The sequence below is a fragment of the Rosa chinensis genome, chromosome 6 (assembly GCF_002994745.2).
Source record: "Rosa chinensis cultivar Old Blush chromosome 6, RchiOBHm-V2, whole genome shotgun sequence".
Lineage (NCBI taxonomy): Eukaryota > Viridiplantae > Streptophyta > Magnoliopsida > Rosales > Rosaceae > Rosa > Rosa chinensis.
In genome coordinates, this window is record NC_037093.1 from 1923329 (window position 1) to 1992983 (window position 69655).

At 39.2% G+C, this 69655-nt stretch overlaps 6 protein-coding genes and 4 long non-coding RNA genes across 15 annotated transcripts; 6 read left to right on the forward strand and 4 right to left on the reverse strand.

Annotated features, from left to right (window-relative positions):
- Window positions 1-9111: 9111 nt before the first annotated feature.
- On the forward strand, window positions 9112-32654 carry LOC112172758. 3 transcript variants are annotated; one of them, XM_040509239.1, is made up of 5 exons: window positions 9112-9146; window positions 29804-29897; window positions 30271-30863; window positions 31412-31498; window positions 32131-32654. In XM_040509239.1, exons 3-5 carry the CDS (start codon window positions 30281-30283, stop codon window positions 32466-32468), a joined length of 1008 nt encoding a protein of 335 aa, XP_040365173.1. In that variant the 5' UTR covers window positions 9112-9146; window positions 29804-29897; window positions 30271-30280; the 3' UTR covers window positions 32469-32654. The 3 variants fall into 3 exon arrangements, with proteins under 3 accessions (XP_040365173.1, XP_024165997.1, XP_024165996.1); XM_024310229.2 differs by lacking the exon at window positions 9112-9146 and having other exon boundaries at window positions 29759-29897; window positions 30271-30501; window positions 30587-30863; XM_024310228.2 differs by lacking the exon at window positions 9112-9146 and having other exon boundaries at window positions 29764-29897.
- Window positions 12013-17962, forward strand: LOC112172757 (protein FAR1-RELATED SEQUENCE 5). 3 transcript variants are annotated; one of them, XM_040509236.1, is made up of 5 exons: window positions 12013-12189; window positions 12332-12467; window positions 12768-12957; window positions 14163-16921; window positions 17933-17962. In XM_040509236.1, the coding sequence occupies exon 4, from the start codon at window positions 14178-14180 to the stop codon at window positions 16629-16631; it is 2454 nt and encodes an 817-aa protein (XP_040365170.1). In that variant the 5' UTR covers window positions 12013-12189; window positions 12332-12467; window positions 12768-12957; window positions 14163-14177; the 3' UTR covers window positions 16632-16921; window positions 17933-17962. The 3 variants fall into 3 exon arrangements, with proteins under 3 accessions (XP_040365170.1, XP_024165995.1, XP_040365171.1); XM_024310227.2 differs by having other exon boundaries at window positions 12909-12957; XM_040509237.1 differs by having other exon boundaries at window positions 12337-12467; window positions 12909-12957.
- LOC121050139 lies at window positions 19018-19483 on the reverse strand. Its single transcript, XR_005802065.1, has 3 exons — window positions 19418-19483; window positions 19125-19304; window positions 19018-19034 (listed from the first exon to the last, which is right to left on the reverse strand). It is a non-coding gene; the product is annotated as an uncharacterized LOC121050139 (long non-coding RNA).
- LOC112172759 lies at window positions 22572-26611 on the reverse strand. Its single transcript, XM_040509240.1, has 12 exons — window positions 25736-26611; window positions 25076-25177; window positions 24854-24909; window positions 24499-24773; window positions 24248-24372; window positions 23912-24158; window positions 23719-23823; window positions 23526-23644; window positions 23305-23428; window positions 23155-23213; window positions 22937-23033; window positions 22572-22832 (listed from the first exon to the last, which is right to left on the reverse strand). Exons 7-12 carry the CDS (start codon window positions 23794-23796, stop codon window positions 22602-22604), a joined length of 708 nt encoding a protein of 235 aa, XP_040365174.1. The 5' UTR covers window positions 23797-23823; window positions 23912-24158; window positions 24248-24372; window positions 24499-24773; window positions 24854-24909; window positions 25076-25177; window positions 25736-26611; the 3' UTR covers window positions 22572-22601.
- LOC121050138 lies at window positions 26725-29594 on the reverse strand. Its single transcript, XM_040509238.1, has 10 exons — window positions 29164-29594; window positions 28584-29042; window positions 28229-28410; window positions 27836-27920; window positions 27677-27748; window positions 27477-27587; window positions 27253-27393; window positions 27155-27172; window positions 26993-27029; window positions 26725-26913 (listed from the first exon to the last, which is right to left on the reverse strand). Exons 2-10 carry the CDS (start codon window positions 29037-29039, stop codon window positions 26876-26878), a joined length of 1140 nt encoding a protein of 379 aa, XP_040365172.1. The 5' UTR covers window positions 29040-29042; window positions 29164-29594; the 3' UTR covers window positions 26725-26875.
- A 1427-nt stretch (window positions 32655-34081) lies between the features above and the next one.
- Window positions 34082-36416, forward strand: LOC112174197. Its single transcript, XR_002925894.2, has 2 exons — window positions 34082-34697; window positions 36068-36416. It is a non-coding gene; the product is annotated as an uncharacterized LOC112174197 (long non-coding RNA).
- Window positions 36417-37777: 1361 nt separating this feature from the next.
- LOC112169349 lies at window positions 37778-39736 on the reverse strand. The gene is made up of 3 exons (XR_002924629.2): window positions 39178-39736; window positions 38141-38205; window positions 37778-38017 (listed from the first exon to the last, which is right to left on the reverse strand). It is a non-coding gene; the product is annotated as an uncharacterized LOC112169349 (long non-coding RNA).
- Window positions 39737-47500: 7764 nt separating this feature from the next.
- LOC112169687 (ankyrin-3) lies at window positions 47501-54982 on the forward strand. The gene is given in 15 exon segments (XM_040507730.1): window positions 47501-47702; window positions 47792-48222; window positions 48426-48492; window positions 48621-48666; window positions 48669-48976; window positions 49428-49558; window positions 49654-49762; window positions 49886-50031; window positions 50364-50436; window positions 50597-50760; window positions 50903-52155; window positions 52223-52452; window positions 52536-52758; window positions 54236-54392; window positions 54479-54982. Coding segments are annotated over 9 exon segments (1251 nt in total). The 5' UTR covers window positions 47501-47693; the 3' UTR covers window positions 50368-50436; window positions 50597-50760; window positions 50903-52155; window positions 52223-52452; window positions 52536-52758; window positions 54236-54392; window positions 54479-54982.
- A 9399-nt stretch (window positions 54983-64381) lies between these two features.
- On the forward strand, window positions 64382-66722 carry LOC112173586 (transcription factor bHLH25). Of its 2 annotated transcripts, none has more exons than XM_024311246.2 (5): window positions 64382-64510; window positions 64618-64706; window positions 64990-65517; window positions 65681-66055; window positions 66149-66722. In XM_024311246.2, the coding sequence occupies exons 2-5, from the start codon at window positions 64671-64673 to the stop codon at window positions 66221-66223; spliced, it is 1014 nt and encodes a 337-aa protein (XP_024167014.1). In that variant the 5' UTR covers window positions 64382-64510; window positions 64618-64670; the 3' UTR covers window positions 66224-66722. The 2 variants fall into 2 exon arrangements, with proteins under 2 accessions (XP_024167014.1, XP_024167015.1); XM_024311247.2 differs by having other exon boundaries at window positions 64636-64706.
- Window positions 66723-67850: 1128 nt separating this feature from the next.
- LOC121050224 lies at window positions 67851-68969 on the forward strand. Its single transcript, XR_005802410.1, has 2 exons — window positions 67851-68003; window positions 68692-68969. It is a non-coding gene; the product is annotated as an uncharacterized LOC121050224 (long non-coding RNA).
- Window positions 68970-69655: the final 686 nt, after the last annotated feature.

The following is a 69655-nucleotide window of genomic DNA, read 5'->3' on the forward strand; positions in this document are numbered from 1 at the left end:
CTCAGTCCCCCAGTTGGAGGTTTCGGGCCTTGACCCTGGCGTTATAGAAACGTGATACCCGCTGCTTGTTTTGCAGATTGCGCAGGTGGGCCTTGTTTCGTTTCTCCTCCAAGAAGTCTATGTCGAGGTTGATGCCTTCCTCGCTTGTCTCATGGCAGTAGCCTTCGACCCTAGCGGTAGGTTGCGTTACCTCAATTGGTAAGATGGCTTCAGTTCCAAACATCATGCAGAATGGCGTTTCACCAGTGGCGGAAGTTGGGGTAGTTTTGATGGCCCACAGGACTTCCGGCAGCTTCTCCGCCTATAAGCCCTTGGCGTCGTCGAGTTTCTTTTTTAGCAGCTTCTTAATTATCTTGTTTGCTGCTTCAACTTGGCCGTTGGTTTGGGGGTGAGCGACATATGCAAAGCTCATCTTGGTGCCCAAGTTAGCAGTGAAAGAAATGAGTTCCTTGTTGTTGAATTGTGTGCCATTGTCTGTGATGATTGCATGGGGGACACCGTAGCGGCAGTAGATGTGCTTCTAGAGGAAGTGAGTTACCTTGGCGGTAGTTATTGCCGTCAGCGGCTCTGCCTCGATCCACTTGCTGTTGTAGTTGATGGCGACTATGATGTACTTGAATTGACCTTTGGCTGTTTGAAATTTTCCCATTAAGTCCAGGCCCCAAGTTGAATGAATCCATGGGCCGATGGTGCGGTTCCGCCGGGGCATGTGGGATATCAGCATATTGTTGACATTTGTGGTAGGATCTTGATATCTTCCTAGCGTCGTCTCCTAACGTGGGACAAAAGTATCCTTGTCGCATTGTGCTGTTGGCCAAGGACCTGGTGCCTGAGATGTTTCCACAGTCCCTGCCGTGTATCATTGTCAGCACGGTCTTTCCTTCTTTCGGGGTCAGACACCGGAGATTGGGGTGGGTGAATCCCTGGCGGTAAAGCTTGCCATTTTGGATGTTGTATCGGGTTGCTCTCCGCTTGAGCTGTCGTGCTTCAACCTTGTCCTCTGGCACTGTCCCATTGCGCTTGTATTTAATGATTTCGTCCATCCAACTAGGATTGACCTGAATGCTGAAGATCTCCGCTTGGGTTTTTGTGATGCTTGGCCTGTCCAGACATTCCACCCTTGTATCTGCTGGACTCTGATGCGGCTGGGCGGTTGCTAGTCGTGCCAGAGAATCAGCTTTGGCATTCTTTTCCCTGGGGATCTGAGTGATGGTGTGAAATTTGAACTTTTTTAGGAGTGTCTTGACGTACCCCAAGTATGCCGCTAACTGTTGGTCTTTGGCTTGGAAACTGTCGTTGACCTGGTTGACGACTAACTGGGAGGCGCTGAATATGTTGACACTGTCAGCCCCCGAATCGATGGCAAGGAGTAGTCCTGCAATGAGCGCTTCATACTCTGCCATGTTGTTTGAGGCTTTGAAATTAAACTTTAACGCGTATTCCACATTCAGTCCCCCTGGCACTGTCAAGATGACGCCGGTGGTGGTAGCTCTGGTGCAAGCAGAGACATCCACATGGAGATTCCAGTCTGATGGCTGGGGGGCTGGTTCTCCAGCGGTTGTCACCTCCATGCTGGGCTCTAGTTCCATGTTGGGTTCTTCTTGACACTCGGTGAGCTCAGCGATGAAGTCCGCCACCGCCTGACCCTTCATGGCGGTTCTTAGTTTGTAGTCGATGTCGAACTCGCTGAGCTCGATGGCCCATTTGCTGAGACGGCCCGAGTGTTCAGGGTTTTCAAAACTTGCCTCAGCGGTTGGTTTGTTAGGACGTGAATTGTGTGGACCTGAAAGTACTGGCGGAGGCGTCTGGCAGCAACTATAAGTGCTAGAGCGAGCTGCTCTAGGGGGGATATCTTGTTTCAGCTCCGTTCATGCCTTTGCAGGTGTAGAATACGGGGAGCTCGTCTTGGCCCTCCCGCAGGACAATGGCGCAGCTTACCGCTGATAATGATACCGCTAGGTATATGTAAAATGTCTCCCCTTGCACCGGAATAGAAAGGAGTGGGACTGCGGCGAGGTATTCTTTCAGGCTCTGGAACGCCGCCTCACACTCTGGGTTCCAGTCGATGACCTTCTTGTGGGTTGTCTTCAGGACTTTGAAAAATAGGAGACATCTGTCAGTGAGTCTGGACATAAACCGAGAAAGGGCGGTTAGTTTGCCTTGGAGGCTCTGAACATGCTTCTTCCACTCTGGAGCCTTCATGTTGAGGATGGCCTGTACCTTGTCAGGGTTGGCCTCGATGCCCCGCTCACTGACTATGTAGCCTAGAAATTTGCTGACACCGAAGAAGCATTTTTTTGGGTTGAGGCACATACCGTAGGTCAAGAGAATGGCGAATATGATTCTGAGGTTTGCCACGTGTCCGCTGGCCTTTACGCTTTTTACCAGCATATCGTCCACGTATACCTCGATGATTTTGTCCAGATGTTTAGAGAACATGGCATTCATTAGCCGCTGGTAAGTTGCACTGGCGTTCTTTAAACTGAAAGGCATGACATTGTAGCAGTATAGGCCTTTGTCGGTGGTGAAAGAGGTGTCTTCCTGGTCGTTGGAGTGCATTTTGATCGGGTTATAGCCGGAAAAGGCGTCCATCATGCTGAGCAGCTCGTGTATAGCGGTTGCATAGACCAATTGGTAGATGCGAGGCAGCAGGAAACTGTCTTTGGGGCATGCCTTGTTGAGGCCCTTAAAGTCGACGCACATCTGCCATTTTCCGTTAGGTTTTTTTGACCATGACCAAGTTGGAAATCCACTGGGGGTAATTGACTTGGCGGATGAATCCGATGCTGTGGAGCTTGGCCACCTCTTCTCCTATTGCACGGTATCTCTCCTCGTCAAAGGCCCTTCACCATTGCTTGACATAGTAGGCGGATGGTTTGATACTTAGTTTGTGCGTGATGATTTCAAGGGAGATGCCTGGCATGTCGGTGTAGGACCATGCAAAGACAGCAGCGTTGTCACGCAGGAATTGGGTGAGTTCCGCTGCTACCTCTAGGTCAAGCTGAGCACCGATGCGGACTGTCCGCTCAAGGTATTCATCGGAGATGGTGATAACCCTCAAGGAAGTTTCCGGGTTGACAGGCTCCTTTTTGACATATTTCTTCTCATCATCTCTGGGGTCCTCAAAGATATCCGGTGCTCATGCCTGGTTTCCTATTGCAAGGAATTGGTGGCGGCGTGTAGACCGCGACCCTGTTGTTGAATAGCATTCGCGTGCCAGCTGTTGACTTCCCTTCACACAGCCTGTCCCGTTGGGAGTAGGGAACTTCATGAGGAGCATATACCCGGCGATGATGCACTTGAGCTTGTTGAGTGCCGGTCGACCAATGATGGCATTATATGAACTGAAGCAGTCCACAATGATGAATTCTGTGTGGATTTCCGCAGATCGTGGACTGGCGCCTATAACTAGTCGCATGTAGTCGAAACCTAATGGCTGTGTGACGTCACAGGAGAAACTAAGCAGCGGCTTATGATCCTGCAGTAGTTTCCTATTCCGCTGCAGTTTCTCGTAGCAACAGTTGAAGATGACATTTACAGCAGAGCCGTTGTCGACTAGGACCCTTCCCACTGACCATCTACCGAGTATGACGTCAACCGAGAATGGGTCGTCATGGGGCAGGTGCACTCCGCGTTCTTCCTCCTCGGAGAAGGTAATAGGCTCCCACCCTGATTTTGGGATTTTTGCGGACCTTTCATAGCGGATATTGCAGACCTCCTTGGGGTGGTTAGCATGTGCATAGCGCTTTTTTTCCCTGTGAGACATGTTGGTGATTGGAGCGCCACCGTCGATGGTGTTTATGCGGCCCATGGGCTCAATGCTGGCGATTACAGGTGGCGGTTGTTGCCCGCTGTCCTCGTGATATTTGCACAACTTGCCAGTGTTTCTGGGCTTTCCCACCCTTGGGTACTTTCTTGGGGATGGCGGTGGTATCTGGTCCCTGCAGTGGTCGTATATCTCTTCGTATGAGGCGGTGAGGACGGTACCACTGGGATGACTCCGTCTACCGATTACTGCTATCCCCGTGAGACGAGCGGTTATCCTTGCTGTAATGTTGATCCTTTTGCCGCTTGCTCTGGTGGCCGCCCTATTGCCACACTCTCTTCCTATCAGTTGGCGGCACAGCTGGTGCTTTGTTAGCGGTTTCCTGATGACTGGCGGAGGGTTGAGTGGACTTAATGGGTGTTGGTGGTGGTGGGGGGGTTTCTCCATATGTGATGAATTCTGCCTGTGCATGGATGACAGCCTCGCTCATGACATGTTCGTAAGAGGCATTTGGATGATTGTAATTGAGGTGATAAAGGAATGGCCCCTTGAGGAGTCCCTGCTTGAAAGCTGCCAGCGCCATTGTCTTATCAAGATCGCTGCACTGGGATGTTGCCGCTCGCCACCTGGTGACAAATGCCTTTAATGTTTCTTCTGCCCCTTGCTTGAGGTTGAATAGCTGGGATGTATTATGGTGTTCGGTAGCCAATAGGATGAACCGAGAGAGGAACGCATTTGACAGCCCATTGAACGAATCAATGGACCTTGGCGAGCATTCAAAGAATCAACTCATCGCATCGCTGTCCAGCGTTTCACTGAACAAGTGGCAGAGTGTGGCGTCGTCGAACCCCTAGTTATTGGTGACTTTTTTTAAGGTGTCCATATGGACAAAGGGGTTAGTCATGCCACTATAATAAGACATCTTTGGTGTCTTTGCGTATGCCGGGCGGATGGCATGCAGGATCCTAGCTGTAAATGGTCCTAGCTTGGATGCGAAGAGTGGATTTGGTATTGGCGTTGAGGCCCATATCTCTGCCCGGATTAGTCTTTGTTCCAGTTGTTGCATTCTTTCCAGGATTAAGGCGGTTGCATCGCCGCTTGGTCCTGCCTGGAGGTTTCTCTATCGCCCATGCCCGGAGGGAGGTGGATTTCCCTCAGTTCTGGCCCTGACTGCTGAGCGGTTAGTATGTGGTTGTGACTCCGCCTCCTGCTCCAGCATCAATCTGGGCGGGGGAGGTGGGCCCATCTCCAATAGTTCTGGTGGGTTCAGCGGTACCTGCATATGTACGAATGGTCCGGGTACCAATCCACCGATGTTGGGTTGACTGTGTCTAGTGCTCCGCGATTGCTCGCTTCGCGCTGGGTTGGCGTTTGCTTCCAGCGCCTTTTTTAGTTCATCAAATTCTGACATTAGCATGGCCACCTGTTTTTGGGCTTCCGCCTTCTCTCTGCTCTCCTGCTCGCGCTCTCTATTTGCTTTGTGGAGGTCCGCTAGTGCCAGCTCATACATAGCTGCAAAGTCCTGCACTGGTGGGCGGCTGCCGCTCGGCCGAGCCTCCGCTGACGTTTGCATTGGCGGGATTTGGGATGTGGCCTAAGGTTCTCCTCTGGGGTTCACCAGTGTGCTGAAGAGTGCACGGTTAACGTTAGCTTCTGGATTAACGTTGACCGTGGGGTTGGTGGGATGGGGGTTGGCGGATGGATCCGCTTGCTCCTCAGCGTTTCCACCGCTACCGTTAGTCATGGTAGTTGTGGTGGGATGACTTTTTGCTCAAGGGTTCCCACAGACGGCGCCAATGTTAATGCTTGAGACTCAGCGGTAGCCAAATCTTAATTAACGCTGATCCAAAGAGCGGACCAATACCTGTGATATCCCTATATCTTCCACTACCTGTCAAGTAAAATACAAAGGGCGTTAGAGGGAGACCGCGTTGGGCGGTCTTCTCTTCTCCGATGCCTACGTTAGTCAATGTATTTATGTTGACAAAGTAACAGTAGGTAGGTATTAAATGCATAATTAATGAGGAGAGAAGAGATGACCTTTTATAGGTGAAGAAGGAGCTGATTCTCTTCATGTTTTCGATGTGGGACTGACATGCTTCAGTCCCCAGCTTCTGGAGCTTCTGATGCTATCTTGGCGCGGCGCGTGGCGGCGCGTCAGCGACTATCTAGGGGCAAGCCGGGGCTCGGGCGGTAGCCGGCCTGGCGGTGTTCCCGTAGGTCACTCCTTTGGCGGGAGTCTGCACCGCTGGAGGTAGCATGAGCGTGGCTTATTACAGCTAATTATGATTGCAAATGCCATGTAAGTACAACATTATTACTGATATGCTCAATCCCTGAAATAAAAGAGTTAATCAAAGGGTTAATTATATATAAGTGCATCTTTGAATTTTTTTTAGCCATAAAGGCACCAACTAGTTTTTTCCCTAATAAGGCCTCTAGATTAAAAAGAGTGTTATATTTTGGATATTAAAAACCATCATATTTACATAAATGCCACTAGAGTACAAAGTCAACAATCATTCTCTCTCTCTTCTCCGGCGGATCTCCGGCGACTACAATAATGTCACTAACAACAAAAGTTACTATCACTAACACCAAAATCTACTATGGCTAACAACAAAATCTACTCTAATGAGATTTTCGGCAATCTCCAGCGAGGTCACAAAAGCTACTATCACTAGCAACAAAAGCTACTGTCACTAGCAACAAAAACTACTCTTGTGAGATTTCCGGCAACCTCCTGCAAGATAACAAAAGCTACTATCACTAACAATAAAAGCTATTACCGCCAACAACAAAAGCTACTCATTCCTAAAAAACCTATGCTCCCTAAAATGAAAAGCTATTATCCCCACCAACAAAAACTACTGTCACCAATACCAAAAGCTACTCTCATCACTAGCAACAAACACTACTTTCACCAACACCAGAAACTACTCTCACCAGCACCAAAAGTTACTTTCACCAACACCAAAAGCTACTCTCACCAACAACAAAAGTTACTGTCACCAACACCAGCGAGCTACTCTCACTAACATTAAATAGCTACCCCTGTATCTAAAGCTACTCTCACCATCAACAAAAGCTACTCTCATCAACGAAAAAAACTACTATCACCACCGCAAAAAAACTACTTTCATCACCAACAAAAGCTACTCTCATCAATTTCAAAAACTGTTATCACCACTGCAAAAAGCTACAATCTTCACCACCAAAAGTTACTCTCATCAACATTAAAAACTTTTCCCACCAACAACAAAACGCTACTGTCACCAAAACCGATAGCTACTCTCACCAACTCCGAAAGCTACTCTCACCAACATTGAAAACCACTTCACTTGCTCTATTTCTAAAATGATGCAAGTGCAAGACAAATATTGCCAAAATTTAACCACAAAAACAAAAACACAAACCAGAATAAAACACCATCAGAAACATAGATACCATAACATCAAAATTGAATAATAATAATGAGGCTTAAAATTAAGATCCAATTTCAATACCATAGCTCAAAACAATACAAAAGCTACTCAGAAGGATTTAAATTTAGGGGCAGTAAGTAATAACCGGAGTCTAGAATGGTCTTCTAGGATTTGGATTGGATTTGCCAAAGCTTCTCTTCTTTAAACTCGACCTCACCTCACTCTCCGATCCAACTGAGAATCTGCCTGACTCGCACGAAATCTCGCTGCCGAAGTAATAGCACGAGGTCGAGTTTAAAAAGAAACCAGAGGCCTCACTACGAGCATTCTATTTATGAGACGAGTAGAGAATCAGAAAGATCTGAGTTAGACTCCAAAGAGGTAGCTCTGATCAGAGCTTCGTCGTCGTCGCCGTCTTTAGGCATGGCGGCGCTGTTTCGAGGTTTTGCAAGCTTGGATCAATCAGAATCTCACCAGATTAGAGGCGGTGGTCGCGGAAATCGGAGGAGGGGAGAGAGAACGTCGTGCCGGTGGTCACTGGAATCGGAGGCGGAGACTAAGGACATGAAAAATCTGTAGTTGAGGAGAGAGAGAGAGAGAGAGAGAGAGAGAGAGAGAGAGAGGTACGAGCGTAAGGCTGATGGAATTAATTGGATTTCTTAAGCGGGAGGGTAAAATTGTCAAGAATAAATTAATTTTTGGAAGCAGGTGGCCTTATGTGTACAAGAAAAATTAAGTGGCCTTATCACTAATTAAAGTTTTAAAAGATCACTCTTGTGTAATTTTCTATTATTCCAATTGAATGGCTTAGGAGTAAGAGTTTTCGACAAACTTGTATCGCAAACTAGCAATGCATAAAAATGTGATCAACTGATTCCACAGCACTAGAGCAAAGAGAACAAGTTGGAGATATATTATGATTGTAGCTTGAAACTCCATCGTTAGTTTTAAGACCATTTCTGATTAAAGTCCAAGCAAAATTTTAACTTTACGGGAAATATTTAATTTGAACGTCCTATTTAAAAGTGAAGTTCTAGAATGATTAGGGCTTTGTTGAGTCTAAATCCAAGATGTACTCGTAATAGTAAATTTACCTGATCCTCAAGGTCCCCAAACAAAAGTGACCGGAGTAGGATGAATAGGCAAAGCAATAGCTACAATCTCATAACCAATATCCTAAGGAAGAAGATTTAAAAGAGCATCTTTGTTCCAAGACATATTTTGTATAAAATGATCAAACCATCTTTTAAACCAACTTTTAGGTCACATATCAAAATCTCCACTATTTAGTTTTTAGGTTCCTATGAGTATATCACTTCTGCAAATTTTCAGCCAAATTGATGATCGTTTGGATATTCATAATCGTAATATACTAATTATGAACACAAACGGTTCATGTTGGACATATTCGGTTTGTCCATCAAATTGATCTAATTCGGTAACCAAACGATCATCACTTAGTAATTAGATCAATTTGATGGACAAACTGAATATGTCCAACATGAACCATTCGTGTTCATAATTAGTAAATTACGATTTTGAATACCCAAACGATCATCAATTTGGCTGAAATTTGCAGAAGTAATCAACTAATACGGACCTAAAAACTGAATGACAGAAACACCAATATGTAATCTAAAAATTGGTCTAAAAGATGATTAACTCTAGAGCGCTCCTTTATAATTATAAATATGAATTTATAATAAAATTTTTCATCTTAATATTTATTTGTTTGATCCGGATATTATTAGAAAATCATGAAGAAATTTTCATTACTAACATTCCGGCCGGCCAAACAGGACCTAGGAGACTTCGGGTCTGTGCTGTTGGTTTCCCCGGGTCAATTTCCAAAAGAAACTATTTTATTGGACAGTGTAACCAAAATAAAAAAAAGTATTTATTGAAGATTTCCTTTGGGCTTGGTTTTGTGTTTGGGCTCCTTTGTTATCACCTTCGTCTTTAAACGAAAATTCTTCTACCCACCTAGGTGGGTGGTCACCTAATGCGTTGTCAAGAGATTGAGCTTTCTGAGGCGACTATGCAATCTGAGCCATCAGATCAGCCGTTTGTATTCGAAGCCCGTCACCGTCAACCGTTAACTTGTTTAAAAAAAAGATCCACAGTCAAAGAGGTAAAAATCCGGGTAAACAAAATACTTAATCCGGATCTTTGGCGGAACGAAGGTGAAATTGGAAACTGATACAAGCTATGAAGGAACAAAGACAGAGGTCCTGCAGTCCTATTTTTCATCTTCATTTTCTTTCATCTTCTCCGCCTTTGGTCGTTGAAGTTTCTGAAGCCAATGAAGACTGTGATCCTCTTCTACTGTGATCCTCTACTAGAAGTCGAAGGTGAAGCTAGATCGTGTTTCATTTAGGATATGTGGGTTTAGGAATTAAATGGTGGATCGAATGGGTAAATAGATGGATTTCTGATTGTATTTGGGAGAATGTTGAAGAAGGGATTAACTCCTCAAAGACTTTGAAATCGCAGGTTCTGGAGAAGGAAGACAAAGAATCAGCTCTGAGAAGAATTAAAGTTGATAAATAAAGGTCAATAATCATTAATGATGGTGTTGACGCGGTGGCTTATGCGTGATGGGTTTGGGGTGGCAGCTCAGGTTCGAGCCATGTCATCATCCCCTTTTGGGTTTTTTTTTTGTTCAATTTATAATAAACTGGATGTATTATCTGAAATATGATGGCAATTAATTTTTTTTTTTCAATGTATAATAAACTGAATTTATTATCTCAAATTTGGTGGCAATTAGTGACATGAATTTACTATATAAAATTATTAACCTCATCCGCAGTCATTTCAATGTGGACAAAACGGTCGACCATTTTTACGCTTATACTTTCTCTAAGAGAAGCTGAACCACAAGAAACTAAAATTTCTAAAATTTTTAAATTGGTTTATATATCTTATACCCACAAGAGTGTGAGACCTGATAGTTTGAAAAAAGAAGTTGTGGATGAGTGGTTATGTGCATATTAGTTTTAAGTGTATTTAGGGTTTATGGTTGACCAAAAAAATGAAGACCCAAACGAAGATGAAAATAGTTGAAATTTTGATCATAATAATTTCTTCATGTCATGAAAACATCCAACGGTTGAATTTCATGAATTCTATGTCCTCAGCCTTGTTGGTTATGAGATGTATATTTTCCTATATAACTAATAAACAAGTTAGACTACATTAGTAGGCATATAAGGATTTTGTGCGATCCATATAATCGAAATTGAAAATTGATAAATTTGAGATTACCCATATGTTTATGGCGTCTTAGTAGGTACTGTGTAAAATTATTAACCCCATCTGCCGTCATTTCAATGTGGAACAAAATGGTCGACCCTTTTTACTCTTATACTTCCATAAGATGAGCTGTATCAAAAGGACAGTAGAATTTCTGAATTTTTAAATTGGTTTATATAGCTCATACTAGGGCTGTCACTCGGTCGGTTCGACTCGGTTATAGGTATTACCAACTTCAAAACCAAAGCTTTCGGTTTCAAAATTGAGCTACCAATTACCAACCAATATTTTCGATTTTTAATCATATCTACCAAATTTGATATTTCGGTTTTTGGTATTACCAACTTTAGAACAACTAATTCTTTGTAATATAAATGAGAATGAATAAAATTAGGTTTTTCAATTTTATAACCGTAAACTTCGTATTCATCTACTAGTCATAGCTTTCTTTTGTATATATGACATCAAACTTTATCTATTTTCAATAAAACTAGGTTATTTAACCATTTTGGACTAGGTTACTCAAAATACATGTAATATTAATTATATAGTATATTGAGTAATGTTCATACTATTATGACAACTTTTATGTTTATTTCTTAATATACATGTATGTGTATTGAAAACTATTGTATATAAAACTAATATTTAGATAATCGATAGATTCAGTATTTACCAAAACCAAACTAACTTTTTCGGTAATTTTTTATTTCGGTTTTATCGGTCTCGGTTACAAAAAAGTCGGTTTATCAAACCTAAAATATCGGTTGATATTCGGTCGGTTTGGTAATTACGAAACCAAGTGGCAACCCTAGCTCATACCCACGAGAGTGTGAGATCTGACAGTTCCAAAAAAGAAGTTGTGGGTGAATGGTTATGTGCATATTAGTTTTATGTGTATTTAGGGTTTACGGTTGACCAGAAAAATTAAGACTGAAACGAAGATGACAATAGTTGAAATTTTGATGAAAACCATTTCTTCATGTCATGAAAACATCCAACGATGAATTTCATGAATTCTATTTCCTCAGCCTTGCTGGTTATGGAAGGTATACTTTTCCATATAACTAATAAACAAGTATTCTTAGTAGGCATACAAGGATTTTATGCAATCAATATAATCGAAATTGGAAATTGATAAATTTGAGATTACTTATATGTTTATGGTGTCTTAGTAGGTACTGTGTAAAATTATCAACTTGAGCTATTCAATTACTATATTAATACATTATTCAAATGATTTTTACGTCCACTTGAAAAATAACTTAACAATATATTTTCACAATTTTTTTTCGGTTAATTAGTCTTTTTTTTTTACATGCAAATGTTTATGTGACTAATGTTAATTATTTACATAGATATTGAGGTATAACTTACTAAAAAGATTTCAACAAAAAAAATTAAATATGAGGTATTGAACTCAACCTTTGCTTCCGTTTGTGGTAGTGTGGCTTGGGAGGACCGAAGCCCACCGGAATAATTTGGGCTTGTTTTTTTTTTTTTTTTTTTGGTTTTCCCAATTGGGTGTAGGATTGTCAAGCCCACCCTAAGTCATAAACTGCCGAAGTGCCGAAGTGCCGAAGTGGAACCCCGAGTGGACGAGTGTATGACCTGTTCGCCGGACGATTCCTTTCACTCCCGTCTCAGTCTTTCAGACTTTCACCTTCTCTACTTTCTCAGAGATCAAAGTACCCTACTTCTGTCAGTCTCCCTCTTCAATTCCAGGCAATCAATCAATTCAATGTAAGTATGATTTCAATTTAATATAAGGGTTGAGTTGAGTTTCAATTAATCAATCAATTTAATGTAAGTATGATTGTAATGTTTTGAGTTGAGTTTAGATATATTACTATGGTTGATTTGGAGTTTTAAATGTTTGTTATAGATTAGGGATGAAAAGGTTAAACCTTTAACACCAAGGGAAGCTCCGAAGTTGGGTATGTAATTCAGCTATCTGACAAAACCGTTCTTGTCTTCTTGATGTTCGTCCCTCATTCCCTCTACGTACAGAACACAAAAAGGTATAGTTTTATAATGCTTGAATGCGTACGCATTTGTATAATTGGAGTTATTTAAGCCTATATGTATCACAAACTACATAAGACTATAATGTTTTTGTTTGTTTCTGTGATTATACTCTGTTTCTTTTTCTTTTTGAAAAGCATGGCTCAAAGGCTATTTTCTGTGATTATACTTTCTGTGATTATGCTTTCTGTGATTATGACTACCTAATTGTGACAGGGTATTTTGGGGTTAAGTTTCCATTGCACTCATGGTTTTTGATTTTGGTTTTCTTTCAAATTTTCTTTTGGTTTTCTCAGGGTTATGCAGTTTTAATTTCATCAATTTTCACGGAGTACTCCATACTGCTATTCAATTGTTTCTCAAGGATTTGGAGCTTTCAGTATTTTGTGTAAGATAGGTGATAATGATCTACGGTGACATTTACTTCATTTGTTTAGGTACCTGTAAAGTATTTGATTGGACTTGAAAGGAAAAGCGCAAGACCAGGTATGTTAAATTGTTTCATTGTCAACTGTGTTCAATATTTCATCAATCCTTACTTTTTCTGTTGGATTTCATTGTTACCTAAAGGAGTTTATGTGCAAGTTTATAAATAAAGTACCCATCTGATGTAGCTATAGCAGCAAAGCTCTTCTAGGCAATGATTTGTGTCCGTATGGTTATAGGAAGTCATAGTACTCTAATACCAATAGAAATGGTTTGCTGTCTGGCTATAGAATTGGTCTAGCTTAAATTTAGCTTAAAGAGATCTTGAATGAGTATGATATATATTAAGCATGAAAACTTTATTGGATACAAAGCAGATGATGAACTTTGGTATTAGAAACTGAACTATTATCTCAACCAAAGCGCTGTTGACTGATATGTATAACTATCAACCTAAGGAGCTCAAATAGTTTTGATACATGGCATTCACTAAAAGAAACACTAACAACGAAAAATTAATATGGATCAACAGGTCCTTATCGATCTGCTTTCAGTGCTACCCCTATGAGTTCTCTTTCTACACAAACCAAAACTAACTATATTCAACAGAAGAATTTTTATGCACAGAAGTATAGGTACCATAACCCCAAAGAGAGATGGTAGAAAGACAACCAATTCCCATTCTTCCTAGTGTAACAATAACAACATACACAGAGGCCTTAAAAGCATGATTCAAGGCAAGTGAAAAAAAGTTTACTACTTACGTATGTTAGTTCCTTATTCAGCAAAACCAATTTACTGCAGATTCTCAATCAAACAGTACCTTCATCTAATCATACCGTATTATATTTTCTCAATTGTTTGCTGTAGTTTACATTGTTACCCTTCCTTGATATTTTTTATATAAATCTAACTGTTCTCATATACGATGGGTAATATGGGGAGTTCACTTTTTGGTGAAGCTGTTGGCTATTTTCTGTGATTATACTTTCTGTGATTATGCTTTCTGTGATTATGCTTTTTTTTTTCTTTGTCTTTTTTGACAGCATGGGTCAAAGGCTATAATATGTGATTATAGTTTCTGTGATTATGCTTTCTGGGATTATACTTTTTTTCATTTTCTTTTTTGAAAGCATGGGTCAGAGGTTATACAATGAAATGATACTTTCTGTGATTATGCTTTCTGTGATTATACTTTTTTTTTGAAAGCATGTGATTATACGAATCTTGTCCACTTTTAAAATTCTACTTTCTTTGCACTGCAGATAGGGAGAGAAATCATGGATGAGAGCGGCATGCGATTCAGTGAACCGAATTACCATGGTTGGTCTGTAGATGAGGATGACTTTTCAGATGAGTACGAAGAGTTATTCTCGGATGAGGAAGCTTCCCAGAGTGCAAATATGGATGAGAATCTGGATTGTCTACACTTCAACGGCAAGAAGTATGAAGATCTTAGATCCTCTGATATGATTGGTGTTGAGTTTAGCAGCGTCGAGGCAGTGGATACATTCTATGCTTACTATTCACTTGCCATGGGCTTCAGTTTCAGAAAGGAAAAGTTGTGTCGAAATACAGCACAAGTGGTGGTGAGAAGACAGTTAGTGTGTTCAAAGGAGGGTGAGAGAAAAAAAAGGGGCAAGCCTGATCCTAGTTTTGCATCGGAAATCATTTCATGCGCCCAAAATCTTAGTCCACCTCATGGGACAAAACAGGTATGCAAGAGGAAGACAGTTAACCAGAAACCAATCGTGGAAGATGCTGATAGAAGAAGTATGAAACGTTCTGGGAAGCAGTCTGGTGAAGATGAACATGGAAAAAAAAGGCAGCGCCCTCCACAGAGAAATATTACCAGAGGTAATTGTCAAGCTCGTATCACAGCGCGCCGATGCAAGGAAAGTGGTGTCTTCCGTGTGGTCCAATTCATCACCGAACATAACCACGCCCTTGTTACAACAGAGTTTGTTCCCTTCCTCCGATCGCACCGCAAGGTTCGGGACCATGACGTTGCTCAGGTAACAGCACTTAAGAAAGTCTCTGTTGGTACATGCCGGGCTTATGAGTTGTTGGTCCACCAAGCCGGTGGCCATGAATTTGTTGGTTTCCTCATCAAAGATTTGTATAACAAGATGGACTCTGAAAGGAAGGAACTCATGGTTGATGGTGACGCCCAGTCTACAATCAGTTTCATGAATTTGAAAGCATCTAAAGAGGCGGAGTTTTTCTGTTTGTTCAGTGTTGATGCAGAAGGCCGGCTGGGTAATATGTTTTGGAGAGATACGAAGTCTCTAGCAGATTACAATAATTTTGGGGATGTTTTGATTATTGATAGCACCTACAAGACCAACATATACGGCAAACCATTAGCCATCTTTGTTGGTGCAAATAACCACAGGGCGACAGTACTATTTGCGTGTGCATTGTTGGCTGATGAGAGTGAGGACACCTACAATTGGGTGGTTACGGCCTTTTTGACTTCCATGAGGGGGAAAAAACCAATATCAGTCCTCACTGACGGGGACGAGGCATTGAGAAATGCAGTTGTGAATCTCATTCCGGAGGCCCGACATCGATTGTGTGCATGGCACATTGCTAAGAATGTTGTAAAAAATGTTAGGGATGCGGATGTCCAAAGGGATTTTTGCCACCTAATTTTTGCCGGACTCGGAGTTGATGAGTGGGAAAAGTCGTGGCATTACATGGTGACAATGAATGGGCTTCAAGACAACAAATGGGTTGCTGCAATGTACAACAAGAGGGAGAGGTGGGCAGAAGCTTTCTTTAGGAACCATTTCTTCAGTGGTATGTGTACCACTCAAAGATGCGAGGCAATGCATAGAAATTTAAAAGGTGGGGTTGGTCGTTACATGAGGTTGTGTGAAGTGTTGCCACGCATGGACAAGACAATTGAATGCATCAGGTTTAATGGGCTTAACGATGACTTCAAATCAATGAACTCGCACCCGGTTATTGGCAGCCACATGCGGTGTATTCAACAACAGGTTAGTGTAAGGTTTACCCACGACGTATTCCTCCTCATAAAAGATCAAATTCTTTTTGAGTCAAAGTTTCTCGTTGCTGACCGTGTTCGTTATGAGAATCAAGGATCAACACTTCATCTTGTAACCCAATATGGTAAACCTGAAAGGACATGGCATGTGACACATTATCAAGGTAAGCCCGACCTTTCTTTCGTATGCTCATGTCACCTCTTTGAGTCGGATGGTATTCCTTGCTGCCACATCTTCACAGTCATAAAGACAATGAATATGACTACCCTTCCAGAATCTTTGGTTAATCAGAGGTGGACAAAACAGGCTTGTACCAAAGATACCAGCACCCTCAGTAGTGGAATAATGCCCGCCAAGGATTTGCAGCTTGCCCGTTATGGGCAAATGATGGGTGATTGTGCTCAAATTTGTCATTCAGCTTCATTCTCAGATGAGGCATATGAAGAAATCACTAACTGTCTTAGTCGACTAATGGTTAGGTCCAAAACATTCAAGAGATGCAAAGATAGTCAGCCACCAGAAACTGTTGATGGTCTACAACCTAATGTGATTAGGGATCCGAACGTGTGCAAAACCAAGGGCACTCATTCCAGGCATTCCACCAGTGTTGAGGTTGAGAGGGATCAGCCAGGAGGGAGGGGTTGTGGATTTTGCAGCCGGCCAGGTCATAATGTACGCACTTGTGCACTGCTAGCTGCACAAAATGGGGGGGGAAAAGGATGAACCTCGTCTCCAAAGAGCACGGAACAGCTCCATTGATGCTAGCTTGCAGTCTACTCCGGGTTCCAATAGATACAAGGGTCCAGCTGGTTTCACAAACATTGGTCAGATTGATGAGGATGATGCTTTCCTCAATCAAACTAGCAGTCAACATATGTTGCATCATGTTGAAGAATCTAGGACGTTTGACTTTTTTACCGGTCACGACACCTTTTTGGCTTCCTTGAGTGCTCCATCTGCAAATCTAAATGGTGGGAACACATTCGTGCAGCCTTTCTGAGCATCAATTGCAGGTGTGTATTGGTCAGAGTAAAATAGATTCCTTACCTTCCTCCTAACGATAAATACATAAGCTGATATACAAAGAATCTAATGTGGCCAGAGTATATGAAAAATGGCTTTACTTACATATGCATTTATTATACAAATGCTGGACTCGTAGCGTAGTTTGCTTATCAAAAAAGAGCATGATTTTCACTTGGATCACCTTTTATTCACTTTCCTTGTATCAATTTTGTTTGTGGTGGCTTAGGTTGTGATGCTTGGACTAGATGCGGCTGGTAAAACAACCATCCTTTACAAACTGCATATTGGAGAAGTCTTGTCAACTGTTCCTACAATAGGTGGGTATCTTCAATCGCTAGAAGTGGTCTTCCGATACATGAGGCTCTGTTGTTGGGAAGTTGTTATTTGACTGCCGTACTGTTAACATGCATACGTGTTTCCTATGTCAAGAGTCTCATTAATCTGAAAATTATAAGCAACTAGGCATGTTACATTGTAATGTGCGTTTATATAACCACACCCACTGGGTAGACGATATATATATATATATATATATATATATATATCTGTTGATTTCGCTGTCAACTTACTAAGGTAGGCTTCTTCTGAACAGGTTTTAATGTGGAAAAAGTTCAGTACAAGAATGTGATGTATATATCTGTTGATTTCGCTGTCAACTTACTAAGGTAGCCTTCTTCTGAACAGGTTTTAATGTGGAAAAAGTTCAGTACAAGAATGTGATGTTCACAGTTTGGGATGTTGGTGGGCAAGAGAAACTAAGGCCGCTCTGGAGGCATTACTTTAATAATACGGATGGACTGGTACTGTTTTGTTCTACTGCATTATGATTCTTGCTACTCACTTGTCTCTCTTTTCATTACTTTCCTGTTTCTGGTTTCTGTATGCCTTTCTACTATAGATTGTGTTGAACTATAGTAACATGGATAATGCTAAAGTATCTGAAAAGATAACTTTTCTTTTCTATAACTTGACAATAAACATTTCTTTTATTGACACAGCCTGCTGGAGGTCAGAGTAAAATCTTGGTCTGTGAACATGTTCTCAAGACTTCCAAGAAAATTCATTACCAGAAGTTTGCAGGACTGACAGGCAATGAAATAGTTGTGGTACTGATATATTTATAGATCAGTAGTGCGAAACTTTATAGTCAGAAAAGCATGAGTATTTTGTCTATGTACTTGTTTTTGTTCAGACATTATTCGCTGGTCATCATGAGTATTTACTTGTGTTTTAATTTCGGCGAAACAGTTTATGACAAACATTCTGGTTTAAGTTCGTTTAAGGGACTAGACCAAAAACGAAGAAGATAAGAAACTTACATTATCAATGGACTATCTGCAGAACCATTGGAACAGTTAAGGTGAGTCTTTTGTAATCTTTTTACCTAGTCGCAGATTTGTTGTTGTTTTTGTGAGGTAACTACTGGTAGTTTATAAGGTTGTTGTTGTATATATGTAACTGATTAAAAAGTTTTCAGTACCTGATTAAAAAGTTTTCAGTACCTGATATGTAACTTTTCAAGTTACTGTCTTAGTAAAGTACTGGCTGATAAGCATGTAACATATATTTATGCTACTCCTTCTCCATTGAGGATCAACAAGGCAAGTGCTCCAACTGATCAAAAAGTTTTCAGTACTTGATATGTAATTTTTCAAGTTACTGTGTAAAGTACTGGCTGATAAGCATCGATATGACTGATACCATAATCTAACTGTAGCCAGACTTGGCACGATAAATTGAACAGGGTCCTCACAACCATAAAAAAAAAAAAAAAAAAAAAGAAGATGCATTCAAGCAAAGACGAGCAATGTCATTATTATTTTTTTCCATAACTTTAGGTTCAAAATTAAATCACAATCATTCAATATGGTTCATTCAATAAATAAAAACAGTTCCATGACCTATTTCACCCAGTTTTCACTGCAGGTCAGATGTGCAACTTGAACACAGATTACAAAATTCATGCTTGTTTCCATCTACCGCATCTCCCCCTCGTTGCGACAAACAATCTGCCACCATTTCTCTTACATTTTCCACCTTATTGAGCGGGTGATTGACACACTCAAGGACCAAATTTGCGCGGTGCTCATCTGAAACATACTGCATCCACGAATAGTGTATAAGTATATTTGTTTTGTATAATTAATAATACCTTATGCAACATTAGATTCTTGTTTTGAGGCCACTCACACCCTCATTCCATTGTGTGCCATAATGCTGCATGTTTCTTATTACAAACACACCACAGTCGAACGAGTTTCTTTGAACCGGGTGGTTGTGCTTATCCATGAATGGAAGATCAGTAAAATGAGGTAGCAGTCCCATTTCCTCCCTAATATCATCACCAAAAACACTGTCTAGCATCTTCATCTGCGGATATGGCAGCATCTTATTATTCATTTTTGACTGATTAAGATATGTGGTTGCTGACAGCTCAATTCAATATGACAATAGTTAACATAAACGTTATTGTTTAGTATTACCGCCATTCTTGCAACTTCCTCACGGAATGAAGTCCTATCATCATCAGGTGCACTGTCAATGATTTCCCCAAATTTGGAGTCTTTGTGCACCACCAACAAATACCAATGCCCCTCAGATGCAGGATCGCACAAAGGAATGTATATCTGCATAGAAGACACAATTTCAGCAAATGGGATTGAATAATGTTTCTTGTTCGATTGTGCCATCTCTTAGGCTTTGAACTAAAAAACATGTTTGAATACCCTTCTGCACATCCTGAATTTCCCCTTGAATCTATCCAACATGCTAACGCGACAGGTGTGTTCAATCCATTCCATTCTGGTCATCTGAATATTTTTCACATTAGAGCTTGCCTACAATTTATACACGATGTTAGAACAAGGCCTCTAATGGAATAGGTAATTTAATCTGAAAATCATTGACAAATTAAACTCCTTACACCAAAATAGGTTGGGAAGTACCAATCCCCAAACCCATCTTCATTAAGGTAGCTTGCAAACATGTTGATGACCTGCACATTCCGTTTTCCATTATCAGAGTTTAATATTAAACATAGGGGCTGCCAAACTATTAATATTAAGCACGAACCCATGCATTCCTAATATACCATTCTAATGAAAAATATCAAAGATAACAAAAAATGGTAGTCCTAATAAGAAAATGTACGTTTGTGCATGCAATGCTAATTGTATGGGAAATAGAGGACGTACATAGTCGCTCAAAAGTTGACCAGGCAGTAGGCATTGCATGTCGGCTCTTGATACAATCACTCCCCCATGTTTAGCTACTGTGACATTGTAATATCTGTTAATCAAAGCAAACATTGTTAAATATTACAATATATAATTTGAATTATATATAGCAATTGGTAAATTGTACACACCTCATTTGAAGATTTGTAAGTGGCTTCTTTCTAAACCCAATGAAAGTCAGCAACTCAATGTCCTCCTTTGGAGTATTTGCTTTGACGTTGAATAGGCAACGAAGACCTTGTTCCTCTTGTTTTTCATCATCCTTCAGTTCCACTCTTGTTTGCTTGCCATATGTTCTTCCTCGTGTTCTGAAAAGAGCCTTCCGTATATGCATTGACTGCACCCCGACACCCCTTAGTTTCTTTTCCTTTATTGATCGCTTAGCCGGCTTCGGAGGACCATCTGGGCTAAATGAACATTTTGATTGGACTTTGAGCGGGGGATTCATCTTTCTACCCATGCAAACCTACACATATTAATTATTCCATGAGAAATATATAAGTTGGCCACCAAGTCACGACCTTGTTTCTTCATGATACGATAAAATTATACAATGAAATTAATTAATTAATGCATGCCTAGGAAATGAGTTATATAAAGAATAAAGTATATGACCTCGTCTGGCAGGGGGTTCATGCAAATATTTTTGCCTTTCAATAGTCTTGATGGATCATTAGACTGTGCCTCTGAGCCTCTGAATTCATGCACATTAAGGTCCGCTCTGAACTTAAATTGATCTTGGCACTCCCCATGCTTGCCTTCATCTCGCTGTTCTAAACGAGCCAACACCTCTCCAACAATATGTTTAATTGTTGCCCCTTGGAATGAGCCTAGCATCCTCTCCATTCTCTCCATTGATTCTGTCAGCCGACTTTCTTTTTGTTCCATATTAGAAACCCTTTTATGCAGGCCTTCTACACTCAACAATATTTGTTTTGCATCATATATTTTCCCATTTGCATCAGACTCCTTCTCATGGATTATAGGTTGTCTCCTCCAAACATTCTGGTTTGTGTTGGTGACTCCCCCATTTTGTTCCACCCACCTAATCAATTTCTTCACTAAAGTAGTGTTCCATGCAGCGATTGGAGTAATTCCTTTGTCAACCCATCTGGATTCATTATCAACGACGTCAAAGTAAAAGTTTTGTAGGAATAGCACACAAATTGCTTGGTTGCGGAACCCTTTCGATTGCATCGATATGACTGATTCCTGCATCTTATAGTAGCAGAACGTTGCCCAATTCAGATCCTTTATCAAGTTCGTCTCTACTAGAGTAGAAATCAATGACTGGTCGACCAAATTGGTTCCGTTGGGACATAAAATGCATGCGACCGCATAAAGTGTATAAGCTATCTTGAATATTTCATCAGCCCGTGTACTTTCCATGATACATTTCTTCAAACTTGCAATGTGTAGTCCACCTTCTCCACCCCCCAATTGTTTCCTAATTAACCTAACAAGACTTTCGTTCGTATCTCCCATGTTCTGAATGTCTAATCCACCATCCTTTATGCCCATGACACGTGCAAAATCTGCGGGTCCAAAGGGTATTTCCTTGCCATGTATCAACACAATCTCATTTAGAGGATCAATGCTATTAAGCATCATCTCACATACCGTGTCAAATATTGTGCTGCATCCCAGGTGATGTAACTCCCCGAAGCCGATACTGGAGATGACATTTGCTTGGTCCATTGTCAGACCCTGAGTGGTTTCAATGAATTGCGTTGGCGTTAACATAAACGTACACACTTCCTCATCTTGTATTTCGTTCTTCTTCACTAGATTAATGGCGTCGCCCGTTGACATAGAATCTGATATTAATATCAGAGATATATTAGTATCCTGCATGGCTCACAGTCTTATAATTCTTCTTCACCTGCTCTTTGTTGGAAGGGAAAGCTGAGTTTGTATAAAGATCTGTTGCAGCATGGGACTAACTGTGACGTCTCCGTATAACTAATAGAAACTGATAATGTATAAAGTTCTGTTGAAGGATGGGATAACTATTGATTTTTGAATATCATTTGAACGAGGTATCTCATTGGATAATCATTCATTTTTGAATGATATTGGATAACGATATATCTTATCTATTTCATTAATTCCATGGTGTTCCTTCTGTCGTTTGCTGGTGTGATCCAATATTATTCCATTCATGGTGTTCCTTTTGTGATCCTTCTGTTCCGTTTGCTGGTGTTCTATCAGGATTGTCATGCAATCATGGAGTTCATATTAAATACTTCTCAATTACTTACAAAAAAAAAAAAAATTAAAGGTTCAACATTTTTGGGGATTTAGTAAATTGACACTAAGCAAAAAGCCCGCGCGGTGCTGCGGGTATACTATTGATATAAGTGAATTTACATCGAAACTGTACATTAAAACTTGATTAATTTGCTTGCAAGTGAACTTACACCAATTGTTCTCACCCATGGCCTGGTTGCAAGAAAACTTTTATGTTTACAATACCTATATCTAACTGATCATCTACACCCATGGCCTGGTTGTCTGTGTTCTCAGCATCAAATTGGAAATTAGCAGTCGAAAAGATTTTTGAAAGTTCTTCAATACTTTCTTTAGTATCTTCATTTTCCATCTCAGGGACATTCTTCCCTTTACTTCCCACAATATCTTTAAGAACAGAACTAAACATACCCTGCCAAGAAAATAAATTTAAATACTTGTGCAATTTTTCATTCTACAACAAATAGGTTGCGTAGACAGATGAAATCATGTGATCATCATTACCGTACATAATACCTTTTTCTTTTCCTTTTGAATGATGCGTCCTGATGTAAGCTCTTCTTGTGAAACCATCAGATCTTTCTGGTACGTCAAGTTGAAAGAGTCTAAAAGCCTTGAATGAGGAAAGACACTGAAAAGTAAGAAAACTATGGCCTAGAAGAGCTTTCCTTTACAAATTACAATAGCAATTAGTCACTCAAAATCATTATAGAAACTTTCAAATATACATTTACCTAAAGCTTTGCTTCTGGAAAATGAGAGAGAAGAGAAAGATTTCCTGATCACTGTTCACCTGTGCAAGGATGAGAAAATCATATGATAAAGATTTTACTAAATCACCCCTAAAGCAACTGTTATCAAAAGGTTGGAATCTAATACTATACCATAACAAGTTCTCCTTCGGATGAAGAGCATATCGAATTGCCAGCATGTGAATTTAGTTTTGACGTGGAAAATGTGAAGGCCCTTATTGAAGTCTCCTTTATCAAAGATAAGTCATGGTTGGACCTAACATTTCATAGACAGGTTTTTAGGCTATGTAATTTACTTGTGAATATATTCAAATAAAGAAAAACAAAAGAAAAAAACTATGACATGTCACCACCTTATCTCAATTTTTCTAGTTGTAAAAACGAGTATAAGGCCAACATCAGAGGTGTAGAATGTCGATGCCCAGCAACAAGATGATTGAAATTTCTTCTTGTATATTACCTTCTTAACTCCCTGAGTTGAAAGAAAGAAAGATAAGAGGACATAATCAGATTTGTAGTGCCTACATAAGATGAAGTACTAATTACCTGCATGACATGTGTGAAGGAATATATGTATGCTGCTTTTTCGGAACATAGCAGTAGCAAAGACAGGTCTTTTGGCATCCTCAACACTACTCCCTTTGCTGGAGTCTAGACCATTAATACATTTAAAAGAAAATTTCTGTGAGATTGTTTAATGTTGTCAAAATGACAAGATTCCATCCTGAGAAAAACTTACCCAAGATCTGCATTAAAAGTGCTCTAGTGGGTTTCTTGGGATGAACCAGACTAGTGCTCAATGTGTTTCCATTATCACTATCAAGAGCCAAAACAGATGAGTCCTCTGTTGCAACAGCTAAGACATTCTTGTCGAAACCATGAAAACTGCAGGTTTCAAACTGCAGAGAGATGATGCGGGTAGAAATTTCACTTGCAATGTGGATTTTATATAATAGAGTGGGCCCTTCTATATCAATAACTGAAACCTGTGAGGAGAAGATATTCACAATCAATGAAGGGGAATAGGAGAAGACTGGTTGAGAAAGGAAATGATCACATTAGATACTAAGCTTACATGTCCTTTACTAGATCCCACAGCAAGATGTCTTGAGCTGTGATTTATGTTCAGAGAAAGTACAGAACCATCAACCTTCATTAGTCTAACGCTTTGAACAATATCGTTTCCTTTCTTTGTACTTCCTGCGAAGAAGTATGTAAAAATCTTAAGACCATTTGTAATGTACTTCACTGAAGTAATAAACTAATAATGCAAGAAAATTTCAATTTTTAAGGCAATGGCCTAGCAGTTGAACCAGTTTATTATACCTTGAAAGAAACTGCTGAAATTCGAAACAACACACACTACCCTTCGGCAACGAGGCTGGTGACTTAGATTGGCTCTATAGAAGATACTTTTCAATTGAGCAATCATCATAGGCATAAATATGTCCTGAATTACCAAGCACAAGAAAGCACTCTTGTTTATGTTTGCTTTGCTCGCTAAAGGTTGAAGAAATAATCTCCATGTCGATGCAAGGCTCAGGCAACTGAAGTCCTAATCTAATAGTGCGGACTTCAGTATGCTCATTCAACAGGATTACCTGCCTCATCAAAATCAAAATTTCAAAGTTCCGTTCAGTTATAACAGTGACACATTTCGGTAGTGATAATGTTAAAGTACCTGCAACAAGTTTGATGAAACAATGTCAGATGCGCCTGAAACTTCAGTCGAATTCCCTGATGAGAGCATTGATCAAGTAAGAACTGTCAACGAAAAGGATAAGAAGAGGACAGTATCTATGTAATCATAGAGTACTACACCCACAAAGTGTTGGTCCATTCATTCTAATATAAACAACATGCCACTCATGGTATCAGAAAGAACATACTAATGTAAACAAACCTGGCAGGCAGCAAGAGTACTACACTCTACACTCAAAAAGGTGTTGGTCCATTCATTCTATGAACAAAATTGGCCAGCATCTTGAAATTCCAAGATCAAACCCTAAACAATAACACACTAATAAGAATTCCCAGAAACAACACAAAAAGCAAATCAACAATTATTCGAATATCAATGCCATAAAGAAAATGAATGCAAAAATTTCTTCAATTTAGGTGTGGCATCCAAAACCACCTGGAGAATTGAACCCCAAGGGAACACAATCTATCAAAAAACTTCAAATTCCAATTCTAGGTTTTCTGACTATGTCATAGAAAGCAAATAATATCGCACACAAATTTTGGACAGAAGTATAGTTTTCTAGGTGTTAAAGGAAGTTTCAGATTCAGTCCACTCAACTCCAGTATTTCCACTCTTTTCAACGTACTGGTTGTTATAGTTGAAATCTAACTTCAATTTGTTCTTCCCATAGTTTCCATTTTCAAAACACTGTGTGCAAAGTACAAAATCACCTTACCAATATGAGAATCATAGTAGATACATAAATCAATAAGCTTCAGGACAGAAAACTATGAACAAAATCAGAACGTCTGCCATAATTGGTACAAATCAACTTGTCTTTCTTCAACAACAAAAATAATAGCAGTTGAAAATCTATACCTATTGATATACCTGCATTTTCCCGGTGAGATCCAGCGGTAAGAGACCATAGAGCAATCTAACCAAAACCCTGTTTCATAACTTACAACTTCAAAGAAATTAATCATCTAGAGATCTCAAAAAAAGAATCCTTGTCAATATCAAGAGAAGTGATATACATTTATAAAATTATAGTAAGAGTTTCAAGACAATTGCGTAAAGTAAGAGTCAATATCAATTTCCAAAGTCCAAACAAACAAAACAGTGAAAAAGCTCCAACCCAGACCACCTTATCAACCTAAATTAAAATGGAAGCAGGGAATACTAATGAAGTTGTAAAAATTGCAAGATTATATGCAGATTAGCATCACCTTAAAAACTGGAAACCTTAACTTCTGACGGAATTCCTATATTACTATTTACATCGTCTTAAAGCTTTGTAGTAGTGCTAACCTTGACTCATACTTCTCGAAACTTCAATAGCTATATATAGTACCGAGCAGTTGTGTATCCATTTCAAAATATATCTCAATATTTGAAAGCTCGAAATCAAAAACACATAAACATACACAGCCACCAAAAATTTCTTCACTCTTTCAAAATTGTTCCAGGCCAAAATTTCAAACTTAGTTTGGATGCTTCAAGAAATAAAAAGAAAAGGATTCAAATAAAAAAGCTAACACAGTATATAACTATAAGTAATGCATCTAAAATAAAAATTACGAAGACTAGACAAATTGCTGCCAAACAAACAAACAAAAATTACAAGCACTAGACCATGGAAACAAAAATAATACACAAGGATACCACAAAGTCTATGAAAACAGTAGCACTAGATAAACTGATAAAGTGATGCCAAAACTGAAAATATGACTACCACAACAACCAAACAAAAACAAAATAAAAACGACCCTGTTTTGGGTATGGGCTCTCACAATAAATTACTCAAACTGTCATTTCATTAATACTTAAGACCAAGATATAACCTAGACGTCCTTTGACACATGATCTCGCCGCTTACGGTGGCTACGAAACTTTCTTCCGGTTGGTGGAAGAGGAATATTTTTGAATAGCTCACTTTCACCTATTGGCGGCATCGAAGCTCCTGCTGCTGCTCCAATCAATATTTGACGGTGTTCATTCCTTGGATGAAGAACAATTTCAAGTGCCAATCGAGTACGCTGGTCCTCCGAATGAAACTGACACCAAAGTACAAAAAGTAAATATTTAATCAGTCTATTGCATCAAAAAAGTCGTTAGGTAAGTTGCAGTACTAACCGTTGTTGACCACATGCCACGGTAGTACTGCATGTGCCTTATAACAAATACCCCGCTCTCAGATTTTTGTTCATGCGTTGGGTTAAAGTCCGAAAAGTTAAGAGTGAATGATGGAAAATGATAAAATTTGGAGTTTGACCATGTTGTTTCAGTACCAAATACCTTCTGCAACATTGCCATCTGCCCACATTGATATCACATCATAATCATAGACAAAGAATGCAATTAATAAAAAGGGGCATTGTCTATGTGGAACTAACCACATCTCTTGCATGATCCATTCGCCTCTCACGTGACCTTACATCAGGGAAGCTGTCCAGCACCTCTGCCTTTTTTTCAGGGAGGTGCATGACCAACAGAATCCAGTGGTCTTCCATATTGTCGTGCAAGGGAATGAATATCTACATCATAGTCCTCAATACGGTAAAGAATATACATTCAATAAAAATTCAAGTATAATGGAACTATGGTTGCAGAAATTTACCTTGGAGCATTGTTGGAGGCGACGATGAAACCTCTTCAGACCACACATCTCAATGGTTGATGTGAGCCACTTAGCATAGCTACATGATTCATCTTTTACCCTCGCTCGTTCCTGCGATATGAAATGATTTGTTAGCCAAACCATGTGGATGCAATAATTTCAAATTTTCTAGCAATGTTTTGGGCAACAGATGTTCATACCCCAAAAAAGGAAGGGAGAAACCAATGTTCTGACTCCGGCTCATTCAAATACGCCGCAGATATGTTTATGACCTGGTTATAATAACTGGACATTAAATGAGTGTGAAAATAAATATCTAATCAATTATATGTACAATGGGAACTAGATGAGAGTCTAGCCTTGCAAGATAGTGGAGTTGCTGGAGAGAGACACTGAAATTCCTTTCTACTAACGGCGTAGTCACCATAACTAGCTACTACTTCACTGCACGAATATTTAAGAGTGTTTAGTTAGGAATATAAATCTGACCCTGTATTGATTAACTGAAGGCCCCTACTCCTACTTTCAGTATAATAACATGACCGGGTTCCAACATACACAGATGAACTTAGATATAGTATTATGCTATTAAATCCAATATTAGTTTGACAACAGTGGATAAAATTTCATGAATAAAGAGATAACCAGGTTCATATCAGACTAAACTACAATTACAATAACTTAGGAACATATATCAGAGCCTACAATTATAATGATAAGTAATTACACAAAATAATAGCATGATTTTTTACCTCCACTTGTCTTCTCCAATTCCATTCTTCCTAAATAGAAATTTCATGAGATGTGCATTCTCAGGAGTGATGAGACCGCTTATTGCAAAAATTGGGGCTTTGGGTTTACTCCTTTGTTGCTTCCGAGAACGAAGAGTCTTTTGGGGCTGCTGTTTAACCCTCGTAACGTGGTCAGGTTTGTGCTGTGTTCACCAACAAATAGAGTTTGCAAGTTACAGTGGCGTTGATATGAGAGCGGTGACAATATAATTTTCTAATAGTATCACATAATTTTAGTTGAAAAATGGCTTAAAAAGAATATAGCATTATGTACATTAATCAGTTTATCAAGGGGTGGGAGTGTTCACGAAGCTACCTCATCATGTATGAGTTCCTCATGGGGTCCCTCATCAGCATAGCCATCCAGCACTGGTGACTTGGTCACTTTTTTTAGTGGGTCTTCACTGCTTCTCCCATGTTCACCAAACAAATCCTCATCCATTTGCTCCACAAAGGATGTACCAACAGTTCGACTCAACAGGTTATGAGTCTTATTGGCCTTTAAACTCACAATTTCGACAACCTCAGAAACAATTTCCTCAATACAATCACCCTTCAATATTTCAAGCATCGCATGTTCTAAGTTATATACATGTAATCTTAAATCCTCCAGCTTGGGTTCCATGCAATCAACTGTGTATGTCAACCTCCCAATTTCTGTTTCTAAACATGCGACATCCAAATTAGCCGAATCCACCAAATGTACCCCTTTTGGTCCTGAGTTGGACTCTTCAAAATTCTTCTGATTATGCTCCTCCATCATGAAGCCCATCACCTGTTCAGTAATTCCGGTGATACATTCTGCTAAAACTCTAATTCACTATTCAATATTTATGATACGCAGGAACAAATATAAACAAAAACAATTGACTATACAAAAATCACAGATGAATAACCTGCTAATGTTGTTCTGGTCCTGAAAGCGCAGCCCCAAACATCAAATCGCCCAAAACCCAGTAACCCAAATAATGGAATCCTTCACAATTCCAGTGACTCGAACTCACTCGGATTTAATTAACGCCAACTTGCGATTGTTGCCGACGACTATACCATTGACATAGGATCACGCCAGACCGACAGAGGGGAATCAGCGGGGCAGTTTTAAAAAGAGGGGAAGGGGGAGGTCCTGATTCCGGGACGGCGTCGACTTCAAGAAACAAGGGAATCGGCGGAAGGCACCGAAGTAGCCGGAAAGGGGAGGTCCTGATTCGGGAACGGCGGCGTCGACTTCAAGAAAGAGGAGAATCGGCAGAAGGCACCGATGCTGAGGTTTAATCAGCTTGATTCGATCTCTCCTTCCCAATTTCTGCGTCTCCTCTTCTCATTTGGGTTCTAACCGTTCTATGCGGCTGAAAATTCTCTTATCTCTTTTTGTTTTACGTTATCTCATATATCACGTGCAAGGATGAGTGTGGTAAAACTTATTTTACTGCGACCTAGACGTTTTTTTGGCTTAGGATCCTAACAGCACGTATATTACACGCACCGTTGGAGACCCTAGGTGAGCACCCACCTGGGTGGGTAGAAGAAGCTCCGGTCTTTAAAATACAGAATAATAGGAGAGACGGTAGCACTCCTTCGGTTGCTCGCCCCATACGCCCTCTTGCCCACTGTCTGAATCCTCCATCAGGTTTTGCTGTCTTTTAATTCCCTTGCCTCGTCAAGACATAGTTTGTTTCTGAATTCTCTCTCTCTCTCTCTCTCTCTCTCTCTCTCTCTCTCTTATTTCTTTCGAAGTTTGAACCCAGATCTGATTCTAATCCCTAATCTGTTTGGCATTTTACTGCTCTTGATTTCATTCATGATGCCCTTGTAATTCCTTGTTGATAATCAATGAATTACTGTTCGCTCTATAGAATACGGCTTGTTATACCTGGTTAATTATTATTATTATTTTTAAATTCCGTATTTCTGTTAGGCTCTCTTTTTTCACCTGGTTGATTTAGGTTTGTTGTTAGCTTGATGTGTATGTAGGCAAAACTAATTTAGTGACCACAATTTAGGAATATCACCATGTCGTCGACGAGCGAGAGTCACTGCTATTTTAGCAGAGTGTTGCAAAGAGAGACAATTGAATACAAACCAAGTGAGGAAAAATGGCTTCCGATTAGATTTTATCTCATCAAGCAAACCCGCTACTGGAATGATAAGTCAAGCAACTATTCTTGTGAATCCTATGCAGCTGGCCAGACAGGCGCTTCAATCCATCACTCTTATTCAGACCACAGACGAGGGTACACTGCATTTATGACTCATTACCTTTCCGAAATCGGAGTCCCACGACTGGAGCACTCAACTATCCTTGATAAAATATTTCAGGTGGTTCGCTCGGCCTCCCCCCAGCGAACCATTCTTGTGTTAGTAGCCGACATCACTGTGCCTGCCATTGATACACTTGTGTGCAAGAATCCCAGTGTTTGTTTCAACTTGAAATATTGGGTTGATGGTGAATTGCATCAGGAAACACATACAATGCGGGATGTTGACTGTCATGGTTCGCTTACAGTGGAATCCTTCGGAGCTGTTCCTAGCACCGCTGGGTTTGTCCATGCAAGTACAAAGCCAATGCGGGATTACCACAAGATCGGGTCTCATGGTATGCTTTTATATATTCTTTTAGGGTTTATGAATTCGTAAACAATTTCTTAAACCCGCTGGGTTTCGTCTTAGTATTTTGTATGAAGTTCTACGACAATAAATGCTTCTTCATTTTGCATAATTTGAATGGGATTTAGAATCAAAAATCAAATGCTTACATGGAACTTTTGTATTTATTTAGGTTTGCATGAGAATTAGCTTGTCAAATAAGCCAGTTAATTCATTTTGGTTTGTCCATGATGATGAGTATCAGTAACTAGTTATTGTCTTCTTGTTGGGATCATCAATTGATTTCATCTGCAGCTTCTCTATATGTATGTTTCAAGAAAAATTTATTGTTTCCATTCCATATTATGTTGTTATATAATATTTGTTGAGTTTGTTATCAATTCTACTTTGATTAGGTTTCCTATTCCTAGTTAGCTTATGCTCCATTCTCCTGGCCGGTTTATGCTTTCCAGTCTGTTCATTATGTTATCTAAAACTGGCCCCATACCAAATCCCAAATACTCGTAACTTATTTAACTTTGGTGGAACTACAAACAGGTACCGCTGAGTTTGTTGAACTAGACTCGACTCCTCTCCGGAGATTTTGGCCCTCAGACATGCACCGGATAAGTAAAGCTGATCAAGGTATGCTTTTGATCTACAGATGTGATTAATCTGGAGGTTGCTTGGGCTCCATTTTGCAAGAGACTTTGTGGGGGAGTCTAATTTTATACCCTTTGTTCTTTTGGAAAGTCTCTTTTGATATTGAAATATTTACTTTTGGTTTATGTAGTTGAAATGTGTTTGCATTGCTTAATTTGCAAATAGGTTTTAAGTAAATAGACAAAGGTTAAACTTGTTGTGGAAAATTTTATTTTAAGTACCGTTGCTTTGGTTACCGAGAACAAGTCTCAACAAAATTTGATCATGGTTGTATCTTCTTTTGTTTTTTTTGGAATCCATGTACCATCCTTGAAAGTTGGAACTCAATTGCTACTAAATAACTTTCTTGCTCTACGCTATTATTGAATCATATTGTTTGTTGAAATAACATTGGCATTAGTAAGCTTGAAAGTGGTGCCTTTGCAGTAATTGAATGAGATAATAAAAAGTGGAAGAGCCTTTTCTTTGCTGATATGCTAGAATACATAGTATGCTGGGAATTAAAATTGGTTGTCTTGAGTATTAGCAATGTTAATTAGATGCATCTGGTTAAGGTTTGGCTGTTCTTTTTTTGGTCTCATGTTCATTTGTAATTAATGCAACTGTCTTAACAGAAGAAGACGATGACTCTTCGTCATCAGAAGACGAAGTATTTGGGCCCTGTGAGGTTTGTTTGAAGGATAATGCACACTGGAAGTTTGATTGCCCGTACCTGGTTTGTATCCCAAACGCCAAGGATGTAACTCTTGGCAATGGCTATGATTTATTTTGCAAGGGATGTCCTAGGTTGGGTGTCCATGCAGCTCACCACTGGAAAGGGCGTGCCGTCAGGAAGAAATGTGGAGTTTGTCACGAGTATGGTCAACACTGGAGTTCAGAGTGCCCAAAACGTCCTAATCCAAAGCCATTTGGTCTTCTGCTACGTAAGCTGACGGGAGAACGTGAGGATTAAGAGCTTTGTCGTCTGTCTTGAATTTATGGTAATGTAGTCATCAAATAGGATGGTAGTGATGTATGAAAACACCCATGTACTCCTCGTACTCTTATTAAGACTAGAAGTGGTTGTTTGGATAAGAATATTTTTCTTCTCGCTAATGTAGTAGCAAAGAGTGTTCTATTGTCAACTTTATTTTCTTTGCTATAATGGTTATATACTGGAAAGAGAACTCGATTACAATGAAACGTAATTATCAAAATTATAGTTTCCTACTATGTTACCATCGAAAGATAAATTTGACGATACTTTGTTACATCTTGTCACTAGGAGAATGCGGGATGGTCGCCTTGTTAGGGTAGATAAGGCATTTAGAATGCACTCATACATTTAGCCCGACTAGCCCTACAAGATACATATAGTGATTTATCACACGCCAAAGGCGAGACAACAGTAATCAATTAAAGTAAATAAAGCAAAAACCAGAAATAAAAAAAAGTCAGCCCCGGCAGGACCCAAGCCCAAGTCTCAACCTAGGAAACAAGAATATCGTAGGCTGCTAGCCTAGCCTGGCCTAACCCACCACGGACCCAAACTAGATCGAGTCATGTTGATTAGAAACGGGGAACAATCAACACCTGCCTTGCCAACATAAGGTCGCCACTACTAGCCCTTCACAGACTCACAGACCCCGTGACACCAAGCCAATTCGCTAACCAGGCCAGCGAGAAACGAACCCAATCTCGCCAGCTCCGTATCTTCCCTTCCCTCAACCCACTCCCAACCACCCCTATCTCCCTAAAAGAGATCGATATTGCACAAATAGAAGACCCTAAGAGCAAGTCCAAACGTTGGGTCATCGGGTCACTTACTATTCACTATTTTTATGTTTATTTTCACCATATGGGTCACGGGCACAGTTTTCAAACTGACCTGGGTCACTTTCATGACCTACAAGCTGACCTGGTGACTCAGGCTAGCTAAGAAACTATGCCCATGACCCAGAGAGTGGAAATAAACACTAAAAAGTAGTGAATAGTAACTGACCCGGTGACCCGACGGGTGAACATGCTCTAACGCCTCCAACATATCCAATCAGAGTGAATATGGCCCGTTCGACGATGGCGGCATGGAGCCATAAGAGCGCACTGTTAGATGAGAAGAGAGTACTGTCTTTTTTCTCAAGCGCGTGGTAGGGGCTCTCGAGATTGATATCTATAGTTCAATTAGTTTTGAGAAATTTCATATTTCATCTTAATTTTGTTGCGAAATTATATATTGTTGGTTTTATTGACACATGCATGTGTCATCACCTAGGAGGTCCATGGAATCAAAAATATTATTCTTTTGCTTTTTTTCTCTTTTGTTCCTTATTATTATTATTATTATGATTATTATTATTATTAAGGGAAATGATGAAAAATGTCATATTAGAGTATGAAATGATAAAAATGTCACCTAGTTTCCCATTTGATAAAAAGGTCCACAATAAATTGTTAATAATATTAATTTAGTCCCTATAAATAATTAAGTGATGTTAAAAAAGGTCAGTTTTTAATTTTTTTAATTCCCATTCTACCCTTAAAAGCCTAGTATAACATTTATAACTTTATATTGAAGAATCACGAAGCTCAACTCTTCTCTATTTTGATCAAAACGGAGCTCCGAAATGTAGAAGACGATTATCTGATCAAAACCTAAATGCATGATTCGATTTGATCGGAGCTTTTTTTATCCCAATTCTCTCTCTCTCTCTAACGGCGTGCTTCTTCTTCTTCTTCTTCTTCTTTTTCTTCTTCTCTGTTTCTTTGTCCTCGCTTCGCATTCGGAACAGGACGACGTCGTTTGGATTTGAAATCGATTTCGAGCTTGAGAAATGTTGAAAATGGAGCTGTCGTTCCCCGAGGAGGTGTTGGAGCACGTGTTCTCGTTCCTGCAATTGGACGGCGACCGGAACTCGATCTCGCTGGTTTGCAAGTCGTGGTTCGAGATCAAGCGGTGAGATGAAAATTCAGAGCTTCGGTTTATGCATTATTGGTAATTTGTGAGTGCTTCTTATCCTTTCTTCAATCGCATCGGAAATTTTTGTTTTTGTTTTTACTATTCTCGCTATTCATTTGATTTTGGCGCTTGGCTTGGAGAAGTGGTGTGGACGCTAGCTAAGTGTGCTTCGTTAATTCAAAGCAAGGAAGACGAGGTGTACAAGCGGCTACTTTGTATGGTTGAGGAGTTGGGTCTTTGGTTTAGGTCAGTGAATCTGTTATTATTCTATTTTCAGAGTATTCTGTGTTTGGTTGTTGGAATAATAGAGAAATTAGAAATTCTTTACCATTCAATCATTTGGGACACTAAAACTGTTTTACTCTCTCATGGTATTGGATTGTCGTAATTATCTAGAATGTTTGTTTGGTTAACCCAGTTTCAACTTCAAGGAGCAAATTTTTGGTTTGAAATGCAAGTTCATTGCCGAAATGATAAACCATGAACTTGTTCGAGACCATTAAGCATAGATACTTGCTGTGATAATGTTAGTTGTTTCTTTTCATTTGTTCATTAGGAGTGACCTGCGTCCAAAATCTGCTTGCTTCTTGCATCAGAAATAAATTGAATGCATCGACAAGGTTATGCTATTTGGCTATTATTATTACTTGAACTGTTATATCCTGCTAATGTTGTTAGAACTAGTATATTAGTTGATATGAGTTGGGTCCCAGAGTTCATATTTTTGAATCAATTGCTAGATCCATATGACAATTTCTCTTTTAAGTTAATAGTGTTACTAGGATAGATAGCAGATGCTTGTTGTCACATAATGCTAGGTTGATGGGGATTGGCAGGAAGATGATTATGTTATTCCACTTCATCAATATGGCAATTTGATAATATGTTGTCACTTTTGATACTTATTCTTTATATCCATCATATTCTTGTCAATATGAGTGTTAAGGTTTTGTTTGATATGGTTATCGCACTATTTCTACCCCTCTGCAGCATAAATTCCATATGATCCTAGTTTAACATTTTTCTGTGAGTTTCTCTGAGAGGTGTCTACTGTGTTTTAAGTAGCTTTTGGGAAGCACTCCTAGCGGTGCTTCTTAAATTGATTGCTTTACGGGTTGAAGGAAACTTGTGCAATTTTTTATTTTCTCAAAACTGAAAAATGCAGTCTTTCCAGCTACTCTAGAGAAACTATTTTGTAAAACATAAAAATCTAATTGGCCTTCTGCATTCAATTTCTGTTTTGTAGAAGTATTCTGTATGTCCTTAAGATGAGGTTATCTCTTAAACTTAGAATAGTGGAATGTTTTAAACTTGTGGTTTTTCATGGAGATGTTGTTTAAAAAGATTTGGACACATGTCCATTTTATATTGTAGTCCACTTCGAACATGAATCAGATTATCTGCTTAGTTGAAAGTAAGATAAAATTCCAAATGCTTTTTATATACTCCCAGTTGCTTTTCATATACCTGTCTTATAAATTTTGTCATCATAGCTTTCACCACCATTTCTTCTACTGTGCTTATATTGCTTAATTGGTATCACTTAAAATCTTCGATAAGCCTTGTTAACCCACTTTGGACCTTCATTGACTCATTGTGGGATGTTCTTGACCCAGAAATGTTGAAGTCGGAATTGCAACATGGTGGGTTAAAATGTGGGGGTACCCTGCGAAAGCGTGCTACCAGGCTTTTTATGCTTAAATCTACCCCATAGAGAAAATTCCAAAGAAGCTGCTAGCAAAGAAATGAGTACGTGATGTGCTTCATTTAACCCTTTATAGAGCAAGTTTCTCCTTCAATGTATGAATAGTGGCTGAATTGTGTAACTATATATTTGAATCTATAAGGTTCCTAGTTGTTGACTATGTACTGTTGTGTACCATTATCCTTCGTGGATAATGTTGGTGGTTGTACACTTTTTTGTTTGACGTATAATGAATGCAATATAACAAGGATTGACAGTGACATGATCAGTGACTTGGCCAAGAATTGACAGTGACTTGATCAAAGATTGACAGTGACATGGTCAATGACATGGTAAGTGACATGTATGACATGGTCAGTGACTTGAGGTTAATAGTAACTTAACCAATGACATAGTCAGTGACATGTAGCCAATAATGTTGCTAGGAATTGACAGTGACATAGTCAGTGACTATGTCGGTTACTTGAGATTAACAATAACTTTGCATGTGACGTGATCAATAACTTGTCCAGTGACTATGTAAATGACTTGAGATTAACAATAACTTGGCCAGGGACATACCTTGTGAGATGACAAGTTACATGATCAGTTACATGATCAGCTACATGGTAAGTTACATTAGTAGGCAATGTCACTGGCCATGTTACAGTATCAAACTAAATTTTAAAGACAATCATGTATCATCTCCACTCAAAAAAGCTTTAAATCTTCAGTCAAATCAAAAATTGGAATCGAATTGTTTTGTTTCATAATCAAATGCAGAAGTAATTATATCATATTCGACTTATAATTTCAAATTGACAGTGACTTGGCTATGAATTATCAGTATCATGGTCAGGGACGTGCATAACAATTAATGACATGGTAAGTGACATGGTCAGTGACTTGAGGTTAACGATAACTTAACCAATGACAGAGTCAGTGACATGTAGCCAATAACGTTGCTAGGATTTGACAGCGACATAGTCAGTGACTGTCGGTTACTTGAGATTAACAATAACTTTACCTGTGACATGACCAATAACTTGGCCAGTGACTATGTCAATGACTTGAGGTTAACAATAACTTGGCCAGTGACTATGTCAATAACTTGAGGTTAACAATAACTTGGCTAGAGACATACCTTGTGACATGACATGTTACATGGTCAGTGACATGATAAGTTATATGGTCAGTTACATGATCAGTTACATGGTCAGTTACATGATCAGTTACATGATCAGCTACATTGTCAGTGATTTTGCCAGGGATTGACAACGACATAGTAAGTAACATGCAACTTGGCCAGTAACATGGTCAGTGACTTCAATGGACAGTGACTTGAAATTAACAATGACATGGTCAGTGACCTCATTAACTAGGGACTTGGCTCGATCAATGACTTCACTGGCCCGTGACTTCAGGTTAACAATGACTTGGCCAGTAACCTCATGACTGTAACATGGCTAGTGACTTGAGGTTAACAGTGACATGGCCAGTATCTTTGCTAGTAACATAATCAGTGACTTAAAGTTAATAGTGATTTGACCAGTGATCTCACTAACTAGGGACCTAGGCTAGCCAATGACTTAACTGTCCAGTGACTTAATCAATGATGTGTATAACAGTTAATAAAAAAAAATAGTCTATAAACAGTATTTGTAATTTCACATTATATTGACTGAAAAATTCCAAGTGATGTACATGCAACTTTCTCATCTCAACATGACATTCTTTCTTGTTACACAAAGCCACGAGGACAATTAAATACTCCATCATCTGAAAATTGGAACTAACAGGCATACCAGTTGCCTCCTTCACATTCCCAATGTGCATAATCCTACCAGCTCTCAGGGAATTTAGTCTCATAGGTCTGAGGCAACTGCATGAATAAGTAATTTTTATCAGAGACAATATGGAGCAATATCAACAGTCTACCAACAGCCGTGATGACATGTAAGCCCAACCAAAACAATTAAAAATACAACAATTAGAAAAGACAAACCTTGATCCACTGCCACTGCGATCCAGTTTGTGCATAAGCATTGCTCGCGACCGGGCATTCAATGACTGTAATATTATTAGCAGATTAAATAAGTTTCATTGCAGATCAACGAAAAAAATATAATGCAGTGCAGAAACTTAGTTCACTGTTTTAGTACAGCCATATCTTTATACTACAAACCAGTAACCTTTGGATTTACAATGCTGATGTCTGCATTGCCTGAAGATATCATGCACTTCCTACTAGTTAAAGTAATGGGGTCAACCAAAAAAGTTATTCAGGGAGGGCTAAGTGGTGGGATTATGAAACTAGTAAAACCATCTCCGTTGACTCCAAACCAATGTCTTTTAACAGATAATGTACTCCTTACTAGTTAAACCAAAGAGGAAGGGGATGAGTGACAAGCCCAGTAAATAGGTTACAAGAATGCATGTTGTGCTATATTCTATATCACAACTTTCATTACTTACATGCAAACAAAATCATAACTGACCAATCTTTATATATCATGATTAAAAGTTGACACCAATCTAAACTAAATTTTTCACCTTTTATATTTGGATGATAAACTCTAATCATTTATAAAAAGGAAATTTATCTTCTTCAGTAGATTAAAAAAAGATGACGACCCACATAAAAGTACTAAGCAGATTGAACCAATGAAGTAACATAATATTGTTTCCTTATCAAAAATGAAGCAGAGGTACCATTAGCAACAAACATAATGACATCTTAAAAGCAACAGTGCAACATCGTTTACTATTATGAAACCAAAAATCAATTTCTAACCCCATATACTCCTTGAGCCAGTAACCAAGATTAACAGTACTGGTAGTCCAGAAGATATATAAACGTCAAAGCAAATTGAAGATTTGTTCGCATTTGATAAATACTACTACTTCAATCTATTATGGGAAACAGAATCTCCAAATTCTCAGGCAATAAAGCAAGTAATCTACCAAACAGAAGCACACAGATACATTCTAGCATGTGAAAATTGATTAATAATATTGAAAAACTGAAAAACCAGAACTCACAGTGACGAGGGAGATGGATCACGGCGACGATGAGGATTCTGAAGCTGCTGCTGGTGTGCGAGGTCGCGGTCTACAAAACCCCACTGCAGTCGACATCCGGCAGGTACAATTGCGGCGAGTGGCTCAAGTCCGACAAGATCTGGATGAGTCAGCTCTGGGTAGTGTCATGCAAGGACCAGCGCGAGATCCGACCAGAGGATCCAAACTCCAACGACCTCCGTCGAGACCATGCTCAGCTTGTCACGCTTCTTCGTCCTTAAGATCAAGGACGGCACCGGCAAGCACGCCTTCGTTGGCCTCCAGTTCGTTGAGCACAACGAGTCATTCTATTTCAACGTCGCGCTCTCAGATCATGATGAGTACGTCAAGAGATGAAGAGGAGTCGCATGACGCCTTATAGACCTGAACAATCTGGAGCGATCCGATTACCGGCGAGTCAGCACCGCTTCAAGAACTCGTACACCGATCCTCGCCATTCACACTCTTTTAAGGTATGTGTCCGTGTGAAGAAGAAGAAGAAGAAGATAGAGAGAGAGAGAGAGAGAGAGAGAGAGAGAGAGCTGTTGATGGCAGTTTTGTAATTAAATGTAACTCTAGTGGTAGGTTGTGAAGAGGTGACCTTAATTATCATGGAGACATTTGTGTATCCTGAATTATAATAAGGCACTTTACAATGACCTCTTTTATCATTGGCCTTTTTCGTTTTTCTTAGAAGAGATAAACGGTAGAAAGAGTAATTATTATTATGTGGATTCTCTTTTTCTTAAAATGAGACCTACAAAAAATTATAACTTACTATAATGTGGATCGTATTTATTCTTATTTATAGTTGACACTCCCTTAGAAAATGGGTTTACAGTCAAAATCCTATTGTAAACGAAAAGTTTTTTTTTAAACCAATAAAAAATAGACACGTGTACAAAATAATAAATTTTATTAATAATTAAAGTGCAGGTTTTGATCTTTATAAATGAATCGTCTGATTCTATCTCTGGACTTCGCTCAAATCAAGAGTGTCACACTTGATCAAGAATCGATCGATATTCATGAGGATTGCCACATGGTTCAATGTTGTTTCTTGATTTTGGGTGATGAATGAATCAGCTCTTCAAGTAGCTTGGTGATTCTTCACGGATTTCAGTGACTTTTGAGCTTTCCTTTGTAATTTTTTTGGAGGTCCAAAGTCCCCTTTTCTGACTTAAACCAAGGTATTTATAAGGTTCATGAACAACTCACCTTATTTTGCAACTCTCGAGCATTCATTTGAGTCTTCTTCCTATGTGACAAGGGTTAGAGGGAAAAATAGTAAAATAAATAAATAAATAATAAAAAAAGTATCAGGGAATAAAATCACTTATCATATCTGCAACGAGGAAATATATAAATTAGTGAGAACAAGGGAACTAATCTCCCTTCTTTTTTTTTTTTTGAGAATAAATGTCAACTCCATTAATAATAAGAAAGATTACAAAAGACAAATGTAGAAACTACATCATAAATGAAAAATATGAAAATGAAACAATGAACATAAAACCTAGCAAAGATACGATTGGATGCAAAAATGCATCTGAGGACACATTGGGTGTAAACTGTACTATGTGAAAAGTTACTAATAGTATGACCGACCATAAAAGGGCAATCTTCTATCAAAGCAACCGGTGGTATGACCGACCAAGCAGATTCCTCGTACATCTTACGTCGAAAAGAGAACAATCTTCCACCTAAGTTATCGATAGTGTGACCGACCACTAAAGGGCAATCTTCTAACAATATAACTGGTGATGTGACCATCCAAACATCTTCCACATAAAAAGTACGCCAAACAGAGATCAATCTTCCACCAAAGTGACCTATGAAACAAAAAGATGAAAACCAAATAAAAATCAACCTCAAAGCCCACATCCGGGCCCAGTACCAAGTCCAAACCCAGACCCAAATCTGGATTCGACCTGGATCCCAAATCCGGATCTTCAAACCAGTCTGCACCATGCGATCGCGTGGCGTCTTCAGCCCAGAAAAGCTTCCGACCATCAGCTCAACATCCGACGATTTGTCGCCCTCTGCACTCCTCCAGATGCAGCCCATATCAGCCTTCCAGACGCAAATCCAGGTTCGCCGTACACAACCATGACCGGGGACAAGGTTCCCTGCCTCCATTGCTGGCTGACAACAGCTCGACCTGCTCACCACCGCGTCCACCGTACTACCCCTATCCACCACCAGAATCGGAAAGCTATTCCACCATCCGATCCTCCAATAGCTTCAAGAATCACAGTAATAACTCCGCTGCAAAGAAGAGAAACGAGGCAAACAACCTTCACCGCTACACCAGATCCCCACCACGCCATCAAAGTCACCCAAGTCCTCCATGAATATGGAGGAAGTTTCAGAAGCAAACCGCAAGGGCGGCCGCTCTCAACCCTAGCAGAACGCTATATCAGACTATCAATTAAATTAGGTAAATGGATACAGGGAACTAATCTCCCTGAAATTAGGGTATTTCCGCATTTTCCCTAAAAATTGATTGAATTGCTTTTCCTAGCCTGCTTTAATTGATTTGGTATTGGAACATTGCTGGAACTCTCTCTTACTGACATCTTATTCCTTTGTGCATTTTAAATTATCAAACTCCAATGCAATACATTAAATCAAACAAACCCTTTTTAACCTATTAAACCGACCTGAATCTAAAGTAATTTGCATGTAAGCTATTCTAATAAAATAAAAAGTCAATGTATTTATCAAACAAAATCGATGAGCGAATTTGCTGTGTGCAGCGATTATATATGTCTTCACCTAGTTAAAGAAATCATTCAATCTCATTATGTATTCAAATATCTTGGAAGTTGAAATTTAGGAATAGAAGAGAGGAAGAAGAGGAGGTGTAGAGAGAATAATAAATTGATCGAATTGTAAGTTTGATGGTAAAAAGAATGGAAGGATATCCAAATATTAATAGAGGAGGTTTGAACTTTGAACGGAACAACTCAAAAACTACTTACTCCTTATTTAATAAAAAAATTTAATTAATTTTCCCACACAGTGTGTATGTCTTTGGCTTTTTTTTTTTTAATACCACGACAACAAAATTACAAACAAAATTCTCTAAGACAACTCGACCCAAATGAGTCAAAGTTGAAAGCCCTTAACACACTAAGTGTTAAACAGCGACAAGCGTGGCCCATGGCCTACCATTGTACAGATATTGTCCCAACTTAACCACCCGTTAGGTGTTGGGTTTTAATCACAAAAGGCCTCGATACGATTGGGTGAGATCCACCCACTTATAAGTTATATTTTATTTATCACTTTTCCAATGTGGGATCTTTCCTCTCCAACACTAAGAGGAAGACAACTATCCCAAACTTGCTTGTCCCTAGAAGAGTGACTAAGATTAGCCAAATCATCTGCCATAAAGTTTGATTTTCTTAGAACAAAAGTTGATTGAAGTAAATGACTTGAGACAATTGTTGAATGTCACGACCAATAGTCTTGAGTCTCCAAGGAACGCCACTACTACTATTGACACAATTGATAATCAATTGAGAATCTCGTTCAACAAAAATGTTATAGAGACCCTTGTTCCTAGCTCTGAGTAAGCCATCACGAAGGTCAATAGCCTCAACAATTGAAACACTAGTACGACCAAGTCTTCTAGCTCCAATAATGACAGGATTGCCATCACCATCTCTTATAATGAAGCTAGAAGCAACATCTCTAGTGATTTGAATAATGGAACCATCAAAATCTATCAGAAAATGTTAACAGGAAGAGGATACCGTTTTATTTCAGTTACAGTTCTTAACAATCTAACTGATTCTAGGTTTTGCCTATTGTAAGACCGGGCAATTAATTGAGTAGCAGCGGATTTGTACCTAAAAACAACATTGTTCCTTTTTTTTTTTTGAAATAATGGTTCATTACAATAGATGATCAGCTAAAAAGTAAGAGTCTAACATACACTTAAAGATAGAAAAAATTTCTATCTAAACAATGTAAACTCACTAAAAGTCAATTTGAGCCCGCTTTATAAAGCGCAAACCCATAAACAAATAACAACTCCGTGTCTTATGAGGAAAAATCATCTTCTAGCTCTCCATCCGCTAGGCACGTAATTGTGGCATGAAAAAAGAGCTGCTTCCCAGCAAACAAATAGGAGTCAATTTCTCATCCATAAGCCAATTTCTCTACTTCAACTCGAGATAATTATCAATTTCAAATGATCTGAATTAAGACTGGCACTTTAGAAACCGTAAAGGCCCAAAATCGCCTAAGGAGGTTAACACTCTCAGGTCAGGCCAGCCCAAAGAAATAAGTAATGAATGAGGGTGTCAAGGAACCCTTCAATTCGACCCAATTCTGAAAAAAAAATCATACCTAATCAAATAGGCCCAAAAGATATTAAGCCCATATGGTCCAGGTCTAGGCCTAGGTAAAGGCGCTGGCCAGATTACCACCCTACCGCCGCTGCCCAGTCAGGGGGACATCCGACCCAGGCAGCCACCCCTACATCCATTTCCTCGATCAAAAGCAGCACGGCACCAATGCCAAGCCTAAGCCACAAATCGGGAGAATCGAATCACCTCTCGATCCTGACGCCACTGCTGCCGAACAATCTAGCACCAAAGAACAAATCTCTGCCCAGGGCCGGCCCTAAGCCTAGGCGAAGTAGGCCCAGGTCTAGGGCCTCAAATTTTAGGGGCCTCAAAAAAAAAAATGTAGGCCTGCAGATATATTTTAGGGGCCTCAAATTTCGAAGGTCTTATGTGCCATGTTGGCAATCAGACTGACCTTGCTCTTAACCAATCAGCGCACAGCATCGGGTCCGATATATTAGAACTCCACTGCTTTACACATTCCATCACAGAGCAACTCCCAACCCACTCTCTCTCAAATCAGGTCTATGTCCAGGTCAAGCAACGCTGGGCTTCAATTTCTGGTGGGTAGGATCGCCCAGTTTCTTAAGTCCGGCCAGTATGCCGAGCGTGTCGGCGCCAGAGCTCCGGTGTATCTTTCGGTTGTCCTTAAATACCTAGCTGCCGAGGTGAGTTTTAATTTTTCTTAATTTGCTCAATATTTGTTCAATTGAGAAATTAGGGTTTCGGGAATTGGGGATCTGGATTTTAGGGATTTTGTATTTGTTTTGAATTAATTGGTTTTCAAATCGGGAGTTTGGGTTTCACATTTCTGAGTTTAATTTTGATATTTGTAGCTAAAGACTGGAAATTATTATTGGGTTTAAGGTTTGTTGAAGGGTGGAATGATGTTGACTTGGTTTTGTTAGCTTGATATTTTGATGGGTTTTGGATTAGCTGCTTGAAGTTTTGATCTTTAGGTTTATGCTGATTTGGTTCATGAATTTGGGAATTTAGGTTTTGGAGCTTGCTGGCAACGCAGCTAGGGACAATAAGAAGAACCGTATTGTATCGAGTTGTACAATCTCAAATCAGCTATGGTTTTTTGTCGAACCAACCCTTCATACAATATAAGGTTAATTACATATAAGTGCATATTTCAATGTTTTTTTTGCCATAAGGCCACCAACTATTTTTTTCCCTCATAAGGCCACTAGATTAAAAAATGTGTTAAATTTTGGATATTAAAAACCAACATATTTACATAACTGCCACTAGAGTAAAAAGTCAACAATCATCCTCTCTCTCTTCTCCGGCCAACTCCAGCGGGTTTCTGTTCAACCTCCGGCCAACTCCGGCGAGTCTCCGGCGACCACAAAAGCTACTGTCACTAACATCAAAAGCTACTGTCGCTGACAACAAAAGCTACTGTGATGAGATTTCCGGCAACCTCCGGTGAGGTAGCAAAAGCTACTGTCATCAGCAAAAAAAACTACTAGCAACTTCCGGCGAGGTAACAAAAGCTACTATTATCAGCAACCAAAGCTACTGTGACAAAAAAAGCTACTGTTACCAAAAAAACTTTTCTCCCCAAAACCATAATCTACTATCCCCACCAACAAAAGCTACTTTACCAACACCAAAAGCTACTCTAACCAACAACAAATGCTACTCTCACAAATACTAGAAAGCTACTCTCACCAGCACCAAAAGATACTCTTACAAACACCAAAAGTTACTGTCACCAACAACAAAAGCTACTATCACCAACACAAGCGAGCTACTCTTATACTAAAGAGCTACTCCAGTAACATAAGCTACTTTGACCATCAACAAAAGCTACTATCACCAACATAAAAAGCTACTATCTATAGTAAGAAAAACTAATATCACTAATACTAAAAGCTATCTCAAAGACTTGCAATGCTCAAACAAAAGCTACGGTTAATGTGTTAAAAAAAAACTACTCCATTATAACAAAAACTACTATTGATGTGTTAAAAAACTACTCCACTATAACATAAGCTATTGTTAATCTAGCAATTCCACACAACAAAACCAAAAGAAATCAAAACAATACAAACTAACAAAACCATCCCCCCATCATACAAGAGCACAATTCTTTTTCTCTCCCCTGCAAAATTCCACAACAGATTAATTCAAACAAATCCAAACCCATTCATTCTAATAAATCACAATCCGAATAATTGATTTATTATGTGAATTGTTTACATTGGAATTGATAGAAAGCATGTATATGAGAATTATATCAAATAAGGAACTTGTATTGATTCTGTCTTCCTTACTCATAGTAGGTTTGGTCACCTTCAAAATCATGGACTGCAGTTGCACATACATCGCTAGCTTTTCTCTTGGGGCAAACTGCATCAACATGGCATCCAAGTGGTTGAAGTGACTCAAAAGGCATAGTTCTTCCAGGAAAACCTGCAAGTAGATTAAGTAAATTATGGTTCGTAAATGCGAGAGATCTAACATTTTTATTGTTAACTACAATTATAGGTAATCAGTTTACAGAAACAGGTCATAAAACCCTCTCGATCTTAATTGTGAATCAAAAACCCTAACTCAATCGATTCCAATTCAAATTTCCAAAGTAAATAAAAAAATCTCATCAGCAAAAAAAAATACATGTACCTTTGAGGTCAGAGGAGAAGGTCCGAGTAGAGATTGCAATAGAAGACGAAGAAGAAGTAACAGCGAGAGCCATTTCTGAAATTGAAGCAATCCAATTCGGTCCGATTCTGGTATAGCAGTCCTCGACGTCGGAGATCGGCGCTCCAGTTCCACCGAGGACGGCGGGAGACGCTAGAGGTCCTCTCCAACAGTGACTACTTCAATTTCTCAAACGAAATTTGAAAAATTACTGAGAGGAAAGAGTAGTGAAACCGTAGAAGGCGAAGCAGCGAAGACTGAGGTCGACTCACTCGTGGAGGCGAACGAAGATCCGATGAAGGCAAGGCTCATCGAAGACGAGCGGTGTTTCCAGAAATTGGACTCTGGAAGAGACCGGATGGTGCGCCGAGGAGAGAGAGAGAGAGGGAGATCTGAGAATGCGATCTGTTTCAAAAACATCAGTTTAGAGAGAGAGAGAGAGAGAGAGAGAGAGAGAGAGAGAGAGAGAGAGAGAGAGAGAAGGTTGAGGGCAAAATAGGTATAGCATAAAAAGGAGCTGATAGTTTTGGGCCTCTAAGTGGCCCTATGACTAATATAAGTCTCAAAGTGACACTTCTTTGTAATTTTCTATACAATATACTCACAGATGTAATATGTATACAAAGGCTATGTTGGCCTTTTCTATCTAAATTATGCATCATAAAATGGTTCTGTTCTCAACATTATGAGTTTTGCTTTGTTCTCTGATGAACTTGCCATTGGCCAAGGCATGTAGCAGTAGAGTTTTGGGGCCTTGAATTTTTTCTCGCCTTGAGCCTCCAAACTCACAGGGCCGGCCCTGTCTCCGCCTCCCTGATCCTCTGTAGTCTTCTTCTTCGACGCCGACAAACTTGATTGCCAGTACCGCTGTCGAACACCAATTCTGCAAGCCAACCAATCTGCTCTGCCCAAATCGAAAGCGATCCGAACTTCTAGTACCACCAATCCAAAGCGCCCAAAGTTTCTCAGCCACGACGAGGCGCCTTGGCGGTGCTAACAACACACGGCAACCGGAAATTTCCGGTGCCGCACTTTGCTCAAAACCCTAGGGCTCTCTGCTTGTTAGGCTTTTACTGCAGCTACGGATTTTGATAAAACAACATTGTTCCTTGCACACCACGTTTGCCAACATAATATTAGAATTTTAGCCTACAGAAGAGGAATTATTAGAAAATAAACCGTGTGTGGAGCCCAAATTAATGAAAGTAAAGACAAACTAGTACGGACAAATATCAAATTCACTTAATAAAAGCGTTTGAAGTCCGGTTGCATACTCTCAGTCCTCCCACTAAAACGCCTCTCTCCTAAACCCTTCCTCAACCCTTCTTCATTATTGTCCAAAAGAAGAGAGAGACTCGGCGGAAGAGAGAGAGAGAGATCTAGGGTTTCAGCTGAACGTAGTTATATTTTCTTAGCCGCTTGCAATTTAACCTAGCCTCTGTAGATCTGTTCTACATTTCATTGAGGCTTCGGAGCTCGGACTTGCAGATGGTTCCGGTTCGTCGTGTGCATTTTTCTTATTTTTGAACTGCATTTCTTTCCAATATTGTTCAATTTTCATGTGTTTTTTTTCAAGATAATCGCAGGAGCGGTCCGATTCAGATCCGAGTTCCGCCTGTGACCTCCGACACGATGCGAGTGAAGACCCAATCGACTCGGTCGAGGCCGAGACGAGTCTGATCAATGCCGTCTACCTCGACAGCAAGGCCGAGCTCGTGGCTCAGTCGAAGCGACTCGGCGGCCGGGCGTTAGACCTAGCGACCGCGTCGAAGCTCCTGCATCTCTGCTGCAACTTTGACTCTGTAGAGTGCGCCTCGGCGCTTCTCAGCGGACAGCTTGGAGCGATACCACTCGTGAACGAGTTAGACGAGGCCGGGAAAACGCCGCTACACACGGCGGTGGAGTCTCACGCGTTGCGGTGCGTGGAGGCGTTGCTGAAGAAACACGCTCGTACGGACCTGAGGACGAAGGACGGTGAGGCACAGCTACCGTTGGAGTTGTCGCTTACTGAGGCAAGGTAAACCAAACCAGTCAAAAACGTGGTTTTCATTTTCTTCTCTGATACGCAAATGGTTTAAGACGTCGCCCAGTGTGCCTGTAAACTCTGCAAATATGGCCTGAAATGGAAAATATGCTTTTTCCTTTTCAGCAATTGCTTTTCTTTTGGTTATTTTTATTAGGTTTTTTTTTTTATAAGAATTTTTTTATTTTATTTTACAGGTTGGATATATATTGGAATCCGAACGATTTCTCCAAGGAAGAATTTGTCCTTCACATAACTGAAAAGGTTTGTTTATTTGAAATATAAAGCCCTGTTTGTTTGGTAGAGGTAGCTCCCAACTCTGTAAAAGGCTAAACAGAGCCAATATTTATTTTGTAAGCGGATAAGAAACGACGTGTCGCTGATTGATGCAGGATTTGAGCATTGTGAGACTTTTGAGTGACAAAACCAAGGAGATCGCTGAGTGAACTACGCTGTTCAAGGGCGCGTAGCTTCTCTGACGGCTCTGCTCATCGTCGCCGCCGAGAAGGTTATCGATTCCGTGTTGGAGTTGCGTAATTCCAAATCGGGGTGCAAGGAGAAGTTCACTATCTACGAATGCCTTATAAGGGAGGCTTTGGCCCTGGGCGGCCATACAACGACGCCGTTGAGGGCGGCCAAAAGGAAGCTCTTGCTCCGGGAGATAGACCTGCTTCAGCTCTTCGGAGCTGTAGTTCAGAGCTGTGGTGGAGACAAGAAGGTGACTTCGCCACTCATCCGTGCAGCTCAGGTGAGTGGGCATTGCATCAATTTGCTACTCTGTTGCATCAATCTGCTAAAAAAAAAAAAAAGGTGCATTGCATAGTTTACGGTAGTGTGGGCATTGCATCATAATAGTGTTCTGGCTTATGGTGATGATGACTGACCAAAGGCTCTTCGTCATTCGTCTTCAACTTCCAGCATGCATAGTTTATATATGGTAATTTTCTGTATGAAATGCATAGCTAGAAGAAACTATGCATACTGCTAGTTAATCCATACCTGTAACATCTGTATAAAATGCAAATACTATATATGCATAGTAGTTGCATCACTTGCATGGGAACAAATTTTCTGATTGAAGAGCTCTGTTTTTAAACATTGAGGGAGCAATTATCATATTCAGTACTTCACAGTTCACATCAATGCAGTGTTAGGATGATACTATGATATGTGACCACAATTCGATGAAATTTGGTTAGGGAGGAGACAAAGCTGTTATCCAGCTGCTTCTGAAGACAAATATAGATGTCAATGATGCTGATGCAGATGGAAATTCTGCTCTTCATTGGATACTTGCGTCATCAATATTGTCGCATCCACAACAGATAAGGTCTCTCTCTCTCTCTCTCACACACACACACACACAAAGACGCTCATGCACACAGTTTAATTACCTTAACAACTTTCTGTTTCTTTCATTCCCAGTATTATATTGCTTCTTCTAGAGCATGGTGCTCTCGTAAGGCAAAGGAATAAAATGGGGTTGACAGCATTTCATATTGCTGCTGGTAATGGTAATTCAAAGGCCCTTGAGGTATCATATGATTCTCTTCTACTTAATTTTCTTAACGAGTCAACTTCCTTGGCAACCACAAATACATTAGCACCCATTAGATTTTCTTGAAACTCAGTGGCAGTGACTTTGAGCCATTGACAGATCCTTCTGTTGGAAGACCCGTTAGCTGTCCAATATATGACGGAAATGAAAGAAACCCCCCTCTTTTTCGCTGTGAAGAATGGGAGTAAAGACTGCACTGAGCTTCTTTTAACATGGGGAGCAAATAGTGAAGTCCTTAACGTGCGGTAAGGAACAATGAAAAACTTCTTCTCCTTCTTCAGTTGTGTATGTATCTTTCCAGTAGTGGTCTCTAGAGCAGACCACATTAGTTGAAAGTTTGAACTCTAACATTTATTTGAACATGTATCCACATGAATTTCTGCAAAAACTGTTAAAATATCAGTGGGCAAAATGCTATAGACCTGGCAACCTCTCAAGATATGCATGACATACTGCTGAACATAACCACTGTTAGCCTCAGTTAGTTCATTATCGATATACATGGAAATAATATGTCAAGCAACTGTTAGCCAGCTTCTGTGTATCTGATTTAACTTGCCCAAATTTTCATGTGCAGTTAATCAGGCCTTCCCCAATCAACATAAATGTACTGCCTTAGAGGTGACAGATGAAGACACCACTACTGAAAGGTGAGCAATGTTACATGCAGCAAAGTTGTTTGTTATGTTTTTCTAAGAAAAGAAAGATGCTCTGTCTTATGTTGTTTTGTCACAGCAGGCATTTGCTTGTGCATGTTTATATGTTTACTCTGTTCATAATTCTCAAGTTTCTACTGCCGGCTAATGCTAGAAATGTTAACTCAATCACCAAGGCAGAAGCTTGTAAGTACTTTGAATCTCATCAAGGATATGTCAGAGGAGTTCAGGATGGAGCATACCAGAGTCATTCTTATGCTGCGAAACAACTCAAACGCAAAATCTTTGTTGGAGGACTTCCTCCTTCAGTGGACTCTGGTAATGCACCTATGAAACTTTTGTCTAAATAATTTAAGTTGTATTAATTATGATTATGAAGCAGGATCAATGATCTAAGTAACAGATATATACAAGTTTACTTTTCTGGCTAACGTAAATCTGTATTTACTTTGTGAGGCAGATGTTTTGGGAAAGTTCTTTGAAGAGTTTGGATCAGTGGAAGATGCTGTAGTTATTGTAACTCAGATAGAAAAGAAGATACAATCTCAAGGCTTTGGTTTTGTCACATTTAGAGAGGAGAAATCTGCTTTAGAAGCCATGCAAGCGAACTACGTCACCATGAGAGGCAAGAAAGTTGAAATAAAAAGTTTGATTCCAAAATTGGTTTTCAGAGCTGAGTTTGAGAAAATGTCACCTCAACAACGAGAACAAGATAAAAATTTTCAACTTCCACTGCAGAAGTCGAACGAGTATATTATGGAAGGTGATAACCCTGAACAAGGTTCTTGCGCTGATAGATTAGTCCTTGGACAACCAGCGGCATGTTCCATTGAACCTCAAGCTCATGTGACCAAGAGCTCTGAGGACCCAAGCACTCCTACATGGCTAAAGGTTTTCAAGAAGTGATTTCCTGGGTTCTTACAAGGTCTCCTGAAGCACTCAAAGTATGCTCTCTCTTCTCTAAAAGCTGATTTCAGGGCTAAATTTGGGTTAGAACTGGATCATTCATCTGTGGGCTACTCTAAGCTCAGTGACTTCCTGAAATGTTTCTCCGATTTATGTACCGTTGAGATTCTCTCCATATGCAAACGTAGACCACCTAGTCACATGATCGTCCGGCCAAATTTTTTTAGGCCTCCACGCCGACTCCTTCATACACTCAGAACACCTCATACTCTGTCATTTTTTGCATTGATTGAGAATGGTGGTGATTCAAAGTGTCTTTCAGACCTCTCAATGGGCATTGGTGGTGAATATTCAAAATGTCTTCAGGATCATTCAAAGTGTTTTCATGACCATTCAGTTGCCGATGGTACTGATTCAAAGTGTCTTCAGAATCTTTCAATTGCAGCCGGTAGTGATACAAATTGTCGTCAGGAACTTTCAGCTGACAATGCTGCTGATTCAAGGTGTCTTCAGGACCTTTCACTGGACTTTGGTGGTGATTCAAAGTGTATCCAGGACCTTTCCATTTGCAATGCTTGTGAAAGGTGTGGCTTAAATGTCACTAGCTATGGGGAAGAGAAATCGTCCTTTGGGTACACTAAAGTGAAGAACTCAAGGTTCCTTCAATTCTTGAAGCCAGATCCTGTACTCCATGGTCCGATTTATCAGGAGAAGCTACATAGAGAGACTAAAGGGACTACTATTATTGCTTGGGTTTTAAACCAAGCACCTGCTGTAATGGCTGGTTTTGATTCCATGATGAACTAGGTAAAATGCCTTTTCTTTGTTGTTTATGTTTTATTTATTCTCATTAACAAAAATTTTATTTTTTCAGTTTCAGATACATCGAAAATATTTGAAATCATTAGTCCAAAGATACTCGCATTAGGTGCAGGAAGCTATTATGATAATAAGAAGACATTTAATATTATGAAGTACTGCATTCCAAACAAGATTATGAGACATCCTGAAGTCATATTTAAGCTAGGAGAGTATGCTCGTGATAGGCCCGTGAGAAAGAATGTTGATTTGTATACCTGTTTTATTCTTGGCGTGCAGTCTGAGGTAATTGCTTATCTACTTCAGTTAATTGTTAATTGCTTAGTGATTTATAGTTTGCCAAATTAAGTTTTATTTGTTAAATGAAGGAACCAACCCTTTATCGACTTGACAGTGACCTTGATCCTCCTTTAGAGAAATGTGATGGTGTAGAATTAAGTGGCACAGGGGATCTAGTGGCTTATGAAGCATTGACAGAAGAAACGGAGGAACCTGTGGAAGGTTTTCATGTAGAAGACACACATAGAAATGTTAAATATGCATTTCTTAAGGCAGCTCTAACCGATCCCTCTACCGGTGGTATTATAACTGGTAAATATTGCTTTTTTCTCTGCTTTTTAATTTATATTGTTTTGGAGTGTTTGTCAATCTAGTCAAGAATTGTTTTGTGTGATCTATGTTGTGCTAGTCTTGTAGTCATGGTTGTTATGCTACATTAAGTTACTAGAAATACGCATTCTGGAGAATAATGTAATAGACTAATGTCTTCTTTTGATTTCATTATTTTGATTGAGATTTAGTACTCTTCTGAAATTAAGTTATTAAACACCGTTTTCACCTTGATTTTCAGAATTTTTGATACATGTGGTTTTTGGCTGCGTATGGTTATTATCTCTAAATAGTGATAAACTATGTTATATATAAATACTATATGTATATTTTCCCTTAAGAAACATACACTTGATGTATGGTTTTGTGTGCATTCACACACCAGAGTTTTATTGATAGTATTTATATTTCAGGTACTATACAAAATTTCATCTAAAACCTTGTTTGCAGATTTTTGGCTTGTCAGAAGAAAACCACAGGTTATATATTTATGGGTCACACTATATGTATAAATAATAATAAATGGGGGAAGGATTATACATGGTTTTTTATTATTAAAGCCGTTTTCCCTTTGGATTTGAAATTGATCATTACAAATGTAAAATAATTGAGTCTTCTAAAATTGATACCATGCTTTTGGTTCTCTTTTTTTTTTTTTTCACTGTTATATGGATTCTTTTATTTCCTGATTTAATCAGAAAAGGTTAAGAGTAAGAAACAGTGGGAGTAAAAGATTTTGCTTATCTTTTATATTTTGAAAATCTTAAGTTTGCCTGATAGCTAGAAATGGAAGTTTGGATATCTTCTTGTTTGTGCAAGAGTAAGAAAATTTCAGTCCTGATATTATTTTTGAAGCCAATGAAGTTTTACATGTATCTTGAACAATTGATTTTGTTTGGAGTACTCAATATTTAAGTTTTATTGTGAGGTTCCTTATTGATAAGGATATTTCTTAAGAATTGGTGATGTGTGATTTTTAAATTTTAATTAATATGAGGTTTGAACTCTGCACAACTTTTCAAGTTATGTTGTATATGCACTTGTCTATGAAAGTTACAGAAACCTTGTACGTTTTAGGGTTAGTGGGAGTAATTTCCTGGCGAATTAAACCTTTAGAAACTTTTGAGTTTACCTTTTTGTCAAGTTGCTGACTGTTCTTTTAAAAGTGCATTCCAATTCAAATGGATTTAGTTTTTCATCAGTATAAGTTGAATTGTGCCAACCTGTTATTTGGTTGTTATATACAGATCGATTAAGTCGATCATGCCGAATTTTTTGTTTTGGCTTATGTATGCTGTCAGACAGTGTTAAGGTTTAAAGTCTCATAAATGGCTTTTGTTAGCTTCATGTTGGTAGCTAATGTTTTCAGTTATAATTCCTTGGTATTAAGTTTGGAATTTGATTACTGCAATTCAATTGTCATTGTGGTTTTCATTATATATGTTATGTTTACGTACAGTGGCATATATTGATGATGATGGAATGGAAAGAATGTCCAGCAATACGGTTGTAGAATTGTATATACAATTCTATGACAAGTTCCGTTATCTTGAAGACCGAATTGTGTTTCTATTTTATGATAATGTTCAAAAGAAAAAGCTTTCGTCATTTCTTGGGTAAGGTCCTTCATATTTCCATTAATTTTCTTACATTACGAATTAATATTTATTATAATCTCTAAACTCTTAATTAATTTTGATAGAAAGAAAATCAATGCAAATGCTGTTGAATAAGTTGGTCATCCTCTGACGCAGTTACATGGAGGGGAAGTTTGGCTAGAAACAGATGATGAAGGGGTCATTACGTTAGACACTGAGATTCAGATGCAGCGGATGGTATTTAAAACCAACACAGATGCTATTAATTTCTTCAACAAAGCTATAGCAGTTGATGATGATCTGTCTTTTTCTTCATCTGCACGTGCCTTTATTAGATTCTATAAAGTTTCCGGCAAGAGGATATACGTTGCCAAACAATCTATTGAACTTTTGGAGTCTTTAGTCATTTTGAGAAATCTACGAAACCCTTTGTACTTCCCTTAGGACCTTTCCGATACCTGGATGGAAGAAGTACTATATGCCTATGATTTATTTTGTTATGGCTTTTGGCACAAGTCTGTATAATTTATCCTACATTTGGCTAGTTGGAATATTGTCTTGGATTATTATGGGCATTGGATTGGATTCCAATGAAGTTCAATTGGTTCTCTCCTTGTTTATTGCCCACAGTTGACAGTTCAAATCTTTTTCCTCGTATTCATTATATTTGTGAATAAGTGTGGGATTGTTCTATATGTTGAGAAAAAAAAAAAAAAACGTTTTCAAAATAATTTTTTTTTACTCTACGTATTTCGTGGATGACAACTACTTCCTCAAGACTCAGGGCCATAGTCTTTTCCGCTTAGCATTGTTGTTCAGCTGGAGTGTGAGCTTTCGGTGTTTTGGAGCTGCTTGGCTGAAGCGTTTTTTTTTTTTGAATAGACTGAAGCGTTTCTTCTCATTGTTAGAATGAATGCCTCTGCAAATATTCTTGCTGGCAGGTGATGTCAGATTTCTGTTTTTGCTATATATTATAAGAAAACTTGATGAACACCACATTGTATAGAACTTAAATTCATTATTATATATGATTTAGTTCTGAATTCAAATGTCAAGTATAAGTTAAGGACTTAAGAAAATTATTCTAGTCCAATTTATCACATTTGTTAGAATTTTGAAATTCATAAATACAGTTATGAGACTTTAATTATCTGGTTTTGAAAAGAAGTAATTGGAATGCATTGTCACTTTCTTGATAGAAGAAACTGACACTACTATGCTGTATATATAAGATATTTTGGTCCATGCTGATACACAATCTTTTCTCATCATTTTATTAGTCTTATTTGCTAACAAGAAAACTAAAGGTGGAATCAGAAGAAGACTAAGATGGATAACTCAAGATGCATCATGTAAGATTACTTAGTTTATATTTTGCAGTTTATACATATTGCAGATTTTTAGCAAACATCCGGCTACAATAAAGGAAGATTTGTTCAAGTAAATCTCTATTGTGTGTCTTACCCAAACTCTAGGTTACTTGACCTAGTGGTAATAGAGTTTTAATTAGAGATAATCTCTGAGAATCTTAGAGATATCCATTCAATGTATGATTATCTTTCTTTGTACAACTCAGATTATATGTATTGTAATTCTCTATATAAAGAGACTCCTATTATCAATGAGAACACACAACAATGAAAAATTACCGTTTCTCTAAAACCAGATTCTATTTAAATTATATCCTATTTAATCAGAAGGGTAAAACCGTAAAAGAGTGAAGTTAAAAAACGAGAAAATTCTTAATTATTGACATATACTCTAAAAGGAATGTTCAATTATGTGAATTGGGTGTAGATTACAAACAAATATATGGGTGGATTTTTCCTAATACAAACTTTATTTTTTGGATTTATATCTAATTTTCTTATATCTAATCTTGTTGAGATTGTGGTGAGGTGAAAAATGTTATGTTTTGTGTGATTTGATTACTATTGTTTTGTGATGGGGTTTTAGGAAAATAAATGAATTTGGAAAAATATATAGAAAGGATGAGGTTTTTTTTTTTTTTTTGAAAGAAGTCAAAAGCCAGAATGGCCCTGACATACCCTTCCGTTGCCATAAGACAGATAAGAAGATGTGTTAGAGCATCAGCCACCGTAGTGTATAATTGATAGGGTATATAGCCATATATGGCTTATCACATGGGAATATTCTAGAGAATATTTGATACCTTTTGCATGCAGTTCCCACCATAGTGTATAATCGGTAAGCTATAATTCAAATAGTGGTATGCAACGGCTATAAAAGTGCTGTAAGTTGAATGAAGAGGGGTAAAAGAGGAATAAAAGAAATAAACAATAAAATATTAAATAGAGATGGCTTACCAGATTGAAAGATATATATGGCTTGGACATGGTCCAATACGGCAAAAACAATTTTTGGGAATTGTGGAATGCCTTACCATGGGAGAGGGTAATGGGCTATATATGGCTTTATAGGGTACGGTGGCAGATGGTCTTAGTACCCACGCCGGAAGCGCTAGAAAATAGAAGAACCCGGCCCTCCCAACCTAACCCTAAAACCAGTGAATCTACTCGCCTATAGACCTCAATTGGTGTATAACTAGAGACACTGAGACTTAAGTCGACAAGACCAATACCCAATACTAAACTAGATAGAAAAAAAATCCACTAGACTGCCCCAGAAAAAGCCTACATAGAAATTAGACCAAAGCTAATAAATATAAGGTTGGGCCAAGGGCCTAAAGCTTAGCCCAAAATAATGGACTAGGTCAGAACCCCAGCCCAACTATTCGTGGCCCAATAGGGTAGTCCACCAAGGAATAGCACCAAGCCCAGCAATCTGGTAAGGTCCAATCCAACTTCTCCACCAAAGCCTCGTCGTGTCTCACCGTCTGGCCAAGTTTTGGCCGACCCACATCACCCGACTGGAGTCACCACGAGCCGCCCGGCCAAGCCATCATCCCGGCAATCAAAGTCGTTCTAAGCCACATCGCCGCAACATGCATTAGCTCAGAAAACAATTCCTGACTAGACCTCGAAATCCCACCACCATAGAACCATGGCTCCGGTGATCCAAAACACCCAGCAGTAGAGATCGTTCACCGAACCGTAAAGCACAAACATCGTTGTCACCGCCCTCCCAGCGGAACCATCTAACGAAGCCCGTGCATATTCCTCCGACCGACTCCTTTGGACAGGTAGATCTCCCATCCGGCAACAAACCCCGTGGCAGGGGCAAGGCTGGAGGCTAGCACAGACGCCCGAGTGCCGCTGGACGAGATGAGATTCAAGCGGTTGAGGGCCTTAGGGTTTCTCGAGGTGAGAGAGAAACTTACAATAATTTTGATTGTATAGTGGGTAAGCTCTTGACTAGAAACATATTGTATAGAAAGGATGAGGTTTGATCACTATAAGAAAGGTTTAATTATGTGAATTAAGTGTAGATTAGAAAAATTATATTATTGTAAGAGCAAGTTCACCAGTTGGGTCACTAGATCAGGGTCATTGGTCACTGGATCAGACACTGTAATGTTTGTTTCCACCCATTGGGTATAGGTCCTGGGTCAGCTTCTAAATTGACCTGGGTCACTCTGTGTCAGTTTATAGGTCAGGAAACTGACTTAGAGAGTGACCCAGGTTAGTTTGGAAATTGACTTAGATCCAACGGGTGAAAACAAACATAAAAAAGTAGTGAATAGTGTCTGACCCAGTGACCCTGACCTAGTGACCCAACATGTGAACTTGCTCTAATACAAGTTTTTTGAGTTTATATCTAATTTTCTCTATTTTCAAATAGAGTTGCTCATCTAAGGGACAATTTTGAAAAGACCATAAGGTCAAGTAAATATGACGGCTGAGAATAAATACACAGTTTTTTTTTCGTTTTCAAAGATGGGCAAGGCACCCGTTAGATAACAGTAGTAGTGCTCCCACCCAAAATATTATTACTTAAGTATGGAGAGTACAACGAGGCATAGTTTTAAGTTGTTGTTAACGTTAGAGTCTGCGAGGGTCTCTAGTTAGTTTTAGAGAGAGAGAGAGAGAGAGAGAGAGAGAGAGAGAGAGAGAGAGAGAGAGAGAGAGAACGACACAAGCAAAGTATAGTGGTTCGTCTCCGCCTTAGCGGGAGACTACGTCCACTTGAATATTGTAATATGTGTGTTTGGGCCTTGCGGCCCAAGGGGGATTACAAAATGTGTAATGGAGTCGATTGAGTTGTGGGAGGATGCATTTCTTTTATAGGTGAAGGAAGTCATCTCCTTTACATTTTCTTAGATGTGGGATGTAGAAATCACTATTCTAGTCTAGAAAGCATGTTTGTGAAGGCAACTTTGCAAGGCCGAGAAGGTGGCTTCCCCGCGATGTATTTGCCACTTCCGAATACCGTAGCGTAGCTTGAACATAGGGCTACGGGATGCATGTCTCGGTTGGGCCTCACCATGGCTTGTGGGTGTCCCAAAGAGGGTGTTATTTATGCTTGGTGATGTAGCAAAATAGCTTGCTAGTAGAGGTATCTACAAGTCCCCGAAGTCCCCGAGTAAGAGGAGCTTCTTGGGTGGAGAGTTATAATCATGAAGTCATCAAGCATAAGTAACCAAGCGGCATGGAGCCCCTACAAGTCCCTGAACTCCTTAAGCAAGAAGGGACTCGTCCAACCTGCACAATGAGACAAAAAACGCGCATATGTAGAATGCTTTGTTGTATTGGTTACCGCTCGTATTAATGGAATGCGAAAAGAATTTGATTTGTTGCAAGCGACAAATGGTAGAAGAATTCAATATTCCATTAATGTGTATGAACATGTAAAATATTGGTATTTGTAGATGTGGATCTTATGGCCATATAACACGCACAATAGATAGTGGCAAGTGTAATGGGTGTCCAAAGAAAATTGTGGGAGTAGTCCCGGTGACATAGTATGAAGTGTTTGTGAACTTGGGGCTTAAGTAAAGCATGTTGGACATGATCGAGCAAGTTGGGTGTAGTTGAGCAAGTTGGGTGTAGTTGAGTGTGTAGGTGTTGTGCGAGCATGCGGGGCATGGCCCAAGCGCAAGTCGTGGCCATACTCGATACCCAAGCAAGTCGCAACCCGAGCAAGTCGTTTATTCGAGCATATTTAATTAAGTCGTAAGTGTCACAAGCTTCTAGATGCATGTCACATGAAAGTGAATCTAAGCATGTATGTGTGTAGCATGTACTTATAGTAAAGTTGCTAATAACATTTTATAGGCATGCTTAAGGGTCATGGAGACATGTATAGACATGGCAATAGCACTAATTGCAAGAGCGGAAGAGATAAGACATAGTGACTTATCTTATGCCCATTTTGGAGGCTAGCAGAATTGGCCGAGCATGACGGTCCATTGCCTGTGGCGGATAAGTTCGACTTCCAATTTAAGTAGGTGAAGCTAAAATTGAAACTGATGTACTTTGATCATGAGATGCCAAACTCAAAATAGGTGATTATCACATGGAAATTGCGATTGAACTTTAAGCAAGCATGGTTTGTTGTCAACCATTAGCTGTGAGTCTTACTGTCAAAGTGCACACACAAAGCATAAACAAAGCAATGACATATATATGTGGCCAGTGCTTAGACAGGGTAAGTGTCAAAGTACGTCATGCTTTTGGCAAGTAGCAGCAAAGTAAGAATCATGCAGTTGCGAAACATAGGTGTCTGGTGTTTTGTGTTAATGAGAATCATGGATATAAAGCGAGAGGAACTTAGCTTTCTTTTGTTTTGTTGCTCTGACCACAGACGAAGTTAGTGGTGAAACCGCTGTTTGAATAGAGAAGCTCAAATTGGGTGCTCGGAGATGTGATAAGATAAGTCCAGCTGACAACTCAACTGTACTTGGCAGAGGATAGCCGGCGGTGATGATAGTCAGCGGAGGTCGACTTGCTAGCGCTGTCCGGCTAGCGGAGTTCATGAGCTCAGCGGAACTCTTCTTGGGTGGATGGTGCTTGGCGCTTAGTATCGACGGAGGAATTTTATCGCTGCCGAAGAAGGAGTTCGGTGGAGGAATTTGGCGTTGCCGCTGACAATGCTTGGTGGAAGATGTCGGCGCTGCCGCTGGCGGAGGTACTCCCCAGTAGTGTCGCTGGCTAGCCACTGGTGTTGGAGGAGCTCCATTGGTGGTGGTGTCTAGCAGAGATGGTGCCAGCGGAGCACACGACGGAGCTGGGCGGAGCGGAGGGTATGCTGAGCAGTGGTGCTCGGCGGAGCGGAGCTTTTGCTAGCTGCGGTGGCCAGCGGAGGAAGCTGTGGAGGTTGCCTTGGCTGGTGATGGGAGCTAACGGTGCCGCTGGTGGCAGGTAGCTGGCGGAAGTCATGGCCAGAGCTAGGCTGGCGGAGAATGGCAATTAGGCCTGCAAAGCCGCCGGTGGTGTTTTAGCGATGATTTTGCCGTTGGTTGTGGTCGGCGGTGAGGCTTGGCTGGTGGTGGCAGTGAAGCCTGCTGCTCACTTGGAGCTCGGCGGAGGGATCTTGAGCTAAGCCGAGGCACGATGCAGGCGGAGGTGTGCCGCTGGTGCTTATCCATAGGTGCCCGGAGAAGTCTTCTGGGTGTGGAGAGGAAGTTAGCGGCAAATTTTTTTTTTTTTTTTAGTTCAGCGTTGACTTTTGTTACTGGTGTTGACTATTCGTTGCCCACGTTTGTTCAGCGTTGACCGAACTTGATCAGCCCTGAAGGGCGTTGACTAGAGTTGACCTGGATCTTTGCAAGCACAGGGAACAAATTTATATTTGAATTTTTTTTGTTACCGCCTAGGATAGATAGCGGCGGATGTAAGGCTTGATTGAGAATACAAGGCAAGGAAGGCCGAGTGCTTCTAGCGCCAATGTTAACGTTAGAGTCCGCGGGGTCTCTAGTTAGCTTTAGAGAGAAAGAGAGAGAGAGAACGACAGAAGCAAAGTATAGTGGTTCGTCTCCACCTTAGTGGGAGACTACGTCCACTTGAATATTGTACTATGTGTGTTTAGGCCTTGCGGCCTAAGGGGGATTACAAAGTGTGTAATGGAGTCGATTGAGTTGTGGGAGGAGGCATTCCTTTTATAGGTGAAGGAAGTCATCTCCTTTACATTTTCGTAGATGTGGGATGTAGAAATCACTATTCTAGTCTAGAAAGCATGTTTGTGAAGGCAACTTTGCAAGGCCGGGACGGTGGCTTCCCGGTGACGTATTTGCCACTTCCGGATACCGTAGCGTAGGTTAAACATAGGGCTACAAGATGCATGTCTAGGTTGGGCCTCACAATGGCTTGTGGGTGTCCCAAAGAGGATGTTATTTATGCTTGGTGATGTAGCAAAGTAGCTTGCTAGAAGAGGTATCTTCAGTTGTTATAATTTCTATCTGTGAACTTAATATATGTGATTGAGATCAAGTTGTTTCCATAATCCTTACAACTGTTGCTTATATGAGCATGATTTTTTTATTTATTAAAAATGTATATGATAACAATTAATAATAAATTAATGGAAAATCAATGCTATTATTTGAAAGAACATGTAGATCGATTTAGTGAAAATGACGGAGTATTTAATGAAAATTCCTAAGAAAACATGTCTATGTTCAATTTTAAGTGCGTTTCCGATCATCCTCAAAATGATTGGCTCCTCTTCCTCTAGGCGCGCTGAATGATTTACTTAATAGTTAGAAAGAATTTCCAGGAAATTGTAAATAACTCCGATCCATTCAACTTTTGTCCTCTCCTTCATCCTATACGGCTTTTATTGCCTGCAGCTAATTTCTTGCATCTGCTTATTTTCCACCCTCTTGGTCTAGTTAAGCTGGCCACAGCCAAAAGCTAGCGACACGTAAGAGCTTGCAATCTTCAAGAAAGTTTAATTTGAGTGCTTGATGTGAAACATCAAGGTGGATATATCGTAAACTGTAAATCTAGCTATAAGCTGAGTACTACTGTTAGTCACCACACCATGTTGTCAAATGTCAACTACCCTATCATAACCCAAATCCAAATTAACTAATACTAAATCCAACTCCAACGATTTTGGATTTGAATTCCAATTAAGTTCTTCCACAACACACGCGGAGTCTGAAGTGGACATCTCATTTTCAATAATGTAAGGGTGCGTCTATTAATTATCATCTTATCATTTTCTTAGTTCACTCTACAAATATTTGAATTATTAAAAAACTATATTACCTAAATGTAAAAAAACTACTAAGTGCATTAATTTTCTAAAATCAAAATTTGTAAGGAAAAATAAATAAATAACCAATGAATTAAATAAAAAGATTACTTAATGTCTCATTGGATAACATTAATCTTCATCTTCTCCACCCAAACTTGCATTTGTTACTATTTTTTTTTTGTCTTTTTGTTACCTATTCATCAAGAATTCATTATTTAATTCACAAAATCATTAGTGTTAACTATATCAAAATCTTTGCAATACATTTTGTGAACACTGAAAGTGAAAATTTAAAACACGAAAGAAAAATCTCAATATCTTCTTCATATAGTTGTTAACTAACTAATCTTTTAACATATATTGAAATAGATGAACATTGAAGGAGAAAGAAAAAATTAAAAAAATAGAAGAAAATTAGATTATAATTTTGCTAGGAAACTTTAATATATTATAGTTTTTTTATTGGTATAAATTAAATGCGATATTTTCATTAAAAAAAATCTTTTTTAATTGGATATGTCATATAAAGATATTCTTGGAAATAGAAATGGGTTACATAAATATATTTAATAATTGAAATTAAAATATAGGGTGTAATGAGCAAGTAGAGTGAGCAAAGAAAATGGTAGAGTGAAAATAGCCACACCCTATATGTAATTTGATGATCAAAATTTTTGGTTCTTTCGCTTTGAATTCAACAAACTTCATTTGCTTGTGTTAGGTAGCAGATAACTCGGTTGAATTGATGTACTGCTAAAAATAATCTTTGCATAAATCAACTAAAGATTTAACGGGCTGTATTACAAAATTGAATTCCGTCGTGGCCTGGATCAATTTTTGCGGATGTTCCGTTCGGGACCGGCCGACATATGCAAGCGCATATTAAACTTCTAGAAGCAAAAGAGGGTGAACTAGCTAGATCGATATAGAAAGCTAAATGATCATGAATGTGAATGTAGAGAGAACGCAATGTGTATGAAACTAAATTTGACTACTTTCTTTTTGTATGAACACAAATATACATGAATAGCACGAATCACATTTAAATTGTCCGAAAAAAGAACTACATAATTTTTGCTTAAAATATGATCTCAATCGATATGATTATATGTACTAGTGATACGTACGTACACATGTTTGGTGTACAAAAAAAGTGAAGTTATTTTTTTAGATTTTTTATTCACCGAATAATGCGTGTTGATTCGAATATGATATGCATAAGATCATAAGTTAAGTCATTGTTGCAACACGGACGACTACACAATAACTTTATAACTTGTATAAACATAAATGCCGACCTCAGTCAATGGGAGGTTCCCATCTGAGCAGCATAAGTTTCATTAATACTTGTAAATTCCTTACTGACCAACCAACACCTCTAAAAAATCTAAATGACGCGTCTGAACTCTCTGAGCAGTCATAATCAGAGGCTTATTTAAATGACCTAATCACCCACCTCATTCATCTTTTTTAACTCATAATTGGCTTTGAAACTCTTGCGTTTTGAATGTGGAAAATAATTCCAAGGGTTGGCTTTCGTGATTAGGACCTTGTGAGGGACCACGTTGTCTAATACCTTTGTTGCTTCATGAGCAAACCTTGAATGAAAATTTCAACGGCTAGTTGGTGGGATCCTGCTTAAAGTCCACAAAGCAACAAACATGAATCCCTAAATGGTTATTTAATCTGATTAGAAAGTCCCACTTAAGCTAATTAATCATCCTTTTTTCTTTTTCTTTTTTTTGTTTGAAATGACTAATTAATCATCCTTGCTGTAGTTTAACCTCAAACAATTAGAGAAAAGACAATAATAGGAACACTAATTAAATAATTTAAATGGTAATATTAGGGTCGATCTGCTCCTTATTTCAATGGCTACTGCGGTCTGGTCCTGATCGATTTCACATCAGCTACGTGCCCCGTGAGAGACAGAGAGAATAGAGCTATAAAAGATGAAGCAACAAGCTCAAGGCCTTGGTATCCAGAAGAATAAGCTTTGGTATCCTTGTTGAAGGGTAAGCTTTATTATTACCAATAGTATTTCTACTACTACTAGTTGATCAGAGAATGTCCTTTTAAATTCATAGTGTGTGTTGAAGGCTAAAGTACTAACTTGTTGCAGGCTCCTTGATTGATCCAGGTTTAGATCAGCAACAAAAGAAGCTAATTAAGCTGATGGAGATTTCGTCGATAAGAGGACTAACTGAACTGGTAAAGGCTATTCTCCACCCCTTTTTGCTTCTCGAATTTTTAACAAAGGCAGAGACCGTGGTTCTGCTATATTTGTCTGAGAATTCAAGAATTATTTCGCACATAGTAAACTTTTTCTTATGATTGTTAGTGCTTTGAAGTTGTTGCAAGAAGTTTCATTCTTTTGGTGAAAGATGACCTAGTTTTGTGCCATTTGGCTGTTCAATGTAATGTCTCGCAGAATTTGATGGTTTGGGGAGCAAGTGTTCCATAAACTTAATTAAAGAAAATTTTTAATTTGCAGGGAATGGAGGATCCCTTCTTCGTCAACCAGTGGCACATGAACTCTCTCGATGAGCTCAGCATGCTACCATTATCAGCTGCCTTTGGAGAGAATTTGCAACAGTCTCACTGCCACCCGATTTTAAACCATAAATCTTCTACCAATACTTCTCTGAGTTCCATTGATAGACCCATGAAACAGTTCAAACCCAACAACTGGAGTCCATCGAACCACCAGTTTGCTTCCCTGCCAAACCTTCTCTCCTTTGTCAATTCATACAACACAAACCAAGTGGGGGTTGTTAAGCCTAAGGAGGAGACGGCAGTATGTTCAAAGAACATCAACCATTTCCCTTCTGATATATTGGTTTCTCAAGGTTCATTTGGCAACCAAAACTCTTCATTGAAGGCCAGTCAGGGAACAAACAGGATCAGCACAAACACTAGGCTTTCGCAAACTCAAGATCACATAATTGCAGAAAGGAAGCGGCGAGAGAAGCTTAGTCAACGGTTCATTGCTTTATCTGCAATGGTTCCTGGCCTAAAAAAGGTAAAAGACTCTATCCAGCTTAAATCTGTAAAGGACACAAGTATGAACTTGAACATATCACCATGCAGCTACTTTAACGAAGAATAATATTATGATGAAACTATATAATGGTAGCATGCTGAACAGATTATTTTTTTCCTAATGAACTTTCTCACTTTGACAGACGGACAAGGCTTCTGTTCTAGGAGATTCTATCAAATACATCAAGCAACTACAGGAGAAGGTAAAGACACTTGAGGAGCAGACGAGAGTGAAAAAGATGGAATCAGTCGTCTCTGTGAAAAGATCACAGCTCATTGCAAATGATGATAACTCTTCTTCGGATGATAACAACTCCAGTGTTTCATTTGAGGAGACACTGCCAGAAATTGAAGCAAGATTCTGTGACAACAATGTCATGATAAGAGTTCACTGTGAGAAAAGAAAAGGAGTTGTTGAAAAAACAATTGCTGAGGTTGAGAAGCTGCAACTAAAATTGATCAATAGCAGTGTCATGACATTTGGTAGTTCTGTTCTTGATGTAACCATTGTTGCTCAGGTAATTATATTATGTCTATCTATATATATTGTAAATTTGTTTTGTATGTAGTTTACATCCAAAGTTATATAAAACCATGATTACCTTTGGCAGATGGAAGTGGAATTCTGTCTCTCAGTGAAGGATGTCGTCAAGAATCTACGCTCCGCTTTCGACTTGTTCATGTGAAATGAAGCCTCAACTTCACACATAGAAATCTCTTTCTAAGTTTCTATGCTCCTGCCAGAAGCTTCACAATAATAAGGATGAGTAGTCCTCAACTATCCAACCGGTCCAAGTTTACGCTTTTTTAGAATTTCTGTTTCCGAGATCAGCAATTATATCACCAAGTTAGACATAGTACCTTCAAGCTTTTTTGCTGTCAGATTAGTATTGCAGGAGGGTTCTTTTCCTTCAATTTTTTTTGCATGGTTAACTTGTTTACCATGTTATGCTACCCACCTGTTTAAGGAAGTGATCTCACAGCTTCTTATAAGATGTTTTTCTACCCACCCCTGTATTTTGTCCTTTGCTTATGCATAAGCTATATGCAAGGGAAAAGGGTTTTTAGGTGAAATTAAGCAGCCTTTGTAATTTATCAGTTTGTACGGTTAATGTTTCAGAGGCATCTTGAACTTGTTTCTTGAGCTTCTCTGCCTTATATGTACCACTTTGGTTTACAGTAATGCAATACGTATGTTTTGATTTTCATTTTCCAAATGATCAAAGTGCATACAAATCTGTCATATATGCTCGATCAGCAAGCAAAATCAGATTAATTACAAGAGAAATAATTGAATACCATCACGCCCTATAATATATATTTCAAAAATTATTCTCTTCTGTATTATTAGTTGGGAGTACAGCTGATGTTACATCGGTCGGTGCTGGATAGAAGACTTTGTAGAATTGACAGTACAGACAAGTACTCTTTATCACAGGGTATTTTCAAAGTTTTAGAAACTTGTCATAGGAGGTCTTATCTATAATCTACTACTTTTAACTTCATTAGGTTGACTAATTAATGAACAGATTCAATATTCTCTTAGCCCCCACCAAGATTGTGATCATGGTACGACTTTGTGCAACTCCCCATTGAAAAGAATAATTTCCTCTCTTTTTGATCATACAATACATCATCTGCTTCCGAGAAACTACTATCGTCTAATTTCTTATTTGATTAATATATATATATATATATATATATATATATATATATATATACACAATGATTCTCGGTTACTGACGTCCGTAACTTTCAAAATCTGCGGATTTCCAACGTTAGCCGTTGGATGTAGTTAAATGAAGCTCCACGGCCATGATTAAAGCAGCAAAAAAATGGCTAATTGATACGACCCGGATTTAATATAAAACCCACCTGCAAAGGTTTGAGTTGAATCTCGATGGTTCTCAAGTTGTCTTCTTTAGAACAAAGAATAGCACAACTTCGTCCGTTTCTTCAGTCCTTCAAGCCCACCTCAACTCCCCAACTCCCGACCTGAATTCAGTTACTTCAAGGTTGCTGCGTACTGGAGAGCTTCACTCCTTCAATCCTTCAAGACCACCTCGAGTCCAAATCCAGGCGACCAGCTGACCACGATCGTCGAGCAAGGCAGCAAGGTGCTGCATTCCTTTCTCTTCTTCTCTCAGAGTCTCAGAGATTGAAGGCTCCTTCTCTTCTACTGCTCTTCTTCTTTGGGGCAATCGATTGAATGTAGTGTAAGATTCAATTTTGTTGTATTTATTCAATTCAATTTGGGGAAATTTTTAGGGTTAAGAATTGATGTCGATTTCAATTTCGTGGGTGTTGATTTAGGCTTTGCTAACTTGCTCTGGAACACTGGAAGTCTGAAACGTGCTCTCTTGCTTACAATTTATTGTGGGTTTCTTCTCTTTCTTCCAATTCGATGTGAGGAACTGACTCAACTGAGGGCTGAGCCACTGGGGAACAATGGTTTCGAATTTATTGGTATGGTTTTAGTTTAATTTTCTTATTGGTATGGCTTTTAGTTTGATTTGTTATCAAGTTTTGCAATTGATGATAGTTGGAAATTGTGTGATGCAATAATTCAACACTCTGACATGTTAATTTAACGTGCTCTGTTTCTAGATGTTGTGGGTAATGTTCTCTTGCCATCGAAGTTGACAAGTTGTTAACTTGGCATCAGTTCAAGCAATGGCTCTTCATCCATGTTTAAAATTGAGAAACTTTTCATATTTCTCTCTCTTTGTGTACCTATTAGATTGTTGTTGGGATTCTGCCAATAGGATGGATTCAATATGGTTTGAGAAGATAGGATAGTCATAGGGTTTAGGAGAATAGAGACTAGACTGGTACTTTTGGACAACAATCTAATACTTTCGGTTCTTTTCTAATCACATTAGACTGCTGTTCAGATTCTGCTAACTGTTTAGGAAGAAATATAAAGTACTCACTCCCAATTTGGCCAAGTTGAGTGTTTATCAAGGCTGCAAATACTTATGGGATTTAGAAGTTTATTAGTAGCTTGAGTTTTGGGATTCAATAGTTCAACATAAAGTGATAAAACATCACCTTCCATATATCTTCCTTTATGTATGTTTCTGTGCCTGAGCTAAATCAATTTGTCTTATATTAATTGAAGGTACAAATGCTAATACTTGTTACATCTATGCAGATTATAGCATAGTGAACGATGACCAAGCATCACCCTGATTTGATCATGTGCAGGAAGCAACTAGGGATTGTCATTGGGCCGCTCTGCCAGAAGTGTGATGGGTCGTTGTGTTATATGTGGAGGAGTTGGGATTTTTGATGCTTACTATTGCTCATTCGTAGTTTTTGTGGAAAGAACTATTATGTATGAACAATTATGTATGTTAGATAAATCAGAACAATTGTGGAAAGAACAAATATGTATTATGTATGTTAGCAATTCAAATCCACGATCTTCACTTGCTTTTCCTCTTGCACAGTTTCCAGCAATTAATGATAAGGTGGTCATCTTGGTACACAAGCTACCTTCTAATCAATACATCACACATCACCTGCCAATTGTTCACATGCTGCACTCTGCATTTACAACCCCAATAGAACGCTAGCTCAAACAAGTTCTCATACAAACATACGAAGAAAAATTGTTCTTTTTTCCCTCTCTTTTGGGGCATATCGCATCACTTCTTCCTTATTCAAGATCTAGGGACTTCTGCAGAATGAACCACATCTTTAGATTCAAGGACCAAGGCAGTTGGGTTAATTTGTCCCCAACACGACCAATTGACCAAATAAAAGTACTGTGCCGAAATGAAACAAACAAGAAATACAATCCAGAACTCCACAATTCAATACAACCATTCGTAACAGTATATACACCATTTTTTTTCATTTGTAAACAGAGCACTTGGTTAATTTGACGAAACAGAGCACTCCATCTATTTCAGAATCCAAGTCGATGATCTTACCTCAATATCCAAAACTATTGAATTGTTCACAAAATGGCAGACAATGATAGCTAGTTAATATAACATAGCAAAGAAAAAACTTTTTCTGCTCAATCTGATCACTGCTTATACTTTGCTGCTATGCTACAAAACCAAGGACAAACTTTTTTCTGCTCAACTCTTTCCTTCTTTATACTCTGC

Coding starts and splice junctions, on each gene's coding strand:
- LOC112172757 (XM_040509236.1), top strand. CDS start 14,178: ATGGATGAGAGCGGCATGCGATTCAGTGAACCGAATTACCATGGTTGG.
- LOC112172759 (XM_040509240.1), bottom strand. CDS start 23,796: ATGCCAAAAGACCTGTCTTTGCTACTGCTATGTTCCGAAAAAGCAGCA. Junction 23,645..23,718: donor CCTTCACACATGTCATGCAG/GTAATTAGTACT, acceptor CTTTCAACTCAG/GGAGTTAAGAAGGTAATATA. Junction 23,214..23,304: donor CCGAAGGAGAACTTGTTATG/GTATAGTATTAG, acceptor ATCCTTGCACAG/GTGAACAGTGATCAGGAAAT.
- LOC121050138 (XM_040509238.1), bottom strand. CDS start 29,039: ATGGGCTTCATGATGGAGGAGCATAATCAGAAGAATTTTGAAGAGTCC. Junction 28,411..28,583: donor AGGAACTCATACATGATGAG/GTAGCTTCGTGA, acceptor TGGTGAACACAG/CACAAACCTGACCACGTTAC. Junction 27,588..27,676: donor TTCTCCCTTCCTTTTTTGGG/GTATGAACATCT, acceptor TTCATATCGCAG/GAACGAGCGAGGGTAAAAGA.
- LOC112172758 (XM_040509239.1), top strand. CDS start 30,281: ATGTCGTCGACGAGCGAGAGTCACTGCTATTTTAGCAGAGTGTTGCAA. Junction 30,864..31,411: donor CCACAAGATCGGGTCTCATG/GTATGCTTTTAT, acceptor AACTACAAACAG/GTACCGCTGAGTTTGTTGAA. Junction 31,499..32,130: donor GATAAGTAAAGCTGATCAAG/GTATGCTTTTGA, acceptor CTGTCTTAACAG/AAGAAGACGATGACTCTTCG.
- LOC112173586 (XM_024311246.2), top strand. CDS start 64,671: ATGGAGATTTCGTCGATAAGAGGACTAACTGAACTG. Junction 64,707..64,989: donor TAAGAGGACTAACTGAACTG/GTAAAGGCTATT, acceptor TTTAATTTGCAG/GGAATGGAGGATCCCTTCTT. Junction 65,518..65,680: donor TGGTTCCTGGCCTAAAAAAG/GTAAAAGACTCT, acceptor TCACTTTGACAG/ACGGACAAGGCTTCTGTTCT.